General features: G+C 41.4%; 1 protein-coding gene across 1 annotated transcript; it reads right to left on the bottom strand.

Moving 5' to 3' along the window:
- Positions 1–1,471: 1,471 nt before the first annotated feature.
- On the bottom strand, positions 1,472–38,598 carry GCLC (glutamate-cysteine ligase catalytic subunit). The gene is made up of 16 exons (XM_082302917.1): positions 38,309–38,598; positions 24,238–24,350; positions 23,243–23,425; positions 20,559–20,672; positions 19,753–19,811; positions 19,525–19,661; positions 13,857–13,931; positions 12,883–12,999; positions 11,926–12,064; positions 11,281–11,393; positions 10,507–10,599; positions 9,655–9,759; positions 7,519–7,600; positions 7,319–7,422; positions 7,106–7,226; positions 1,472–3,175 (listed from the first exon to the last, which is right to left on the bottom strand). Exons 1-16 carry the CDS (start codon positions 38,456–38,458, stop codon positions 2,970–2,972), a joined length of 1,911 nt encoding a protein of 636 aa, XP_082159043.1. The 5' UTR covers positions 38,459–38,598; the 3' UTR covers positions 1,472–2,969.
- Positions 38,599–60,879: the final 22,281 nt, after the last annotated feature.

The raw sequence follows: 60,879 nt of genomic DNA, 5'->3' as shown, positions 1-60,879 counted from the left end.
AGTGAGAATATGTGTGAGAAACAACTCTGCAGACACCAAGGTCAGAGAACAAGGAGGGAGAGGAGGTGTTCCAGGTGCTGGAGCAGAGATTCCCCTGCAGCCCGTGGTGCAGAGCATGGTGAGGCAGCTGTGCCCCTGCAGCCCATGAAAGACCATGGGGATGCAGAGATCCACCTGCAGCTCCTAGAAGAACCCCCAGCAAAGCAGACAGATGTCCAAAGAAGGCTGTGATCCTGTGGGAATTCCACAATGGCACAGGCTCCTGGCAGGACCTGTGGCCCTGTGGAGAGAGGAACCCAGGCTGGAGCAGGTTTGCACCACTCCCAGAAAGGCAAGCTGCTTGCAGAGCTCTGTGCACACACAAAAGGAGACATTTGAAGGATGCATGCCATAATAAAAGCATAGCTATAATAATCCAGAAACAAAGACATTTGAACATAAGTAGTCTGACTCAGGAGAAAACTGGCATCAGAGTTCATAGCATCAAGACCTCTGGAGATCACAATGGAATCTTCTAGCTGAAAACTGAGTGAAAGGCATGAAGCATGTTACTGGGATGAACTGGGGCCAACATAATGATCACTGAAAGTGCCACAACTGCTGCACAGTTAAAGTCTTTGGGCAAGGAATCAATCACAGTTCACCTCACGTGTCTGATGCTTCTTCCCCTCCCTTTGCTCACATGATTGTTGGAAAGGTCATTATTTCCATGAAACCACTTCATGATTGCAGGACCAAAAGTCCTGAATTCATAGCCCAAAGGAGTTTCTCATGCTCTCTGCAAAAAAGTCAGCCAGCACTTGAGGCTTGGACTAGGGTTTGCTTCTCTACCTCAGAGTGGGCACAGAGAGAGGTGGCTCTGTTCTAAGCTGTATTCAAAACTAGTGGCAAAGCTTGCCCCCTCTCCCTGCAGCAACTCTGGTTTGCCCTGTGAGAGCCCTCACGACACTGTAAAAAAAGACTGGATCACATACTTCAACTCTTCATCTAGTGACTGTAAGATGATTAGACACTACAACCATGCATGTCTCAAAAAACAGCAGCAGCTCTGTTTGATCTCACTCATCCCTTTTGGAAACATGCACACAAGTCAGGAGGGAAACTTCCAGCCACAACTTTCAGGACATCATGACAAAATGTTCTCTCACAGGACACATAGTCTGCCAGAAGGGTGATTCAATGTCAACTGAAAGGGAATATGGACATGTATTGATGCAGTACCAGCAGAAAAGCATTCCAACTATTTTTAGGGGTCCTCAAAGCACAGCAGCTCATGCTGTGCAATCAGAGAGATGCTACCTTGACAATAGCAAGGACTTCTATACTGTAGAAGTGGCAGACCATTTGTCTGAGTCCTGAAAAGCTCCACTGTGAACAAAGTGAGTCTGGATGAGTTGTACTTGCCAGGTATGCAACTCCTCCTTTTTTGAATCTGAAAGTGCGGATTCAAGTCATGGAAGTGACCAACACATACTGCAAATTTTATTTTTATTTCCTTATTACAGAAACTAAATTGGCATATACCTACACCTTAATTAAAACAAATTCACCACTGCAGAAAAAGAGCATTCTTTTTATTCTCTAAAGCACACCTGTGAACACAGAACAAAGTGTAATTCAGTACATAAAAGCTTCTTCTTAGTGCACCTCTCACTGCAGTTTCTCCATTAGTTCTTTTAAAAGAATCATTACATCTTAGGTATTTATATATGCTTGTATTAAAGCTTTACATCTTCTACCCCTAATGCAATTCACTTCTAGAAATCAGTTATGAAGCTAAATCAAAAAGGCCCCTTAAGTTTGCTTTATTTACAGATGCAATGGCTGAATTTAAATACTTTACAGTCACTCCCAGCACCAGCTTCCAATTCAAAGGATTAGTGCATTCCAAAATTTCTCTTGAAACTGTTTTCTAGAGGGGATTAAGTTGTCCATAACTACAGCTACGTAGGTAACCCCAGCCAGCTACATAAATTAGCCTACAGGAAATAAAACATGCTGACAAAAATACTTATAATTAATAAAATGAGAAACTCCATCTTTAGGAAGAATGGACAGAAGTTTGGTTTTGTGCTGCAGTCACTTGTCGACTATGGGAACACCAGCAGTGTGGGAGAAGAGCAGTCAAGCAGGCTGAAGTCCAGAGCAGCTGTCTCTGGTTCCTTTGTGAAGAGAGCTGTATGTCCAGCTCTCATTTCCTCCTCTCTTTTGACACATCTCCCATTACTACTTTTTTGGTGAAATCATCTGGCAGATTTCTGAACTGAGACAGCATACAGCTTATTTCAGAGGGGAAGAAAATAACTGTGCATCTGCAGGCAGGCTGACTTGCATTATCTGAATAAAGACAGATCTGTTCCTCTGAGTTTTACAGTTTACAAGTGGATGCAGGTCTTGTGGCAACTGAGAAACTGCTGTAAGATTAACAACTGGGATGCACATATATTTGTCTGTTCTTACATACTTTCAAAACCCAAATGGAAGGAAGAAGTATCTGTGATTCAGGTAGATCCAGAAGGACTTTTTTTTTTCTTACACAATAAGGTAAATTACTTAGCACATTCCAGGTTAAAAAAATTACAGTAAACATTCAGTAACTGGAATGCATATAATATAGAAGTACCATTACATTTACAAAGCTGTTCAGGACAATTTTTCTTTCTATATTAAGCATAAAAAAGTTACAAGCTAATTCACAATAACTTTAGTTACAATGTTATTAAAATACATTGATGTTAATCATAAAAATATTTTACTATTTACATGTACATTGTATAAACCTTAACAATAAGAATATGCCTATTTTAGGATGCCTTAAATGAGAATTTAGGCAGATTGGCCCATTTTATAGTGCAGTATCCCTGTTTTGGTCTTCACACCATGAAACTGTACCAGATTCACAGTATCTTTGCTAGTGCTTTGCTAAAAGGCTTAAACTTTTTATTATTTAAGAAGCATTCATTCATTCCTTACAAAGAGTCAGTTTTGTTTCCACTTTGTTTCTTGTTGAATCCTACCCCCAACAGTTCAGGACACTCTGCCTGGCCTTGTGCGATTTGGTTGCATTTCCACATAAGGCTGTAATTAATTTCATCAGTTATCACACTGTCTTGCTTGTAGTCTGGATGCTGTGCGATAAATTCCCTCATCCATCGAGCAACTGTCATTAATTCTCCTGTGGGCAAGAGGAAGTTAAATTCCACAGTTTATACACTAATTTAGCAGTACAACATCTAGAGTTCCGTGCACTATACACACAATGAGTAGCTCATGCTTTCATGAGAAACACATTCCTATACTTTTTGGTTTTCAAATATGGCTGAACTGCAGGCACAATTATGCTGACATAACCCTGATGGTCTAAAAGCCACTTATTTGGTGCGATTTTCAAACTTTTACATGTTCCAGTGACATAATGCAGAGGGAAGTAGCAGGTGGAGCAGGTGCTACCAACAGATTGTACAGCAAAAAGTCTTAAACATTTCATTTAACAGAGAATCTGGCCGAGATGAATCAACAGACACCTCTGCACTACTTCATTTATATAAAATAATTTTGTAGTTGATCCATCCAACCAAGCTGCTAGTTTTGATCAGTCAGCCTTGGCTTACTATTCTTTCTCCCTCTGGCAGCTACTCTAGGAAAAAATAGGCTGGTTCCAAATCATACCAACTTCTGGTTTGTACACAGTGCCCCTGCTTCACTACACAGTTCTTGGGTTGGTCAGCAGGTACTGAAGGGTCCCCAGCACCTCTATACAAGGTCACCGAATGACACACACCCCTTGCAGGAGACTGGTATCCCTATGAAGTAGCAGCTGGGGACTGGCTGGACACCAGTGTCCAGGCTGCTGAATGTTGCTCCTGAATGCAGCATGTGCAATCAAACCTTAAATACTACAAATTTAAGGTAGCTCTGACAGCAAGACATTAAGATGGGCTGATGGGATGCTCAAAGAGCCTAGAAAAACTTTCATGGCTAGCTACTGGAACATCAGCTTCATTATGAGAGTGGAAAGAGTCAAGGGCTTCTACTACAGAAGTCTTTGGTTTAAGAATATTATAAAAGCCCAGAGGAATCAAGTTAGAGAAAGCATGAAGGAACACACAAATAAAAAGTAAAAAGAATCCAACACTATGTGAAAATATCCTAGCAGTGGTTTTGAACAGATGTACACAAAGACAAATCAGAAAAATTGCAAAATGTAGAGGAAAGAAAAGCAGAACAAAGAAAGGTTACTAGAAATCAAAATGTGCTCCAAAAACCAGAAGTAATGTTTTAAAGGAATGAGGTCATAGTTTACACTTCTACATAAGTGGGCAGAAAAAAAATTACTCAAGGGGCTTTATTTGTTGAAGACACTAAAATCTCAACATGAAAACTTTCTGACACCAACAAGAAGCAGGAGGCCTGCAAGAAAGTCAGTGGAGTCAGCAGATGAGCCGAGCAAAGCTTAAAAAGAGACTCATGTTTGAACTGCAAGCCGTGCAGGCGTCAGTGCTGGAGGAGCCGTCCAGCACACACCAACACAGACACCTAGTGGCCAGGCAGCCCAGGCACTCCTCATCCTTGTCCCGCTGTACCCTGCACACCTTCACTGGGAGCACAGCCTGCAGCTCTCCAAAGTACATCGTGGGATAGGCACCACAACTGACAAAAGGTGTGAGACACCTTCCAGGCAAGGAGAGACAAGACAAAGCCAATTGTAAGTTCAGGAGCAACAATATACTGGAGAAGTGTGCACAATTATGAATGCTGATGACAAGTGAGTAGACAAACATGATTCTGCAACACAGAACTAGAAGGTGTATCATGGAGTACCTGTGAAGAGCACTTAAACACGAAAAATTACAGAATTCATTTTTGCAAAAAGCATATAATAGAGCTGTGTCAATTTTATTGTATGACTTTAGGGGGACCAAAAGTGTAACTGCTTCAAGAAAGGTAAGGCAAAGATAATGGAAATCACATTTCTGAACGCTCATCAAGCTCTGATTACTGCACTGCAGGCAGCCAGGAGCCAGGAGAGCACACCAGGGCAAGGACCGCTTGCTGCTGCTACCTCAGTACTGCTTTCATTAATATTTGGTGGTGGTCAGCAGCTGCTGCCTGCCTAGCAAATCTGTAGTCTCACTGAGTGGTGGCAGTCACACACCATCTGAACAGAGACCAGGATAGTAATGCCTTACTGTGCTGCAGGAGACGATGTGACTGAAGCTCAAATGAATGATGTCGGGGCAAGGTTACAGCCACAGTAGCTAAGGTGTCAGTGGTCTTAACTCCTGAGTGCTGTGTTCACCATTTGAGAAATCTGAAAAATGGCCACTCTTTGTGGATATGACTCATGCTAAACAGGCTGCAGATCAGGAGCATTTGATTTAATATCGAGAGTAAACTGGAATAATCAAAAACTTCCAACTGAGAATCATCGCGGCACAGTAATACAATACCTAATGCTTTTTTATTCTGTGCGTTCTAGTTCTTAAGTGTGGATACAAATATGCTGCTAGCAAGAATTTTTCTTGCTTCTTTCCAGTCCTGTGAGATATTTTTCTCTCTCACAGAAGATATTAGTAGATAATATATAAACTATATACTATGAACACCTGTGACCTTGCAAACCTTTGTTTATAGTACAGTAGAAAAATATTTTGACAATGGATTTTAGCCAATCACCCCAAGGGGTGGCTGATCCTTTGACCAATTAGACTATGAAGAAAAAAGTCTATAAAAGAGTTGTAAAATAATTAAATAAATCAATCTTGCTGCACAATTCCTGCCTGCTGGATCTCTCTTCTCCTCCCTACGGCTGCGGGATACCGCGACACTTAAGAAGCCTCATTTAGAAGTCATTTCATAAGTTCATAAGAGCTGAACTATAAACCCTAGACTCTTATCTACCTACTCTCACAGCTCTTAGGTGTGTGTAAATACAGGAGCTGACTTTTGTAATGACTGCAACTTTACACGAGGTAGCGAAGTTTTTCTTTGGTGGGTAACACCTGCAGCTGGGGTTCGACCCAGGTCACTAGGCCTTAGGAAAAAGACTATGCTAGACTTATGCATTCCTTGTTTTTTCAACAGCTTTCTCTGAAGGGAAAAAAAACCCAACAGACAAGGGAACATTTAAAAACATGTTACCACTCTGAAGTACTGCTAAAGTAGTGAATTACCAGATAAGACACAATTCCGATTTCCACCTCAGCTTTAGAAAGGTCTTTACCTAAAAGATTCTACAGCAATTTTCAAGAATTAAAAAGGAATGCAACACTTTAGTTTAGAACTGGGGGAGGGGAAGAAAAAAAAAAGCCTTGACTTATGAGGCTAAAATTAACCATCTAACTAAATTTACATTAGTGCAGGTATACAGGGGGTTTACACAGAAAAAGTTAAGAAGTTGCTGCAGGCTGAGCTAAGCACACAGTTCTGAATTAAGTTTAGCTTGCATCTTTTATTCACTATATGGTTGCATTTTAAGAAGAAACATAAACAGTCATTATACACCTTTCCTGAAAAACATTGCAACGTGGGAAGCCAGTGAAAGGGTCTGCTCTGCCTTGAAGAAGTTCTGCTACATGTGGAAGGACCTTCTCATCAGTGAGCTAAAGCCTAGGTCCCATGGTCTAGCAGATCTGAGTTTAGACTTATGACTGCTTTGGAGCAGCCAGCTTTGGAGTCACACCAGTAATACCAGGCAAGCTATAAGACCCAACCTCAAATACTCTCACAAGACTCAAGTGACAGGGCAAAGTGGACTAGTGTATGTTTAAACTACTACGAAGTGGACAATACAGTGGCAAAAGCAGCAGTAAATGGTGAAAGCAGCAGTAAATCACGTTGAAAAGCACCATCAAGGACTGGGTATATACTACTCTCTAAACCATGATTGTTACGCTATCAGTTACTCCTAATTTAAGTTCTAAAATGGATCACTAAACATTAAAAATCAAAAATAGACAGGACAAGATTTAAGCCAGAGGACACACTCCAATCCTTTACTCTAATGATTGAACAGCTAACGAGACATCCACAGCTGCTGTCAGTTTTATCCAACTGAAAGTAGAAAAAGGCCAAGAAAGTCAATGTCCAAAAATGTCAAACATACCAGAGGCTCTCTTTTTTATTAGCTTCAGATAGTTTAGGATGGTGCATCTTGTGTCCACATCCACTTCCATGTTTTCAAGATAGGAATTCAAAATTGGGATCAAACCAGGAAAGACTCCTTCCTGTGTAAGAGAACAGAATCAGCATAAAACACACTCAGTCTGGTTTCTGGGAGGGTAGAATAGAATGTGTTCCGGGTAGAAGAGGCTATGACCTTCCCATTGATAATTGTATCAATGCTCATTAAGGTGTACTCTTCTGTGTCGGTGCCTGTCCCATTCTGTGCAGAGCCACATCCATCCACAACAGCATTTCCACCTTCATGTGTGACAAAGGGAAAGGAAAAAATGGTTAAAAGGCAAGACATGCTCTAAACATCCACAACAGTGTTAGTCAGATTACTTGATGTGATACCTTTGCATATATCTTTTCTGAAGTAAAACATTCCCTGTCGGACAGCATCTCTTTTCTGGGCCACCTTCATGTTTTCATCCACCTGGCAAAAAAAGTACTTTAGAGATCTATGACGTTTTTAAAAAGTAGGATTCTACCAAACTGTCACATTTGGGTTTCACAAGTTGAAACATCTGTATTTCTTACTATACTATACTTCTTACTATTTCATCACACAAGGTCAAGCTATGAAGGTAAGTTTTATTTCATCTTAAGTGTCCAGGACAAACCCATGAATAGATGACATTTAATGAAACTGGGTCTCCAGCAGAATAGGTAACAGTATCATATTAGAACATGCTATGCTAATTTAAGTTTGGATGAAAACACAGGAACACTTATGATTACTTCTTTGCATATTTAGATGCAATTTAAATAAGTACGGAAGAAGAAAATTTCAATTTCCCTAGCCATAGTTTGCTGCTTTTATTAACAAAATCATCACTGTCTTTAGAAGAATTATCACTGTATTAAACAAACTTTCAGAAACAGCATTCAAGTAACTTTGCATGGGAATTGTATCTATTCCATTCCCAAACATCTGTTAGATATTTCAACTTAGATTGCTATCAAAGAAGTTCTAAATTTCAGGCCTCTCCAAAGTCCTGCAAAGTACAAAGTACATATGCTCTGCAAATGACATAAGCATTGCTCTATCCTTCTGGATGGAAGATTTTGTCCAAGTTCTGTGGTTGGTCTTTTCTCAGGGAATTAACATCATACAGCTTTTGGGCATTAGCTTTACCATATTGTCTTCAGAAAAAGAGATATGATTTGCTGAATTCTTTGTCTGACCTTTAATTAAAGACTATGCAAAAGCTTCACTTCTTACCTTTCAAAGCTTTGTTTTCAATTCATTTTACATTATGAAACCTATTTACACAACAGGCTGTCTTGAAAGTTTGAAAGAACTCCAGTCCCAGCTGACAAGCGTTCAACCTCATTCAATCAGACAGCCAAGATTAGTGTGAGATTAGCCCCATAACCCCCTATTATTTTACTTGAAAGAGGCAGGCTTACCAATGGTTGTGCAATTCTGTGTTGCATTACCTGCCAAATTGCTTGGCAAGCTCAAGCAATTTTAAACCCCCCAGCCCTATGATTCTGTTCAGGTTCTTTCAGCACCTGATCTCTTATTCACTCTTAACTGGTAGTTAAAAATTTTGTGCTTTTGAGACACTCAAATAACAATGTAATTATGTAATCTAAGTGCTAAATTGCTGCATTATTTATGAAGTCTGAACTCCCTGACTTCAGGGAGTCGTACCAAATGCATGGTATGATTACTCTAAATTTATGACTTCAGTATTTTTCTCCATTTTAATTAAAAAACTCTATGAAAAGCCACGGGATACTATGGATTTTCCAGCATAGCGTCAAAAGCTTTCTGCCCTACGATATCTTTTTCAAAGTTACCTATAACATTGCAAGAGTTTCTATCTAAAAAGACATTTTTTGGTCAAGTGCCTCAGAAAGAGGACACACAAGGACAATTTCACACAAAACAGTTCAGCAATTGTGAGGGCAAGATTAAGGAGAAAGTACATTTTGCACGGCTCTTCTGTCTAAAGGCAAGTCACAGTTGTGTCCAGAACCAGCAGTATTTGTTTCCACTCAAATACTGTGTAACACTAAGCATGCTGAGCTCCTCCTTTCCCTCTCCACCAGATACAAACAAAACACAGAGTTAAAGCATGAGATGCAGGCAATATCCATGCTAAGGTAAGTCTGAAGCATTTATTTTGACCTCCACAGGTTATTTCCCCCCTGCACGTAAAATGGGGGAAACATGCCCTTTCCCAGCCTCCAAGCAGCCTGTGACAGTGGTATTTCACAACATTTCTGCAGACACTGCTAGGCATCACAGAAATTCCCACAGCATTTGTCTGTGTTTAATTTCATGAGACAGCAGTAAAATATTTGTTTAACACTGTAGAGTTGCAATTCAAACTACCAGTATAGATGAAAACTGACTGAAAGATAAAAATGACTGTTCTGTAAGTGCACAAATTATTTCCTAGCTTGCAGGGGATCAAAGTCAGACTTGATGCAAATCCTTTACATTTAGCTCTAATAGATCTGATCTTCCATACTTACCTTGGACAAAGGAATGAGAAAATCCAGTTTATATGACAGAATCACTCTGGTTAGCAATACCACAAACACAACATATGCAGAGTTTTCAAAGTCTGTTAACTGGACCTAGACATGAAAGGATTAGAGATTCAATTACTTTAGTGGGAACACACTCATGCAAGTAGTCAAACAGCAAGGACAGCCTTGAACAGTTTGACTCGGATGTTCATGTTGGTACTTGTGTCCACACACACTGCACTCGCCGAGGGCTGATGCACACACGCAATCACCAGCAGTGACTTCCAGCGCACAGTGCACGCACACGCTTCAACAAACTCAATCAACCCTGCAATTTGATGCCAAAGCACACTTGTGTTTCTAAAGACTATCTAATAACCTGCACCTTCAGGCTCTCTGTCTAATTACAGAAGTATAGTAGCTTTTAAATTTCCACTCTAAAAGGATTAAATTCAGAGCGCTTAGAAACAGACAGCTATAGAATAAAAGCACTTCTGAAAGAAACAAAACTCTGACAGTGGAATTGTTCAGTACCAGGAAATGTACTGGAAAAATACAGTCTCTAGAAGCTAAATGGGGCTTTGTTTACTGCTGCTTTAATACAAGCCTAATTCCTTTCCCCATCACCCCAAATCCATTAGCATGCGTTGCTGTGCTGCAGTGAATTCTCCTGTCAGTTACATTCCCACAGTCCATGTCTGATTAAATACTGCTGTCCACTTCACTTGCATCTAGCGAATCAAAGGGAAGAAAACACAGCACAAGTAATAGGAGTTTGATACTGGATGGCAGAATGCCTGGTACTTTTCCACTTAAAAGGAAATGTGCTCTTGTACATATTGATGTCTTCCTTACCTCCATAGGTCTGAATTCCACTCTCCATCCAATATCTGAATTTGGAGGTGGTGGCTTAAACCTCATTGTCTGCCAGTTTGTAGACTGAATATTCTGCAAAGCACATGAAATAATCTGTCACAATCAAGATACACATCATTCTATAATACAGTCAAAGAAAAATAAGCAGATAACTAGAGTCCTAGTATTTTCCTTGGAACAGTGCATCAGGCTAGAGAAGTGGTTCCAAAGTAAGTGCCATAACTTCCTAAAGCCTACAGTACAATTAACTACCCATCCTAGGAACAAATATGTTGTACTTACTCATGCTATTTTTGTTGAGTATTATGTACAAGACACTAAGGGACTAACATGCAGCTGACTTTATTTTTTCATGAGGGGCTGACACATCCCAAACTAAAAAGGCCTAATATGACCATAGCTATTATCTCATAAAGCTGTAAAAGGGAGCTTTCTACATAAATAAAATACAAACCAGTTTTTAGGAAGCCTTAAAAACTAACAGTTCCCCTTAACATTTATATACATAGCTATAATTTAGGCTCTTCATATTTTATTTGGTTTAAACTATAAGCCATCACCTTCTAAATAAAAGATAAAATGAATAAATGAATGTGCTTATAACTGCAGTCATATGCTAAAGAACTAGTTGAAGTGAAAAATCAATGAAAAAATTCTTAGCTAATACAACCATCTTCCAATTAAGTAGCATTATAAAAATAACCAATCATATATATATATATGTTTATTAAATTCCTCTAAATCAAACGTAACCTCAAAATGGTCGGATTCATTTGCATCATCTAGATGTATTTTCTCCTCAAACAAAGTCAATGGGTCTCGAATGAACAAGTGTGCAATATGCTGTGCCAAAAGATGGTCAATACCTATAAAATGAAAATTCAAACAAACAATTCACACATATCAAAATAGGTTCTAAGAAATGATTTTTTTTTACAAGACTGAAAATATCTAACACTGCAATGCTACCTCAACCCACCACATCCTGTTAAAGTTTAAATGATGACTTCAGGAAGGAAGGTAATGATTAAAAAGAGAAAAAAACCCAAAAATAAACAGGTTCTTGTTTGGAAATGGCAGCTGAATATTGGTGTGGCTGCCATTCTTCCTGTTTCCTGATGCATTCTGTGCCATGTTTCCTACAGCAGTTCTGCTCTCTCCATAAAAATAAAACCTTAATTCCAGCTTGAGAAACTCAGTTTGATGCATTAGGGACAGTTTCTGTTACAAACGAATCCTTTTTAAAAAACTCTTAAGACCACTCTACACAGATACTTCCTGGGTAGAAGTCACTCTGAGGGCTGCACAATGCTTGCAACAAACAAGAACATAAACATAAAATATCCCACACACTGCAAACATAATTCTTAACCTGCTCATAATGAAGCAAACACTTACCTTCCTTTATTAGGTGCTCGTAGATATCTTTGTCTATTGTCAAATCAATGTCATTGTATTTCTCACCACATTCAGATAGATAACTGTCTATGGAATCATATCTGGATTTACTGATTCTATAATGGTTGTTCTTCAGTGGCTATATAATTTAAGAATACAATATTTTAACAGCTTGTTAACAATGTTACCTAAGTTTTGCTCACTAATGACACTTTGAGAATTATAATCCTATTTAAAAAACCCTACAGCCTCAATTAAAATTATTAAAAGCACGAGTCTTAAATAGGCTCAATATAAAGTGATTCTGGAATTACGACTATTTTGTTTGCAGATGTATGTATCTGAGCAAAAAATCAGTCATCACACATTGACTAGAATTCTCTAGCAGTGGAAACGTTTTCCTGATGTAATATACCATTACCCCAAGCACCTGGAAAGCATTAAACACATACCAACAGTTTCACTATGTGCACACTGTTAGAGCTGCCCTTAAAATATGTAGTTCAAGAATTCTTTCAAGTAAATTAAAAAAATTATTTATTTTATGTAAGTTTTTAAGTGCCTTGAATGAAAATTCCTGCTTAGAGAAACTCTTCAAGTTCTGACACCTGGCTCTCTTCATATAGTTCTAGTTTATTCTACTCAGCAGCACCTGCTATTTAATTTAGTGCAATTTTTGCCTTTTAGGCTCAAGCACAAATTGGAAAGTTTCATCACAGGGGACCCTTTTCAGCCAGCTGTGGAAGACTGGGATTCCACACCTAATTAAAAATATGTATCTGTTAACACACCGTCCAACCAAGGTGAGTGTTTACACCATCTCTCCTGTATTTACCACAGAGACCATCACATTCCCTGGTTAGTGATTCTGATGAGCACAAGCAGAATTTCATACTAAAGGAGATTTAACTTTTTTGCCTGAAAAACCCCAGACACCTACTAGGTACCATGACTTACCTCTAGCCCTCTCTCCTCCCGCGTTCGATCATCCACGGAAGCAGAGATCACTCCCCAGCGACAGTCAATGTCAGACACGTAGCCTCTGTAGAATGGAGATGCAGCGCTCAACGCCATCTACAATGAAACAGCCCGATATCAAAACAAAGGACAGGCCAAGGAACCAAAAGCAAAATACAACCCCACTGGAAAGGGAACATGCTGGTCCAGAAGGGACTGAAGTATATATACTTCAGTTTAACATACAGCCAAAGCCAGAAATATCTCAACTGCTCCCTCCAAAAAATGCCTGGGTGAAGGGTTACCATTCCTGAAGTGGCATCTGACACTCCCCAAATGTTTTACCTCTACAGATCAGCATTTAAGGAACACAAAAATGATACTGGCAGTAGCATTTCTGACACAAATCAGCAAGTATTCTGCTCATACAGTTCACCTGGCAATCATTTTATTTGGTTTATTTTTGTTTGGCCAAACACCTTAGGAACACAGCTGGAATGTACCTCACTTAGGGCAGGATCTACTCATCATCCAGACCAGACAGATACCTTATTTTTGTAACTCCCGTTATAAGCAGCTGTTTACGACAACATGCTTATAAAAGGGACAGATTTACACAACTTAAGCTGAAACCCTCTATAACACCAGAGTTGAAAAATCAAAAATTGTTTTAAGGAGCAAGCTTGACTTGTTTTCATGAAAAACTGCCCAAATCTATTTCTGAAACTATTTAACAAGAGTCTCATGCATGTGGGAGTGAGAGCGGAGGAGAAGAAATAGACACAAGGGCCAAGAAGGAACAGATATCATCTGTTTTGTGGTGTCATCTGCACATTAAATAGTTAACACAACTCTTGAAAGCATCTTCTCCCAGAGTACCCAATTTGTGAGCTTGCAATTTGGATATTGTTGTTTTTACATACAGTGGTTTTGCCACTAAGGAAGAGTTCATCTGACAGACGTCCATTACTTACCACAATGGGACAAATTGTAGCTAGCTGATCATAGAGATACCTTGCTTCAGAAATGCTGCAAGCCTGAAATGTTACCTGTTGGAAGATGTACAATTGCTATCACAATTTCTATAATCATACAAGAAGCACAGTCTTCCTACATTTAAAATCAAGTATATAATATAATTATTTATATACTAAAAGCTTTAGGGTTTTTTAGCTGGTTGGTTGGTTTTGTGTGGGTTTTCACCCTAAGTCTTGGACACATTTCTGCCCCACCTACCAGTAGCATTTATATTACAAGCTTCTTTCCATGCCATTTCCATGTTCATTAAAAGATTTCGGACCATAATGCTTCCATGGTGAGGCTAAATATACAAACACTTGCCAGAATCAAAGAAAACCGAGTTAACATCTAGAATACACATGGGTGAGTAATGCACCTTCAGGAAATAAGCCAGGAACCTACTTACTTAGAACAACAGTCAGACACTATTGTAGATTTAACATTTGTTTTATGTGACGCTAATCCTGTTTTAAAGAATATTTCAAGATGCCTTTGGTCCTGAAAAACTGTGGAAAAAAAAAGAATATCTGTGTATCTACTGTAACTTTCATTAAAAAAAAAAAAAGTCCAGCTTTTTCTGCATTAGCGGCCAGAACTCAGCAAAAAAATAGAAAAGAAATATTTGCAGAAAAGTAGTATTTTTGTGAAATTCACTCAGAACAGCATCAAACAGAAGACATATTTCTAGTAGCAGATCTTATCCTCTGGGCCTTGCAAACCAACACTTTATGAATTTAAATAATGCAGAGAGGGATCAGTCTTAAAACTCCCTTTGTCTTAGCAGTTTACGTACTCACAGATCAGAGGAAAACTTAGATGGGAATGTACCTCTGTACCACTGTCATAATGTTATACAACAGGCTTCAGCTCTATATCAGCATTTCTGCTTGCTGTCCTGAATGCCAGTTGTACACAGGCTTTCCTCTTCCAAGGATAAGAATTAGAGAGTACCACAAAACACAAATGTTATTCTCAGCTTGCCACTAAACCAAACTGCACCTCAAGTAAGACAAAAAAAAAAAAAAAACAACCAACAAATCCCTCCAAAACTCCTGAGTTCACTGGTACCTCAGTGAGCAGATGGATTTTTTTGGGGGGTGTTGATGATGGTGGTATAGGGAAAATACGGGATTTGTTTGTGTTTGTTTCGTCTTTTTAATTCTTCAGCCAATATTCATTAAAACATCCCAGATTAGAAAACAGTTCTGCTGTGGAGAAAATATTCCTTCTGTGTCTATCCTTCAAGTGGCTTGTTTTTTTCAGAGAGAAAACCAAGCAAACAAACAAAAAACACAGTTGTTGAAAAGACAAGATTATTTAATTATCTTGCAGAGAAGCAGCTAAGTATGATTTCTCATCACTAATTTTGGACATTCAGCACTAGGGAGCCAGCCTTGAAGTGGGGGTGGGTTGACAGGAAACCTACACTCTTTCCCCAGACAGTGATATTTGCCTTCCCTTCCCTTTTATGTTTATTCCAAACCACATTAAATCTGAGATTCAACATGGTTTCTAGGCAAATGTCCCATTACAGACGAAAAGAGCCTGGCTGTCTTCTCCAGGAGGGCTACAGGCACTGCCAGTGCAGGCCATCCTAGCCCAAGCTCATCAGGACATTATTTTTAACCCTGGAAATGCATCAAACCAAGTTGTAGCTTGGTGTGCAGTAAGAAAAACAGGAACAAAAACCAAACCAACAAGACTACCCCCCAAACACAAAAGGAAGTATATATACTACAAACTACCTTACAAAAATAGGTGGGCAATACATGTTTTCTTCTAGTCAGTTATCAGGAATTATCAGTTGATACAGAAGCAGCTGCCTGCCCTGTTTTCATTCTCCCTTTGATGATAACAGGACTACTGAATTTGAATTTGGCCACTGATTACCAGAACGTAATAAAAAAATCTAACAGTATGTAATGGTAATGTAATAGTAAAATAGTACTCCGCTAAAAAGGAATTTAATAACGTTCTTAAAGTTCATACAATGACTGAATAAGGCTGGATTTCTTTTATTGGTCTTAAATGAGAGATGGCATAAAACAAACCATGCCAAACTAACACCTTGTAAAACCATAGAGTATTATGTACACCTTACTATCTCATCAGATTCTCCCTGATTTGCCCTAGTGACAGAAACTGTATGTAGCAGCTGTCAAGAACTTTTATTTATACAGCTTTTGTAGTTTCTCAAGCTCAAACGGAGTGCTTTTCATGAGGTTTTCTGCCCCTGCTATGAAACAAGAAGAGCTTGGAGAATTTCCTTTAATTCCATAGAGAGTTAACACTAGCCTCTTCCTAGCTCTGCTTCCAAGACTGCAGTGGCAACAGGCATATTTTATCAAGAGACAAATACACCATGATTACCTAAGGTGTTAGTCAGTGCCCAACATCAGAGAAACATTTAAAACAAACAGAAAATGAAAGGATTAAAGCACTCTTAATATTCAGCACCTGGATTTAAAAGGAAGATACTGTAAGACAGGAATACTCAGGCAAATAACTAAAACCAATAAAAAGTGGGCATGTTCAAATGGGAGAAAACAGAATCAAAAACATCTCCCAGCACACAGTTAGAGAAGACAACTACCCTCATGGATCTGGTAGGTTTGCGGTACAAGCAGTGAGAAGACAACTCTTTAGCAGATATATACAAATATTTAAGAATGAGAAAATTTATACAGGAGGTCATGATGTTTGTAAATGAAATTAAATTATACAAAAGCAGAAAGCTACTTATTTTTAAAAATAATCCCACAACCTCTTGCTTTCGCAGTTCTAAGGGTGCAGAAGGAGGAAAACACCCCAAATCAGTAACTACAAAACCTCTTCCATTCCTACAAGACTGCTCAATTTCCATCTCCAGTGTCCTTTGGTAATGCCTGAAAGATGACCAAACTGGAAGATGACCTTTCACGCTTGAAAAGTACTGGAGTTTCAGGAGCAGGTGCTTGATCAAATGTGGTTTGACCAGTTCAAGAAACCCTCTCAGCAAGTCATCCAATTACATTTGAATATTAGCAGAAAATAAACATAATGCAAGCAAATAAACCTGGTGTGTTGGACTGACCCTGGCTGGATGCCAGATATCCACTAAGCCACTTTATCGTTTCCCTCCTTTGCTGGACAGGGAAGAGAAAATGTAACAGAAGGCTCAGGATCAAGGTAAGGTCAGGGAGAGATCACAGAATCAATTAGGTTGGAAAAGACCTCTGAGATCACAGAGTCCAGCCTATGACTGAACCCCACCTTGTCAACTAGACCATGGCACTGAGTGCACATCCAGTATTTCCTTAAACACCTCCAGGTACAGTGATTCCAACACCTCCCTGGGCAGTCCATTCCATTATCTAATTCACCGCTTCTGTGAAGAATTTCTTCTTGATGTCCAACCTGAACCTCCCTTGGCACAGCTTGAGGCCATTTCCTCTTGTCCTGGCACTGGTTGCCTGAGAGAAGAGGCCAACCCCCACTGGGCTACACCCTCCTTTCAGGCAGTTGTAGAGAGGGATAAGGTCTCCCCTGAGCCTCCCTTTCTCCAGGCTAAACACTCGCAGCTCCCTCAGCTGCTCCTCACAGACCCTTGTGCTCCAGACCCTTCACCAGCCCCATTGCTCTTTCCTGGACTCACTCTAGCCCCTCAATGTCTTTCTTGTAGTGAGGGGCCCAGACCTGGACACAGGACTTGAGGTGTGGCCTCACCAATGCTGAGTACAGGGGGACAATCACTGCCCTGGTCCTGCTGGCCACACTACTGCAGATACCGGCCAGGATGACATTGGCCTTCTTGGCCACATGCTGGTTTATGATCAGCTGGATGTCAACCAGCATCCCTAGGTCCTTTTCCACTAGGCAGCCTTCCAGCGACTCTGCCCCTAGACTGTAGTACTGCATGGGCTTGCGGTGACCAAAGTGCAGGACCCAGCACTTGGTCTTATTGAACCTCATGTAATTGGCCTTGGCCCATTGTTCCAGCCTGTCCAGGTCCCTCTGCAGAGCATTCCTACCCTCCAGAAGATCAACACTGACCCGACTTTGTGGGGTGAAGATCACTCACCAGTTATTCTCACAGGCAAAACAGGCTTAACTTGGGGAAATTAACTGACTTTATCATGAGTCAAATCAGAACAGAATAATGAGAAATAAAAACGAAATCTTAAAATCCACTTCACTCCTGAATTCTCTACTTCCTCCCCTCCCAGCCATGCAAGAGAATGACAAATGGGGGCCGTGGTCAGTTCATCACACATTGTCTCTGCTGCTCCTCCCCCCCCCCAGACAGTCCTCCAATGAACATGTTCACTGCTCCAACATGAGTCTTTGTCCTGGCGTCAGCTGGGATTATTAATTTTGTTCCTAGTGACTGGGTACAGTGCTGTGTTTTGGATTCACTATGAGAATAATGTTGATAACACACTGATGTTTTAGTTCTTGCTGAGCAGGGCTTACTCTAAATTAAGGACTTCTCAGTTTCCCATGCTCTGCCAGTGAGCAGGTGCACAAGAAGCCAGGAGGGAGCACAGCTGGGACCTGAATTGGCCAAAGGGATATCCCACACTATATGGCATCATGCTCAGTACATAAACTGGGGGAGTTGGTTGGGAAAGGCTGATTGCTGCTTGGGGACAGGCTGAGCATTTGTCAGCAGACTGTGAGCAACTGTATGGCTGAGCACCACTTTCTTCTTGAGTTTTATTCTCCCCTCTCTTATTTTCATTATCATTATTATTGTATTTTATTTTATTTCAATTATTAAGCTGTTTTTATCTCAAGCCACAAGTTTCACCTATTTCCGATGTGCCTCCCCATCCCACCAGGGGCAAGGGGGTGCACGTGTGTGTGAGGGAGTGACGGCACGGTACTTATTTGCTGTCTGGGTTTAAACCACAACAGCCCTTCCCATGGGCTACACTTAATCAACTGCTCCAGCTGGGGTCCCTTCCACAGGGTTCAGTCTTTCAGGAACTGAGTGCTCCAGCATGGGTACTCCATGGGGTGACAGGTACTGCATCCTTCACACATCTACCTGCTTTGGTGTGGGGTCCTCCAGAGGCTGCAGGTGGATCTCTGCTCCAATGCCAGTCTCCTGCCTCACCATGATCTTAACTGCAGGCTCCAGGGGAATCTCAGCTCCATCACCTTGAACACCTCCTCCTCCTTCTTCTTCATTGACCTTGGTGCCTGCAGAGCTGTTCCTCTCACATATTCTCACTCCTATCTTTGCAGCGTCACTGTGCAGTTTTTTCCCCTCTTTCTTAATGTATTTATCTCAGAGGTGCTACCACTGTCACTGGTGGGCTCGGCCAGCAGTGGGTCTGTCTTGGAGCCAGCTGGCATTGGCTCTGTTGGACATGGGAGAAGCTTCCAGCACCTTCTCACAGCAACCACCCCTTCAGCTCCTCTGCTAGCAAAACCTGGCCACAAAACCCCAATATACTTGGATTTGAACACTAGAATACTAGACATACCATTTGTTCTTTTATCTCCCCTTTTGCCACACCGATGTAAAATGCATCAGTTGAACTATGAAGGTGAAAGTAGACATAAGACAAGTCTTAAAAAGGGAAGCATTTACAGAAGACAATGTGCAGTAACATCTTGAAAGCAGATGCACTTTACCTGGAGACAACAGTTTCCCATTCCAAAACCCATAGCATCCATATATATGTAGTCTGGCTTAGCTGCCTTTGCTGCTTCTCCATCATCATTAGGAAATGTTTCAATAAAAGGTGATGGCGTGTTCTTATCTTTAAATACTGTGTGGAAAATACAGGCACTCAGTAACTCAGAGCATGAGACTAAACAATTATTTTGAAAAAGAACAAAGATAAGACTGAATTTACTCACTTGGTACATTTATCACAACCTTCTCTCCTCTTCGGTGTCGAATGTTTCTGGTCAGCGTACTACAAAAGAAAAGTTTTTTGAATTATATCAAATTTTCTCTTTATGCAAATATTTTTGCAGCTACCTTCTCAACAATTTTTAGGGTTTCAGAATGTCAACTTTCTATTTATTTTGAGCATTTTCCTTCAGGAGGCTTCTTTTCCTAGTTTTAAGATAGACTGTAACATATACAACACTGAATTTTTCTCCAGTAAAGTCAGTCTTATTTTGATGGACTTCACAGTACTATGCTGATAAAACAGTCAGAATTAAAAGGCTACGGACCTGAAGAATACAAGAGCAAGTTAAAAGGTATGCTTAGTTTTTAAACAGAATGATTTTCATAGTCCAAAGTCTCACCTTACAGTGAGAAGTACATGGTCCATTTCAGAGTAACTAGGCCAAGCTACTGAATACAGAGATGTCACTGTGACACACCTAAGCAAGAGCTGGATTAACTGTGATGGAAGCATTTAGGCACAGGATTTCAAACTGGAAACCAGTTTGCAGTAGCAAAATCAACACTTTTTGCACCATAATAGCGTGAACTACTACATAAAGTTCCTTGAATTTAACAGTGTATTTTCTTAAGACACTTTGAAAAGAAAATACAGGTCATCACAACCATTTCTGTCCAAGTCAAGTCCTTGTGATATCTGCAGCAACTAGCTACTATTCCAGTAATGCACAGAATTTGCAGGTATGTCTATGATATTCAGGCACAGAAAAAATACTCAACTTCTCAAACTTCACAAAAATATTCTTACCTAAATCTAGGATGTTTATTGATGGCTTCATCTGGAAAAAAGAGGGATTTTGAAGCTCCTCCTTCTACTGGTGTTGGCTTATATTCCGGCAGTGTAAACCCAGGACACCCTAACCTATGTAACACAACAATGAGATCCAAGCTGTAATGAAAACAGACTGTGATTCTAGAATGGAAGGATGATCAGATTAGTATTCTAGTAGACAACCAGCCAATAACCAGCTTCTGCAGTGGTTAACACAGCCTTTTTTTTTTAAAGAAACCCCACTAGTCTATCATTAGACAGCAAACATGGACATTTTCAGTGTCTAAAGCAGGAAACGTCAGTACTGTGTGGGGTACACACACATTCTAGTGTGTTAGTGCTTGTTATTAATACTGACACGCAGCTGCATTCTGTGCTTTAAAGTTTATCTAGAGGATACAGGTTAACTGCCAAAGTAATTTATCCAGTTCTGCTCTTAACAATCTACCCCTTTTAAAATACATACTTAACCAACTCCGTAAGAATTAGTGGTAGTTTCAAGTGGTACACATATCCTAAGTCTTTTAACACTTCTATAGCTCTGGAAACCCCAGTGAGGGGAATGTCATAAGCAAAGAAAAATTGCAGCTATTAGGTGTAAAATGCTGAGAGATATGCAAGCTGATCAGGATACACCTCTCCCCCTCGGGAAACTCCATTTTAAGTTTCAGAGTCACCTGAAACAAGAATAAGCTTTCAGTACAGCTGAGACAAAGGAACATTTGACAAGGTTGAGGTAAAGTAGCAGATTAGTTTCTCCATGTTGCACAGTAAAAAGGGGAAAGATTGTGTTATCTTGAGAGGCTCTAGTATTTAGATGGTTACAAAAAGTTAGCTGATAAAATTACAAACTACTCAAAACATCAGGAAACACTCACATTTCCGAGAACATTATTTATGCTCAACACAATTTCAGTATTTCAATATTGTTTCTTCTTCCTGGTTTCAGTGTGTAAGTTGTCCTACAACTTGTAAACCCAACTTCATCACTTACCTAAATGCTACACTGTGAACTGCAGCCCTCCAGTCCTCAAGAAAGAAAACAATTTTCTGGTCCAGTAGTGAGGATTCACAAATTCAGGAACTAGGGACACTCATTTAGTATCTAAGCTAGATTTTTAAAATATTTAAGCATTTTCAAATAGTTCACTTTTAACTGAGTTGTTTTAATTTGAATAAGCTTACTTCTTTACTTTTCTTCTGTCTGCACTCTAACAAGTTTTTTTGTCTTTTCAAATGCACAGATTTTATTATTACACGTGTACATGCACAGATGCACACAGGTGTACGTACATGCTGTTGTAGAGACAATGTGGCAAAAAACTTCAATCCCATGAAACCTCAGAAATAACCTCAGACTCCAGTCACACCAGCAGGGACTTGAACGGCAAGGTAGCAAAAGGGAGAAATAATAAACTAAATTAGGCTACCCTAGGGACAGCAATCTCTGAGGGATTGACCCCTAAGTAATAAACAAACTACATTTCATGATTTACTGGCTTTCACTGAAGTCCCATGTACCGCTCCTACAGTGACGTAAAAAGTATTTATCTGTATCTACAAAGTGATGAAGAACTCTTCTCCCTTTAGTCCCTGCAAGACTGGATCCAAAATGTTTGTATGTAAAATTTATTAAATGACATAATGTAGTTGTAAGGTTGCAGGGGGAAAAAACCCAATTCTGTAATACACTGAGAACTACTTAACCACTTTAATAAGCTCTTATTACATCTAGTACCACTAATAAAGTGAAAGTAAATTTTGTCAACAGAGTGTTCTTAAAACAGCATTCATGGGGCATTATGCAGACATTTTGGCACCTTTACTGCTAAGTCGTATTTTGTATTGTTCCTCCTCTCAGCAAGAAATTTGGGCTATCGCACTCTGTATTACACAAGAAACTAGCCAGTAAGGCCAGCTGCTTCTCTTCTACTGAAGAGAAACTTTTTTACCATTATAAGCATAATTACCTTCATTTGCTTCACTGACCAGGCTAGTTAGAATGAATGTAATACACCTCTGCTTAGAATTATACTTGAAAGGAATGTCACAAAATACAGTTTCTCCTAGATAATGAAGTTCATCCTGAATTTAATTTCTTCAGTAACGTCTTTACAACAATAAAAAGGATGAAATCTATCCTTTCTAAGGGTATTCACCCAGGAGAGATGCTCTCCTTTCTAGATTCAGTAAGTAGAGTATTGTATAATAGAAGTACTAAGTCCAAGTGCTCCAACCTACCAGAAGCTTGCATTTAATTTAGTGAAAAAATAGTATTAAAAATTGATCAGGTTAGCCATGTTTTGCAAAACTGCTACTTATAAAGATCAAAGTTTGCAAAATAGGTAAAGAGAAACCTTTTCTATATAATTTTCTGCATCAACTCAAGAAGGCGGACTGCTCTCTACTTAGCACTTTATGTTACAAATATTCAGTAGTCTCTCCTAATACAAAATCGTCACAGGTTAGAAGCAACCTAAAAATATAGAATATGCTTATTTGCTTGTCTCATGGCAAGAAAAATTTTAGGAAACATGAGTGGAACATCAAGCCAAAGTTATTTTAATCAAATAATATTTTTCTCTATTTCATTAAACAGTTGAGCTATACGCAGTTAGGAGAAGAGGAAACACGGCATTACACTTCAACAACCATCTCACCTTGGAAATGACGTCACTGTGCAAACAGCCTCATTTTCTTTGAGTACAGAAGCAGCCTCTTGCCGTCTTTTCCTCATGTTGTCTTGCACAGTGTTGAATTCAGACATGGTTCCCCCATATGGCTGTCCAGGTGTCCCTTCAATCATGTAACTACCATATTCTGGTCTCCAGAGTGTTGGGTGACTATGATGAAAGAAGAGCCACATTTAGATATTTGTGCAACTTCAAAAAACATTAATTATTTGTGAGAATTTCAGAAATTAATACCACTTGCGAGAAAAATCTCCTATACTTGTATATTTGACAGAGGAACACAATGTACCTTGCAATGTAGCTCACCATCAGGAAGTGGTGAAAAGAAAGCAAGGCGTAGTTTGGCAGTAATAGCGCTGCTGTGTAGTACAATAAGCAGAATTTGCCTACACCAAAATTGCAGTCACCCTTAGCATCTGTATCAAGCTTTGTTTTTTGGGGTTTTAACTGGAACCAGAAAATACAGATCACTGCTGTTTTTCCACAGGAGAGGATAGGGAAAAACGTCCCTGCCATTCTTACATCTACATTTCTAGTTCTTCCAAAAATGGGAGAGTGCTCCTACAGACAAGAGGCTTCCCCTATACAGCCCTCACTTGCTCCTGTAGTCAAGAGATACGGGAGCAAGTGCACACACATGTATATTTTATGGGACATGGATTACTGTGTACACACAGACACAAAATCAGAGCAAGACAAAACAAGTACCCGCACTGCAACTTTTGTGGGCTCACCATTACATCCTCCTTTATTTCAAAGCATAATACAAAAAGTGCATGGACTGCCTGCAAGTCTGCTCAAAATCTTTCACTTCCTGAACCCCAGATTTATCTGAAAATATCAGTATCTGTGGTTTACAGTTTTACCAACAGCAAACTTGAATGTTAAGCCAGGTTAACAAAATTCTGCACAGTACCATAACAGGAGGATAAAAAAAAAAGAAACTGGAAACAGCTACTCACTTGGGGTTTACCTTCTCCCCCTTGTCTTGCAGTGTTTGAAGAACTTCTTCACCACAGAGTACCAAGCGCACTTTCTTATTTTCATGGTCAAATTTTACCAACATATATTCCACCTTGTAAATAATAAAAACAAAACAAACAATTAAACAGTAAGGTTTTGTTCAGACACAAACACATTGGCACACAATTTTAAGCATCAAGTGAAAAAAAAGAAATCACACTGAACTTCATGTAAGTTTAAAAAACATCACTAACTATGAATGCAGTAAGCAATCCTAGCAAAGATGGCTGCAGGCTTATTTCATCTTGAATAAAGAATGAAAATGTCTTGAAATTTCTTACCCTCCATTTCTAATTGGAGACACTTCACAAAAAAACCCCTAAATTTGTATTTGCCTTCACATTATTTTTAGACAAGAAAAAATTAATACATGCAAGCTATATGCAACCCACAAACATTTCACTGTCATCCCACCAGTCTCTGCTGCCGACAAAAAAAAAAAACACCCCAGACAAACAAAACCACCAAAAGTCATTCTACAAGACATCCATTTACACCCATCACTTGTGGCAGCTATTACGGACTAGCACTGTGTCTCATTTTCACCACAGAAAACCCACAGCTGTTGGTGACAGCATCAGTCCTCTCATTATGACACTCCAGCTCTTGGCATAGCACAGTGGTTTTCACTGCTGCTTGATCCAGCTTTGGTGCCACATTTTCTTCCCCTCCTGCCCAGCACCATACCTTGCCCCCACAGCTCTGCCTCCTCGCCCCTGTCCCTACTCCAGGCTGCAACCCACACTAGATCCAACAAGCTACTCGTGACAGCAGTGCTGCATCCCAGCACTAGAGAATATGTTCCTCCAACAGACATTATCTGAAAGCAGCCAAACCTGGAACACCCTCATCTCAAACTTCTTGATCTCCCTGCACACTTGCTGCTGTCAAAGCTCCCATAAAGACTTTCAGAGTGCTACCCAGCACAGCAACTTAACAGCTGCTTATAGCCCTTCAATACTTATGGATACACTCTATTTGCTAATACCTCTAGGTCAGAGGATGCTTAGCAATGCTCTGGGAAGTGTAAAAGACAAACCAGCTCCCAGGTGCGATGTGTTGCCTACCATGTGGAAACAGAAGTCACACATGGAAATGCATTGCCAGAGGATGGGCTTTCAAACCCTGGTTGGACCAGCAGTTACAGGCAGTGCCTTTTGTTGGAGGCTCTCAAACCACTGCCTCCAAGACTTCCAAAAATCATCTAGTCCAAACATCAATTTATAGTTAAAAATTCAGGTTGCAATTTCACAGCTAGGAGTATCAGAGGTGCACTGTGCTCCTCAGTTTCATTTTCCAACACTGTCTAGAGCCACATCCCTCTGTATTTAACAAATGTGACTGCTCCAGTCCCAGGAGTTCAGACTCACACAAGATGCTTATGTTAAAGTTGCAGCATACCAACTCATGGCAATTTCTATTTTGTACAGAAGTCTGATGAAAATAGGAAAGCAGCTTGCCAAAACACAGGGAACTTGTGCTGTATTTTACAGCACACTGTAAAGTAGATTTGTGATCTTCATGTTCTTTGGCTGCTTCAGTGTCCATGGAAGAGTTATTGCTTACTACTGTGACAAAAAATACAATCCTCTGTTGGGATTTGTGATTAAATCACAAGCAGTGTTATCCAAGAGTGTTTGTAATTCTACAGAATCTGATCAGAGACAAACTCTGGAAGGACTCATCCAGCAATTATACACATTTACTGTATGTTTTCTAAGATCAAATTTTAACGTCTTAGAGAACAAATAATGATTTCTAGTTTCTGTGCAGATTGCACTTTCTTGCACAGTATATTCTGTCAATTGTGTGTATTATGCCACAATAATCTACTTGAGATAACTAGAGACTATAGTAACCAGAACACAGTCGAGCACTGATTTCATTATTACCCAGCAGCAGTCTCTCCAGTGTCATTTGACCCTACTATTGGAAAGAAAAAGGGACTTCAAGTTTCCCTACCATGTTCAACATCATCTCCTGCTTTGTAAAAGTATCATTCTCATTAGGAGCTGGCCTAATCTAGAGGGGGTATGCAAGTCCACAGGTGTGAGTCATACAGATGGATACAGAAAGGACATCAAGCTGGACACATGCCTGGCCTCCCCCCCCACATTGCCTGTAGGAATGGGTAACAGAAAGGAGAGTACAGGAACTGCAGCTGCTATTGAGGGACCAAAAATTGAACACTTGTCCACCTTTACGTGAGTATGCTACTGTGATTAGCCTCCTTTCCTAGAAATCCCTCTCCAAATGTAGCTGTAATGAGCTGGTGGTGAGAAGACTGTACTTTTCTATAAACCAAACTAATTGTAAGTTAAAAAAAAAAAAAAAAAGAAAAAAAGAGCCTAAAATGTAAAGAAACACTAAGTCAAGAAGGCAAACCCAAAGAAATCAAAGTGCTTCATGTTTCACGTACAGTAGAGAATATATTGCATTTATCCATTCCAGCTTTAGAAACAACTATTATTTTTGCCTCCAGAAACATTGACTAAATCTTCAAAGCTTACCACACACATGATCTGCCATTAATTTTAATGAGAAAAGAAAAAACTTCAGATGACTGCCAACAGTTCTGTGTAACCCACAGAGCATCTTGACAACAGAGGGACTGACTGAATGGGCATCCTTAAAGAATGTAATTTCAGCTCATTAAAAGATTTAGCCTACAGCTACAAAGAAAGAAACAAATTGAGAGTTCACACACTTTTACACTCAGCTTCAGGTCATCATTCACAGACTTCTCACATGTTTTTTATCCACAACAAAGTTCAGAGAAACGCAGCCAAGCTGAGAGAATCAGCATGCCTGGCAGAGATTCTAGTCCAAAGGCCAAATATGAGGGGCTTCACCCAACATCCATAATTCATTATTTTGCTGAGCTCTTTAGAGTTCACTTTTCTCTAAAATTTTAATTAGGCTCCTTAGCAAGAAGCAAAATACACATCAGATCAAACTACTGATGCAGATGGCTGACCAGCAGCATTAGCTGCTCTAATTGCTTAGAGCCAGTGAGGACAATGTGCCCTGTCATGGTAATGAAGGTGGCCACTTTGGACCCATGCTTCCAGTCAGTGCTCTCATCGTGCAGCAAACCCTACACATCTCTGTCTTCTGGCTGGCACATGCTGCAAGGCTGCTGACGACAGGACATGGCCTCCCAGCTTCTCCCTGCAGACAGACATGCTCTGCCCAACCTCAGTGGACTAATCTCTCTGACCACCCCTGGGTCTGCCTGGCTCACAGAAGTTCTGTGGTACCTTACCAGGCAAAGGAACAACAGTTTGGCCAGCAAGGTTGCAAAGAGAAAGCCGAAAATCCAACACCCCACCCCCATCCCAGAGCAAGCCTAAACAAATTATTGTTCACAGTTAAATGCATTAAAAAAGCAAATACATTCTTAGTTAAAGCAAATACTCGGAGTATAACAGAAGTACCCATGAGCCAACACAAGGAAAAACTGTTCTTTAGTGGGCTCCTTCCTCTTAATTACTGGCTTGACATGTAACTTCATCTACAGAGCACTTCCACGCCAGCTCCGCTCCACTCCATTGCCGAATCTTCTCAAGAAGCAGTATGCTCCATTAGTTTGCTAGCAGAACAGCACCCAGAATGGTGTTACTTCACTTACTATCACCTTTTCTCACAGTTGGCTACCAAGAAAATTTCAGGCTTTTGAAAATTCTTTGATACCGCCTCTGTAAATACAAGTGAGACCTTGAAGCCTCTCACTGTGGAGAACCACAACCAGTCTCCACTCATTAAGGCAAACAGTTGTGCTTGACTTGTCTGGCGGCAAAATGAAAGATGACAGCTCTCTGGAAATGGGTAAGCATGTCTGAAATTGTGTTTGAATGCCTGAGTTATTTGACCATAATTACACATATTATTTCTGCATAAAGTATGCCTCTTAAAAATGAAGGGGTATCAGTGAAACAACCCATTACTAATAATTCTAAGGAACAAGGTGGACCGAAGCTGCCACCCACGCCACACTGTTGTCCCAAAGGCAGGCTTGCTGCCCTGGGTGCAGTGCCAACACCAAGATGAGGTATTTCTATTTAATCATAGAATCTTCAAGGTTGGGAGAGACCTTTAGGATCAGCAAGTCCAACTGTCAACCCACCACTGCCACCGTAATTCCTAAATCACTAAACCATGTCACTGAGCAAGACGCAGATTCCTCTTCAACACCTCCAGGGATGGCGACTACCACCTCCCTGGGTAACCTATCCCAATGCCTGACCACCCTAATGGTGAAATTTTTTTTCTAATGTCTAATCTGAAAGACCCATGTTTCAGCTTAAGGCTGAATATTTCTTTATTCTAATTGGTGCAAAGCAAGGAACTTGGTGATAACCCACAAAAGGCTGCTAGCTCCCCTGTCACCAAAGCTTTATACCATTTATACGTTTTAGCAATTGACTAGATTAACTACAAGTTACATAGTTCTCTTATTAATTCTAGCTTCTGTTGGTTAAATAATTCTCTTGCTTCTCATCCTAATTAGTGTGCATGCTCAGTACTTCTCCTGAGTGGGTGGGTTTCTTGAGTCAGTGGACCATGGTGGTGGGAATCTCTCCCTGCCTGAATTACCTTTTACACAGTTGGAACTGATCTCAGCACAGTTGCTGAGTTGGCTTTGTTACTTTCTTACTTACCTTGGGAGTTCTGCCAAATGTCCTTGTGGCCCGTAAATTCTGTGTCCTTTGCGCCCACTATCAGTAGTACATCCTTCTCCCCAAGCTTTGCTAACCTCTCTCCCTAGACCTAAGATCACTGAAGCGTGTCAAGCCCTAAACCTTAACATGGCAATTCTACCAACAAGTAATTTATCTTTCTAATGCATGGATATCAACATCATATCATCGTCCAAATACTTGCCCTGGTAGTGGTCTGCTTCCCAATGTGAAAACCTGTCCTTGCACACTCAGTTTAACACCATCATGCTAACTACACAGGGAACAAAACCTATTTAATAGTTAAGAGTAAAGCCTCTGCTGTAGCATTAAACATTAAAATCTTTTTAACATTCAAAGTGTTTGCCACGAGATACTTCTGCCTATGAAAACACTAGTAAGCACAAAGTCTGACTTCTGTAAGCTCAGAAGTAAGGTGCCAAGATTATATAATAGAAAAAAAACAGTTTAGAAGAATCATTTGAAGAGAAGCTTATTTTAAGAGAAAAGCAATGAAGAAAGCATTGCTGCATGCTTTCTACATGTGAAAAACAGTACCTGCATTAGCCTTGTACCACGCTCCTGACCATTGATCTCAGACGTGGATGCCCCATCCCTGGAAGTGTTCAAGGCCAGTTTGGATAGGGCTTTGAGCAACCTGGTATAATGGAAGATGTCCTTGCCCATGGCACGGAGGTTGACACGATAATCTTCAAAGGTCCCTTACAACACCAACTATTCTGTGATTCTAAATAAATCAGATCATAGGTGACTCATGGACCAGTGCTGTTTCTCAAGGACAATCTTAATGACAGCTTCTTTCTCCTTCCACTGGACAGCTATTGCCACATGTACCTGAAGAAATTTTTAGCAGTCTCCTCACATGAACCCTCCTTCAGGCCTGGAGCTTTAAGAGAAATTGAAAATTTTTCCTGAACATCCAATGAAGTCTCATGGCTATCATTTACTGTTAACAAAAGCCACTACCAACATTTAAGTATTTTCACGCAGTTTGCCTCATATGCTTATGTATACAGCAGAAAATACCCCTTTCACTAGTTATTAAGCTCACTTATGGAAAAAAACAATAGCTCTTCCACATATTTATTCATCAGTTAATGCATTACTAAACTACCATTATCATTAAATGACAGTCTAGAGGAGAATAAAGTTTTAATAATCTGACTGTTCAATGAAGAACCTCTTCCACAAGTTTTCAGTGTTAGATGGAAAAAGCAGATTCTATTCTGTAGGTAGAAATACTTCTGACGGATGTAAAGCATAATACCCAAAGTCAGTTTTTTTGATGCAGTTATCTTCTCACCACTGCTGTGATAAACATGGAGCCACAGAACTAAACAGCTGGTAATGTACCTTTAATTAAAGGTTTACTGTCTTACAGTAAGTCTAACCCCTGAGGGAGCAAATTTCAAAGGAAAGCAAGTCTGGAGGTGCCACAGAGGCTGGTTACCCTCTTTCTAGCCAGCAAGCCCCCAAACTGTGCACTGGCATGAGGCAAGGCATTTCCACACTCATGAGATTACCATGGCTGTTCTCTGCCACAGAAATAATTTCAAAAATCTGCAACAGGAGAACCAAGATTAAAATGTAATGCTCAAAATGCTTAATTTTGATTAAGCAGATTGGAAGTGGAAATCCAATGAAAAAAGCATCATCTTCAACTCTAAACAAAACCAACTCATAGAAGGCATGTCCCAGAAACAAAACACAACTCATGTTTTACATTACACTGACAAAAAAAAAAAAAAAATTAGGAACTTCTATGCCACATTAAATATTATCATAGACAAAGAAAACAAAGAAGATGCAGAGGCTCTCATCTCAGCCAACACAGCCAGCCCCAACTAAGCACTCTTGCCTGTTCTCCCTCCCATGTGACAACATCAGGGCTGCAGATTTTTTTGTGCACGACACAACGTGACTAGAGAACCTTCTGCACACAACCCAAACCAGGAAGCTGGCTTATTGAAAACTAAAATTGAGAAGTTATAACCATTTGCATGATTCTAAAGAAGTAAGATGTGGTGCATTACAGAAAGAAGTGTCATCTTTGACTTCTGTACAGTGTAACACCTGAGGTTAGTATTATTAAAAAGACTAGGATCATGTTAACTTTAGATTTCTGCAGCAAAGACAACTTTATTTATTAATTCACCTGTGAAACAAAATGCTCCAAGCTTGTAATTTGCCTTTTGCATCAGAAAGAAAAATAAAAAACCTGAACAACTGAATATACAACATCAACAACAAAATCTTTCCTGTACTCATCCTTCTGATTCACCCTTTCTCATACTGTTAACTAAAATAAGGCATCTGCACAGCAAGAAGAGGTCCTGAGGGAAAAAGAGGAATTACAATAGAAAATATCCCATGACAAAACCACAGCAATCCGCTTGATAGCCGCAGAAGGACATACACTGTGAACAGAATATTTTGTTATCAGAAATACACAAACAATAGGTAGTTTAAGCTTCTCTTACTAAATTCTGAGATTGGGAAGGAGGAAATCAATGTTCACCATGAGGGTGGGTCAATATTTATGACCAAGTGCAGCTTGCTTTAGGGAAAAAAAACTCCTAAAACCCCCCCTAAAAACCACCACACCAAAACAGCCCTAAAAAAACTCAAGCAACCAACCAACCACACACACAAAAAAACCCCTAAATAAAAATCCAAACAAAATTCCACACAACAGAAAACCCCCAAACTTCCAAAGCGGTTTTCATTAATTACAAAATTAAATTTTCAAAGAGCATCTCAGTATAAACTCATCTCAGTGAGTCTTGCACTGTCACATGCACAGTGCATCTGGCAGTAAAGCTCTCAGGTAGGTCACTGGTGCTGCACTACAACCTATACACATCTTATCACCCAGCCACTGGAAGAGCTGAGCAGAGGGAGATGAGCAAAATTATAAGCCATCATGGGGTTAACACACTGTGCATGTTTTGAAAGCAACACGGTTTACTTTAGGTTTTCCCTGATGCCAGGATTAAAACCAGGCAGAAAAAGTAGTTTAATGACAGTCAGTTGAAGTACCCAGAGAATGAATTAACATGAAGACTCTTCAAGGGCACTTATCTTGCTCAAGTCAATATTTAACGAGTTGTATTTCCATGCACTAGTGTATTCATTTTAGAGGTTGCATACATACACACTCATGGCTGTCAAGCAGCATAAGCTGATACACTAACATCATACCTTCAGATCCAGCCCCAGAAAAGCCACTATTTGAAACAGGAGGTATCCATACAAAAAGTATTAAGGAAGTTATAATCTATTTGTAAACAAGTAATTCCACTGTCCCTTTATTTAGCCCAATAAAGCTCAGAGAGAAAGGGTGAATAAGCAGACACGTGACAGATAACGAAATCATTCACGAGTGCTGCTTCCCCCCAAGCGGCCAGCAGGTGAGCACATCGATTAAGACAGCTCCATTGAGATGCATCCACACATGCCACATTTGGCAGAGGCCATCATCAGGAATTTCTGCATGAAAAAAATTCAAAAACGTATTCTGTTTGGGGAATTTTGCTGGGGGAGGGGGAGACTAAAAGCATTTGTCTTAAAATGACAAGAATGCAAAAAAATTTCTAAGACTGCAGGCTACCATTAGCTTTATTATAGGCACAAGATTACCAGGAACAGCTTTTAGAAAGGCAATTTCTGCACACTGGTATATTGCAGCAGTTTGTACAAAATGAGAATGTGAGATCATCATAGTACTGAGTACGAATCTGTATTAATGACTTGGATTAATTTTTTTTAAAGACCACATATTATTGACATTCTGGAAAATGCAACAACTATTTTTTGTGATTCTGTTTTATTTATAACATATAAAACAAAGAGCTAGTTAGAAAGTTTCAGATAACTATACAATTATCTGAGTGGTTTGGATAGATGGACAAACATCTTGCAGCACGTAAAGTTTAAAGAAACTGTAATAAACTGTCTATTCTTGTCCATGTAAGTTGATGTCTATCTTGGCTTCAAAGCTATCATGTGCCATCTTGTTCCACAGGGCATCTAAGCTTTGTAAAATATGTAATTATCTTAAAAGGACATCTGCTCTTCTAGTCCATTAAGTTAACCAACTTTCTTGTAAAATGAGAAATGAACATTACCTTTCTGTACACCATGATGCTCTCTGAACCTACTCCTTCATCAGTTCTGGTCCTTTCTTATCTCTTTTTGAACATTTTTATGAATGTGCATCTGTCTCTCACCAAACTTCACTGGTTGTCTTCTAGCAAAGAGATGATGAAAACTTCATCTGTGTACTTATTTTACGCAGCTGGTGAGCTAGATTCACCATTGCTACAAAATGCCCTAGATTTTGTTCCTGGTTTTAAATGGGTGACAGACAAACTGGAGCCTCAAACTGCGTGCATCTGAACCCAAATTCACTTCCTTAATATGCAGCAATAATTTTACCAGTCTGAAGTTCTACAAGCTGTAATGTAACATCTCTGATCATATAATTTACACCTTGCTACTGCCCTGGAAAAACCCAAAAATGTAACAGGCTAGAAACTGTAACAAGACATTAATGCAATAGGTAGCTCCCTGGGAAGAATCACTCAAGAGGAAATAGAGCTCTTTTCACAGCCTAACCTTTCATTACGAAAAAGGAGAAAGCTTTCAAGAGAGTCATGCATCTTCTATCAGAAGCAACACCTTTGGGACATTCTGGTAAGAAACCTCTGGCCTCTCGTAGCTCCTGAGAAGGGCTACTTTGCTTCTTGCATGAGGAAGTGCTCATTAGCACATGCTCATTTTAGTTCTCATTTAACTTATTTACAAGGTATAATTAAAAAACTAAAGGATAAGGAGGAGAATAAATTGAGTGTACAGGACAAAGATCAAAAGAAGCTTAAAAAGGACTGAGGTAAAAGGAAGGAAAGAAAACAAAATCAAACTAGAATTAACTCAGTAAGATTTCAACTTGCAAGCAGTGCAGCAGTACATTTTTCTTGCTGCCTCATACACAGCATTATCAAATCCATTTAAAGGCCTCCAAATTTCACTTCAAGTTTCCATTAAGAAAACAAATTTTAAAAAGTTGAAGATGCTTATTGTATGCTAGGTCCCCACTTTGATGGGAACAAGACTCATACACAACAAAAGAGTCATTACGTCCAATTTCACTAAACAAGGCTGAGCAAGTCAGATTCCCACTTCACTCACATGTACTTTAAAATAAACTGTCATGTTTTGCCCATGCTTGCTTTCTACATATCTTCCTTCTGAGATATCCCTCTGGCAAACCTTTCTTAAACTTTCTTATGCTGAAACAGCTCCTCCTCAGTATTTACAGACTGTGGAAGACAAGTATTACATGCACATGTGCATACATATGTAAACATAGTTCGGTGTGAAATGCTGTGACTCGTGGTTGTGTGTACGCTCAGCACAAAACAGCAGCAGTGAGCCTTGCCAAGGGCCAGCCATTCCACTTGTCTGATCCGAGTGTCCGCATAAAGCTCCAAAGGGAAATTTAAGCAACATCCGTCAGAGGAATGCAATCAGCAGACAAGAGGCACTGAACAGCACAGGAGACAAGTAATGCACTGGCACAGAAAGGAGCTTTTTGGGACAAAAGCTGGGAAGCTGCAGAATAGGCTACCATCTGCCAAGCTGCACAAATTAATAGTTTCACATAGTATCTGCTAACTCTACTGGAGTACTGAAAAGTTGCAGGTTTTTGATTCTGCTGCACAAAAATAAAAAAATAAACAATGATTACAACTCTGCAACCCCAAAGTCAAGCATACTTTATTGGATGGAAGAGCAAGATGAGAACACAAGGAAATCGTACTTGTTAGCATGACAGAGTCTCACCAGCAGATGTAATTGTTGCCCAAACTTTGTGATCATTAAGGCAATGAGAGTAAGGGTTTGATGACGGATAATAAGATAGTTCACTCTATTGTATTCTCCACAGTCAGGAGAAGTCAAGCATAAACAGGGAGGTCAACTGTCAGTTTTAAATGAGGTAGAAGGATGATTAAGAGGCAGAGGACCTTCACCTGCAAATACAGATTTAAGGAGACCTTTAGAAAGCTTTTTTTAAAGCAACTCTTACTCTGTTACACTCATATTTGATAGGCTTTTATTTTTTACCATTACAAAGGCTTCATGGTTGTGGAAAACACAGTAAAAAAGGACTTACCTCAAAACAGACAACAGCTCTTGGTTCTATTAACCCTGCAAGCAATAAAAGAGCTGACTTTTCAAAAGGCAGCAGAACTAGCGGTTTGACCTTTCCAGCTCTTTACTCAGGAGAGGATGGGAGCACTAGGGAATGCTACCCTGCAATGTAAGCTGTGATGCTGTCCCACTCCCTTCAAAACAGATGCCACCACCATGCTCTGTTAGCACTTAGCCTTAACACTTCTGTCTGGCACCCAAGAAACAGCACATGAGGATTCCCCACAGTTTCATTCCTTTGGAACTCCAGGGAATGGAGTCCCTAGGAGGTTACAAGCACCCCAAAGGACCCACACAGTTCTGTAATGAGTCTTACAACACGCACGGCAAAGCGGGAGTCCTGTTGAAAACAAAACCAAAGCAAAGGCTGGTATCTACAGTCATGAGCAAACACAGTATTTCCTTTCCACAATGGCATCACCTAGATGAGGAACAACCTTTAAAGTATTCACAGATATGCCCTGAAAGACAAACTCAGTATGTGCTACTGAAGTTGGGTTTTTTTTCATAAACATTCCTTAAAAAAATTTAAAAATACATTTTTCACTAAACATAATCACAGAAACGTGTCTTGAACACAAAAGTAATTTTGTTTATTCTGATTTTATCTCTACCATTACATGAGGGCTGTCATCTCCATTCTTGATTTCTATCTTCAACAAGTTTTTAAAACAATTAAACACCCTCAGGCTATGACTTTTTACATGAAGGTCAAAGTGCACAAAAGACTTTTTATGAAAACTGTCCAATTAGTCAGTTGATTCATCTAAGCTGCATATAAATGTGGCGCCACTTTCTAACAACTGAGAGGAAAAATGGAAAACAAACGTACTGCCCTCTACATTAGCCTATCTACAGCACAGCTCCAGGAAGTTATGGACCGAGGTATGGTTTTGTGTTTGCACAAGAGCAGACTGGCTGCAAGTACCTGGGCCTTTAACACACTCCTAAATGCTGTGTTACATAAAAATATATAACTGCATAACACAGCAGAACAAAGTTGCCACACCTAAGTTTATCAGCGTTTGCTAAAATGAAGAGGTAGACAACGACCCAGGTTACCTGACCTCCTCTGAATGTTCACAGACATTTCTAATACAGCTCTCAGCTCCTTATCAAAATCACATCTGTAAATGACACTGGTCTTAAAATCCTGCCTCTTGCCATGCTGCAGCATGGTAGAAGAAAACTGTGAATCTCCTTTAACACAACGCTCCACTATTTACCCAGTATAACCACTTTGTTCAGTATGGTCCCCAGGCCAAAGGAAGAATGAGGCTCCCAGAGTCCAGTCTCATCATACGGATAAGATTACCAAGTGATCAGCTGCGGGTGCTGCAGGCGCTGGTTGTACTTTCCTCCACACACTCCTGCTACTTTCCTTACATTAAGCAGAGCTTGTTGGGTCTACCTGTGAAAGAGCTGAAGCTCTGCTGAGAAAACCAACCACCCGAAAAAACTGAATGGAAGTAGTTTTCTGCTGGGTTAACTTTTTGAACTCAGATGGCCAGTAACAACACAAGGCAGGCAGCAGAAATGTGAGCCTGGAACACAGGGAGGGAAGCTGAACCAGCTTCCTAGTGGGTCAGCCTTAGCTATCTTGTGAAATCTCACTCTGAGAAAGCAAGGACAATTAAAATCTAACACCCATTGAAAAACGAGTACCATCTCTTAAAGATTAATGAGGAAACCCTCTAGCTAAGCCTCAGAGCAACAGGAAGACTCTGTCTATATTCCTGGACTCAAGATTGTGAGGCTGTTTTGTCAGCATAACTTCAGTCATACAAGACATGTGGAAACACCAACATCAGACAAGGATAGATTAAAAAAGTATACTTAAACTTCCTGAGTCCACACCACTCTAGCTGCAAAACCCTGTGGTGTAGACTCTACATGCTTTCATTAAACAGATTTCAGTAGCCAAGCCCCCACTCACTCATGGAAGCAGCTCCCATGTGCTGACGTTTGCCCTGCTGTTAAGTGAATTATGACAGGGTTAATTTAAAAAAAAACAGACTTTAAGAGACAAGTTCTATCAAGGTGCACACAGTGAACAGCATTTTCCTCTGTGAAAGAGCATGTGTGAATAGCTGCTACTACTGGAATAAAGTTTTCTCACAAATGCCTTTGCTGCTCAGAAAGCAATCTGTGCATGAGACAGAGATGCAATGTATCCGGGTCTGCTCTTCCAACTTCCCTGCAACCTCATCTAGGACAGTTCAAATGACCAGTGCGGGATCTCACCAACACCACAGACAAGGAGAGCTTCTAGTTCAGCTCATGTGAAGCTGCTCCCTGTCTCCTGGGGAACTGATCAATGGAGGAGGCAGCCTTTGCTCCTCGCAGAGTGCTGTCAGGCTGTGGCACAATTGAACGCAGGTTTACAAGGCAACACACCGAAGACTAAAGTTACATTCCTCGGGCACAAAGCACCTGTAACAGTGTTCAAGTCATGACCCGAGCGATCATCCTGATCCTTGTTCAGAAGGCAGGCTGACAGGTACCAAACGCCCAGGAAACTATGGGGTAAAGCAGGGCTCAGCACGTCCCTTTCACACAGGGATACAGGAGGAACACGGCGCGCGGCGAGAGAGCCGCCACTGCAGAGCCGCCCGCCCATCCCCGGTCCTGCTTTCCTCCCAAAAACTGAGTCTGAGTCCAAGGCACTCGAGGCATAAACACGCTTTACTCAGACTCATCAAGAGAGCATAAACAGACTCCGGAGAAGGAGCGAGTGCTGCCGAGCATCACCGCCCCGGGAATACACCTCCCGAGGGGCTGCCCGGGCAACCGACTGGTGCCAGGAGGAAACACTGAAAGTTGTCCTAGCGTTTCAGAACCGCGGGTGATAGCGGGGCAGCCGTGCTGCGCAACGAAATGCGGCGAGCGCGTGTGTGTGTGCGCGGGGTAAACAAAGCCCCGCCGGGCAGCCCGCAACGTCCCCTCCCGCCGAGCGACCGCGGCCGAGCGGCCGGGCCCGCTCCGGGGCACCACGGCCGGCACGGCCCGACCCGCGCCGCACCGGAACGGCACCTGCGCCCGCGCCAGGGGTCGGCGGAGGCCACGGCGGAGGCCGCGCCGGCAGGGGTTCACCCACCTCGTCGCCCCACTTGAGCACGTCCTTGTGGCGGTCGCGCAGGGCGCGGTAGATGTGGAGGAACTGGAGGATGCCGTGCCGCCGCACGTGCTCCGCGTACCGCCGCGTCTCCTCCCAGCTCAGCGGCGAGCCCTGCGACAGCAGCCCCATGCCGGCCGGGAGGGAGGGAGGGAGGCCAGGGAAGCGAGCGGAGCCCGAGCGGAGCCGGAGCGGAGCGAGTGCGCCCGTGCGCGGTGCTCTCGGGGCCGCGGGTGCGCTCGCTGCCGCGGCGGCGGGACCGAGCCCGGCGCCGCACGTGACGGCGGCCGCGCGTCAGGCCGTGACTCAGCACTTTCCGCCGGCAGGCGCCGCCCCCGCCGCGCCGAGCGCGGGGCTGAGCGCGGCCTGGCGGCCCCGGGGCGCCCCAGGCGCGGAGCCGCCGGGGAAGGAGGGGAGGGAGCGTCCCCGGGGAAGCGAAACTCGGGGAGCCACGGCGTCGGCAGTGCCCGTGAGCGCCGCTGCTCCGAACGCCCGGCGCACGCCCCGGGCACGCGGGAGGAGGCGCCGCTCGCCTGCGCGAGGCGACATGGCGGCGGGACGGTGTCCCCGGCCCGCCGGGGCAGGACGCGCCACGTCCGGCCGGGCCGGTGTTCCTGGGGGAAAGGGACCCTCGTGCGCCTGAAAGCGCCGAAATGAAGGTGCTGATTGAAAGGCCCCAAGGCGCGGATAGCGTGCGAACGCTGCTGTGTATTTTACAGATCAGAGCACAGTGCAAAAGCGTGATGCTCGGAAGGGGTAGAGGGAAATCCAGAGAGGTCACACCTCATCCCCCATAGATCCTCCTCTGCATCTCTCCGGCTGCGGAAACCAGGTGTTGTGGTATCAAGCGTAAGCCCAGCTCGTGAAGATGTTGAAAATGAGTTTGTTACCTGGGAATTGTTCTGGAGGGAATTGCGACAGCATTGTCTCAGGAAAGGAGATACGGGGGCGTGTCAAGGCGTGTATTTTACATTTGATAAAATGTAGAAGGCCTATCAGTGCTAGTCTTTACTAAATGAAGAGACAAAAGGCACTGAACGTTAACATGGAGGGAAAGTTTCTCACTGCTGAGAAGCAGAAATTCATTACTCCTCGAGCCTCGTTGTTACATCCACAGAGCTTGTCATAGGCTGCAGGAACAAGCAGGGCTGGTATGTAGTAGGATAAACTAAGGCTTTGAGAATTAGTAAGGTATTTTAATTGTCATATAGCCCACTAATGGATGAACTATGTTATTAGATATTTCATTAACTGAATGACTATACTTACAAGAACTGCTTAATTGTCTTTATTCCAGGATATGAGATGCCTAAAGGATAGAATAAGTTCCCAAGATAGTAGACTAATAAAACTAAAATGCATTAGTGGTAGATATCAAATATTGACGTAAAATGACTCAAAAGTATTTTTAATAACCAAGTTTGTACAAAAAGGGAAGCACTGACAGAATAAGAACAATCAGTAATCATTTAAATTACAAATATTTAATTTATAATGAGCTGGTTTTTAGGAGCTCTTGTTTTTTTAAAAAAACCCCTCATGTTTTTGGCTGAAATTGTACAGGCCAGCCTGATTGAAAGCAGTGCTGTTGCTGGAACTATTGTAGATCTGGAGATGGATGGTTGAGTTAGTTTGAGGGACAAGAAAACAATCTTCTAGCTAAAAAATCCCACAGCCTTTTTTATTTTTGAAACATCAAGAGGCCAAAAGTCACACACTTGGCAATGGCATTCTGATGAGGCATATCCCTGATGTGAAAGCCAAGTACTTTATTTCAGATCTATCTAAGGGGACAAAGGGATTTTATGCACTGCCCTGCACGTTTGAGGGCAATTGCACCAAAATATCAAGATTCCATGTAGGTGCCACCATGCTGCCATCCAGCCTCAGCTTTTCCACAGCTTTGAGTTAGAGCTGAAGCACCTGAGGCATCCTGGCAGTGACAAGTAGCACCTGAAAGCCAACAGCTGTGTTAGCCCTTTTCTGGCTCTTGGGGCAGTGAGCCTGGGTCTGGAGCAAACCTTTTTGTATCAGATCAAAGTTAACATTATCATCTTATGAATCTGGGCCAGCCTGTCTGTATGGTTTAGGGTCCGTGCTCTCGGTTCACTTGGCTGACAGCAAGAGCCCTGTGTTACTGAGAAACTTTTCTGGAAGAATTGGGTATTTGGTATGATCCCAGCTGCTTTGAGTGTGCTGGTGTATAATGGACTGTAAATATTTCCAGCAACATGCACAACATTTCAAAATTAAGATCAGTTTTATTATATCGCATGCTGCTATTATGCAGTCTGTACTCTTCAACTGACCACTAATGCTACTCTTTAACCTGCAATTCAAGAGCACATTTTCAGTGTCTTGTCTTTCTCAATATTTAAACTCAGCTAATTTTTATGTTATTTTAGTGCCAATATCTGCTGTATTTCTAGTTCTGTGTGCTTAGTCTTATCAACTGTAGAGCTAATACATTGTTTATAACAGAAAATCAAGGTATTTTCCTTCTGCACCAGTAAAACTGATGTAACCTCCTCTCACACTGTAATGTCTAGCACAACAGTGTGACAAGTCAGCTCTGTTTATGAAAAAGCTGGAGCTTTTTCCCCTCCAGCTCTAATGTATGAGTTCTGAAAATGCGGGCTGATCCACAGTGGAGGACTAAGCCACTCTAAAGTTGACAGCATCACATGCAGAAGTGTTCATTTGCACATTGCCTAAAATATGACTTCAGGACTAACCACCATTGTATAATATCTGCCTACATGCTTAATGTTGTATAATTACTTCCAGTACACTGAGTATCATGTATAATTACTTCCAATGCACTTAATATGAAAAAAAGCATCTCTGAACATACAGGCAGTACTTTGGATGATATTATTAGTTTACTCTGTACCCATATCCCCAGCCTCAAGACTTAACTAGTTTTTCTGAACAGTCCAAAGGAAATCGTTGAGGGAAAGGGCTGATGTACTTGTAATTTGGTAAGTTGATCAGAGAAGAGTATGTGACTTGCAACCTGTACAGCAAGGAGCTGTTTCACATGTTCCTGCCTTTCTCCACAGAGGATAACTCACTTTGTGTTTTGAATAGCTGCAAAGCTATTCAAACAAGCTGCCACTAAATTTAAATAGAGTAGCTTGGCTCCTTGAGAATATACCCACTGGGAGAAAGATATGTAGACTCATAGGTGAGACCACTCCTACAGAATCCTTTCTTTTACTGTCTGTCATTAAAAGTAATAAGTACCAAGCAGATGTCTTGTGATAAGGCTGTTATTAGAAGGAAGAAAGATTTGTCTTACTTCATGAATCATCTGCAAAAAATTTTTAAAGCAGCTTTGTTCAAGGTGATTGTTGAGTTGGCATTGCTGTATATTGTGTTATTCTCTGAGTAAAATGAAAATACTTCAAATGAAATAATCCACTTTCAAAGTTTTGGAATGGTATGTTTGGTAGAAAAAAAATCATTATGTTTTTTTTGATCAAAATTTTATGCTTCCAGGTCTATAATTTGTCATGTGCACTTGTATCCATCCACCAGAATTGACTCAGGCGAGCAGCAGATGCAATAACTGTTTCCTTTTGAGTGAGGAGGCCTCCAGGCATTTCCTGAGGCACTGGAGAGATCTGTGCTCAGGCAATTATTTTTTGATGCAGAAAGTCTTGCTGACTAGCAAGTTGGAATAAATGATCTGTCTGGGGGGAGAAGGAAGTCAGGACACTGAAAAGATTCAAGTGAAGGATCTTCTGATGTATCTTCCAGTTAAAGTATTCCTGCTCTGCATTGAGAAATATGATTAATGGGGACTTATTCTGGTCTAACTAATAATGCTTATTCCTCTCCAAACTAACTTCTTAATTACTGTATGAAACACATTGTTGTGGCTTGTCAGTATAGCTTTAAAATTTATTTTTCTTGCTGTTACTTGATGTAGAAATGACTGTTGTAGCATTAAGTTATGGCATGAGTCTCAGTGGTGCATTTCTAGGATTTTTTTGGTGACTTTTCATTGATAACAATTGGTTTTGAGGGTTGGAGTTTTTTACTTCAGAAAGGATGAATTGTGCATTTCAGTCTATAAAGTTTCGTGCATTTATGTAAAAAGTGAATATATTCACATTGTTTCACCATTTTGGTCTGTATTAACATGTTCCTTTTGCAAGGAACTTGAATTGCTCCTTTCTGAGTAGCCCACATATTCTTTTGCTGTGTCTGTGCACAGGACATGATTATGGTGCCTTGACTGAGTCGGGCATATCTAATCATGCCTGAATTCAGTGTGCATTTTAACAAAGTGACTGAGTTCCTTGGTTACTTGAATTCCCACCACAGGCAGGAGTAGGAATGTGCACTTTTTTTGCACACATGTATCCTCTTGAAGGATGATACACCAGAAAGTCCTAACTCCATCATCAACATCTCCTGAAAAGAATCCACAAACCCACAAATATTAGTTGAATGTGGGTTGGAACACTCAAAAGTTAGCTGAAAAGCAGAATAAATAAATCACATTTTTCCCTTTAGCAACTGTGTCATCTTTCTTGCCACACTCAAGCTGTAGCATATTTTTTACAGAAAGAAGTTTAGCAGCTTAGAATAAAGTACTGATCCTTAGTGAAAAAAATAGTAGAATTCCTAAGTAAGATGCATTAGTAGCAGCTTTTGTATCTATTTTAATACCAGTTTTCAGCCTTCAGTTTTTTACAGGCTGGGAAGTAAAAGCAGAGCCAGTGAGCTGCACTGCCAGGTATACCCCAGGCCACCAAAAGCCAGAGGGGCTGTAGCACTGTCTCATGCTCCTGCCTTGGTGTGGGCCAGGACGGGTGGCCTGGGCTCAGTTGTCCCTCCCTCTTGGAGGCATATTCCTCTACCAGGCAGCGACCTAGAGCCACAAGCTGTTCCCATCCTGGGAGCAGCATGATGTGCCTTAATGTAGTGAAGTCTCCCTGCCAGAGAAAACAGACATCTGAGAGCTGTGTAGATATTGTATATGAATTTGATTCTTCCATCCATACCCGCATTCCTTCAGGTCAGGTCCAGCTCAAGATACTGAACTGCCACAGTATTAAATCTGCAAATCTGGTAATACCACAAATTTCCCAAGACAGGATCTGTTTTTTTCCCCGCTTCATGTATTTGTTCACTGCCTGGCAGCTTGTGTGTTGCAGTTCTGTGCGCTTTCATCCTTCAATATTGTTACTGCAGTGTAAGTTATGGTTCCTGGTGGGAATAAGTCAATATTTACAAGATTGCTCATCATGTAGGCTTTGGTCAGGTAACAATGAACCAAATGGGAATAATCCTCTTGCGTTTTAAAGGACTGTATCTCCAAATACTTAATGGCAAAGTATTTTCATTTCTTCTACTTCATATTGTATATTTGATTTTATATTGAGTATAAAGTTCTATTGACAACTTGAAAATTATTGGAAATGCATTCCCTTTGTCTCTATGAATGAAATTGGTTGGTAGGTGATTTTTAAAAGAAGTCAGACAGAGATGAGTGCCAAATCAAAACAGTAAGAAGAAATTATGGCAAAAGAGAACATTTAGAGAGAAACTCAGTATTTGCCATGACATACCTTTTGAAGGTTACTGTTAACACCATTCATACCTCCTAGGTGTTTCCACCAGACCAGTACTTCTCAGGGTCCCTTCCAGAGGCAAGTTACAAATGTTTTGGAGACTCCATTTCTAAGAGAAATCAAATTTAAGATACTGAAAATACCTCTTGTGAAATTTCTCTAGGTGGACTAGTTGATACAATTTTAAACGTTGGCCTAGTACTTAGAGTTCCAGCACTTTGTAATATGTTGCTGTTATTTATAGCACTGATGAGGAACTGGTAAGTGGTCTTGTATACAGGTAGACAAGCAGAGGAAGAGAGATGTCAGGCTGCTTTGTGAGGGATACAGAAGGCTTAATTTAAATACCTGAAATAATTATTGTTTACCTTACTGTAGGCCCCCAGCTCTAGGGGCTGATGCAGTTCTCTTTGAGTAAGAGCCTCAGTTTCCCATAAAGTCTGCCATGGAATTACTGCATAAGAAGCAGTAGTGACAGCCTGCCAGGGATGCTGGCAGTGGAGAGTGACAAGCCTGCCTGCAAGGAGAGGCAGCCTGTGGGTTGCAGAGGGCTTTGCAGGCAGGTACACAACTTGTCCATGCTGTGCCCCACTGCCATGCCCCCCTTCCAGGAGGGACCCCCAGGCAGTGAACTGGGCAATGGTTTGTTAGATATGGTTTTTGTCCTGCACTCTGTCATCCAACTGCATTTATCTATGTAACAGGAGCCAGGAACTGGTTAGTGGTATCCCTGCCCTATGGCAGCCTTTAAGCACTCCTGAAACAGCATAATTGGTGGGCTGCAACCCCACAAGGCATTTAATACAGAAACACCAGTGGCTGAGAAGTAGATGGGAGAGCACTGGGTCAAAGAGGACTGTTGGAAAGGTCAGGGCTGCTGAGGGATGTGTTGGTCTGAGCTGTATATTCCCTGGCAAACCCCTGGTGTCAGACTCAGAGATGGATGGTGGCCTACTTATTTCCCTGCGTAGAAGGTCAGAGGAGCAGGTAGATGAAGTGTGTACTGTGTCCTCACCTCTTCTTAGACTTGTTGCCTTGGGAGGGCTGACAAACCATATTCTCCTGGCCATTCACCAGCTGATATTAAACCTATGATGATAAAGTAAGAAATATACATAAAAAGCTTTTAAAATAGTGATACACCTTCATATAATCGAGTATGTATTTTTAACCTTGCTTTGCACAAGGTTCATGCTTCAGTTGCTTATATTCCCTGTTTTGGCTCAAGCTCTCTAATATATATATGCATAATAATATATATATGCATTCAGGAAGATTTTTACTTCAAGGAAGAAACAGTTAAACCTGAGCAGGTGAGGTAAGGGTTGGAACCCAAACCATGCTTGCATTACCAAATTGCCCAAGGCTCCATTGTTCTAGTATTTGAGGTTTATAGAAAATAACTGCCTGGTTCCTCTCCTATGCCTGTAAATGATTATATGCCTCACATTTCTAACCTCTCCTGATACTGCCAGTAACAGCAATACAGCCTCCATGTGGTAACCCAGTTGTTCACATCCATAACTTCTTTAATCTTTGTCCAAATTCTGATTTCTGCCAAAGAATGCATCAGGCACCAAGATAAGACTCAGGGAAATGTAACCCTTGCCCCAAATAACCTGTCATGAACTGTAATGTTTTATCACAAGAACTGTACTTTGCACAGCTGTGTGAAAGAGCAACCATCTGCCTGCCAAACCTGCAGTGCTCCCACGCTCCATGGTACTGACACCAGGATTCCCAGGTTTTGCCTGTTGGATTAGCTGCTGCCGGCCGGTTCTTTCCAAAGCCATGGCTGTTGGATGGCAGCAGCAAGGCAGCATTGTTGGGTTTGTGCCCTGCACGGATCCATGCATGGTGCAGAGCGGCAGAGAAAGCTGCAAAGTTCCCTCAGTGCAAGCTGTTGGGGGCATACAGCAGCAGAGCAAGAAGGAAGAACAGCAGATACAGCCAAAAGATTCCATGCTTAAAATAATTCAGTCTAATGCTAGTTATAACCTTCCTTTTAGTGTGTGTATGGGTGCAGGCTTTGGTCATACGGATCACTCCCTGAGAAACCTTTGTTCTCAAATTTCTCATGACTCCAGTCTGCTGTAATCTTCTTTTCATAAGAGCTGTATAATTCTGTGGCCCTCCACCAAGGAAAAGCCTTTAACTATATCATGAAATAGTTGTTCAAATTCCCAAGTAGAAACCTGTGTATTACTACATGTAACAGAAAATTGAATTTATTAATAAGCCTAAACATGTTCCAGGCATCTTGAGTAAAACACACTGTTAGCTAGCTCAGCAAATACTAGTGAGGCTGAAATGCCAATTTGCAAATAGACCAGCTGTATCAAGAAAGATGACATTGGTCTTCCATTGAATAGTTCATGTATTTGAATAATTTTACATTCCATTTTTATCTTTCTTTGGCAGCTTGTATTTCTGCTTCAGTTACTGAGAAATGGGTGGAATATAAGCTGAATAGATCTGTTTTTTCCCAGTGAGAAACTGAGTTACGTGAGGGAACATCTCCCAGCTGCTGTCTCACTGCTGCTTCCACATGCTGCATAAATACCACTCTTGGAAGTAGCTATGGATAATGGGCTGCAGGGTCTTTGGTGGTGTTACCACACTTGTTTCTCAGCCTTTGTTGTAGAAAGATGTGGTCCTAAATGACTCAGGAGGTTGTTGAGAGTTAAGTAAGGGATAGGTTCTCAAAGACAAAGATGCTACAACTAAACAGACACATGCAGCTCTCAAGGGATGGCTAAGTGCTTTGGAAACACCTCAGTAGATACTACTCGACATTTTAGGCCCCTAAAAATATTGAAAAGGTAGCTTTCTTTTGGAGTTCTTGATGTTCACCTTATCACATTATTGCTCAATCCTTTGAGCCAGGCTATATAATTACGGTCAGGCTTGCAGATGGCCATTAAGAGAAGCCTGCAGGACACATAACAAAGAATTAAAGTGTCTGCAGAAAAGCTGCACAGGTAAAAAGTTACATGTTTAGGCTTGAGATTGTCTAACAGCTCATTTCCACATAAAGAGGTTCTGTGCCCTGCTCCCTGTCCTCCTTCTGCCTTGGCCTACCTCCCTTTACGTGCACTGGCTTGTGTTTTCTGACCCTGCACCAAGCCAACTCTAATTACTGGAATTGAGAAGAATATTAAACTGGAAAAAAGGTGAATCGGTTGTGATGGCATATGGCATTGACTCAAAGCATGAATGTACTGACGGGCACAAAGCTAATGCAAAGGATGTGACTGGAACTGGATCTGGAGAAAGGAAGAGGAGAAAAATAGACAAGAGCTTTATAACAATGGAAATCTGGTTAATGTTCTTTGTGGTAAAGTGCCACTACTCCTGAATTACAAATGGCCAAATTCTGTTCATGCACAGTCCAGCATCATCCTGCCTATACATGTTACCTTTGTTTGTCATTATGGATTTGTCTTTCACAGAGTGGGTACAAGTAGATAGAGCTGGGACTGCAATATGACAGATCAGTCAGTGAGACACCAGCAGCAAGGCTTTGCTCTGAGAAAAGGTGGTCAATAATATTGGCATATTTTGTAATCTTGCCCCTCAGCTCTCTCCAGGAGGTAACAATCTCTCTTGCCAGCTCCGTGGGACCAAGGTAGGCTTTCTTTCTCCTTTATTTTTTTTTCTCATTTTTTTAGCTGCTTTTTTCCCCTTATCATAAATTCTGAGAAAAGATCAGCTTTCCATCTTCCTCTCAAAAATCTGTAGAAAAGCAAGACAGCAAATAAATAAATGGCAATGAAATGTACTGCCCATGAAAGATTTAACATAATTCAGTTGGGGGAAAAGGAGGAAAGTTAATGGTTGGCAGCAACTAGTAATCACTCCAGCATTTCAAAGTGTTTTCCAGATTAACTGAAGACATTTTCTTTTTCTGTTGAAGTCAAAGACAGTATTTCCATTGGCTGCAGTTGGGGCAGTTTTAATCCCTTAAGTTTTGAACAGTCCTGTTTTTTAATCTAAAATAATAAAGTATGATATTCTTTCAAAACTGGGTCACTTATCTGATGTGTGGATTCATCGTTCCATTTGACACTTATCTGATTGTATCCTCATTCTTCTGCTGAGGTTAGTTTAAGAGAAAAGGCAACTCCCAAGCTACCCTCCCTTGAAATGTCATCTGAGGCTTTCTTTTTCACTTTTTAAGCTCTGTGGAAGTACAGCCCTATTATAAAAAAAGCACAGCAAGAACCCATCTTCCTCACACAACAGTGTCTTGGGGTGAACTTGGCAGTGACTCACCGTTGCCTCTGGCACCCTGCTTTGGCTGGGCAGGTGCAGTGGCAGGTACGAGGGAGCATCGGGTGCATGGCAGCACACAGGCAATTCATGCCAAAACACTGACGTGGGGAACAAGGCAGATGCCTGGACATGAACTGCAGAGGGTGTCCAAGACATCCACACAGGGCTGAAGATACAACATAGGAATTACTGGACCTCCTTGCCCTCTGTGTTGGTGGCTGGAGGCTGGGTGGGATATGCCAGAGAACTCAAGAGGGCATCTACATGTGAAAACCTGCATCTTTGTTGAAGTTCCCCTAGAGCTGGTATGTTAAGAAGTCATGGGTGAAAGTGCTAACCCACACAGAGAATGTACTTGCTGGTTTTCCTTAACAGATTCTCTTCTGAAACCTTTAAAAGGATTATGGCTTATGCTTCTTTTTAAACAAATGGGCTATTTGTGCTGGTTTTTATCTTTGGCATAGCATATTGGACCTCTTGGCAGCCTGAAGGTCAAGGTTCCCATGTGCAGTTGCCACTGCCTTAGAGGCTGCTCTCAGCCCAGTGCTTCTGGTTGCACAAATGCATCCCTCATGTTCTGTCTCCTGGAAAACTGGAGGAATGGTCCACCTTCAAGTGGACAGATTAGCCAAAACTCAAGGACAAATCTGTCTTTCAGGTAGACAGATCTCCTTTGAAGAAAGGAGTTCTGTCTTTGTGTGTGCGTGTAGGCATTGGATACAGTGGTCTGTCCTGGCATAGATCAGAAGGAATTTCAAGCTTTCAATTTCATATTTCCCTATGACACCTTCAGGTGTTCTTTGTAGTCTGTACTGTGAAAACATATTCTACAGTCAGTCAGTCAGCCTGAGGACATTGGTGTAACTGCCCAGTGAGAGTAAAAAATGTGTATTTTCTGGAGTTGAGCTGAAATATGCTGCTCTCTGAAAGGTCGGCTTTTAGGGTTGAGTGGAGAACTTTCAGTGAGGGTAGGAGTACTGCCACAGTAAATGCAGCTGGACGTGATTGTGTCACACAGGCTGGGGACACAAGACCTGAAAACTAGGTTTTCATAGTTTCCTTAGTCTGTATATTTTAGTTTACTGTCTTGGATTACTGAGTCAGAACTCAGCTGCAGTTGAGTTGAACTTTGAGAATAATTACATAAAATATTACATTTTAAATTTCCTATTCAGAGCTGTACTGGGAGTGAGTTCAGTAAACAAAAGAGGGTGCAGAAGATCAGTGCTAATAAAAATCCTGCCTAGAATCTCATTAAGAAATTTCATCTGTTCCTGTGTACTGAATGAAGTAGGGATCTCTTGAAAGAAGCATGATGCAGTTGTATCATTAAAAAAGTGTATCATAATATGTACAAAACAGGATGTCACATTAAAGGCAAGCTTAATTCTGGCATTTCATGGCATTAAAGGGATTGACTTTGCAATAGTAATTTTCTTTCAGTGCAGGGCCATTTTTGCTTGGGTGGTGTGTGTGATTAACCTCATAGGTTCACAAAATTGGGAAGGTGAAAATGCAGGCCTCCTATGTATACACATGTATACTCATGGTGGCATTTATGCATTCATCAGCAAGTTAGGATGTTTTTGATTCAGAACACATCCTCTGCCATTTGAACTGCACTCAGACAAGGCTTTCCCAGGGAGTCAGCGCCAAAAGGATGCTATGACACATGTGTTCCCATTGACTTTAACACATAATATGCTGATAAATGAAACTTGTTTATTCCCAGCTCCAGAACAAGTTGAAATGAGCTGAGATGAACTCTCTGGCTATTTGCTTTTCATAATTTATTTGTGATAAGTGTGTATCTTGTGCCATTGGCTCCGTGTGCTGATCTTGCCTTGGAGCCTTCAGAAGAGCATAAGGCTGGCCCAGGCAGAGCAGCTGCAGCATTGCTGCATGGGGATGGCACATCTCTCAGTCCCTGCTTGGTTCACAAACCTCCACAGACTGGAGGAGCAGGACCTCCTGAGCACTTAAAAGCCATATTTGTTGTGTCCTTGGAATGTGAGGAGTTTCTCATATCGTGCAACCTTCACCTTCCCAAATGGGACATTCTTCATCAAATTCATAGTTACCAAAGAGCTTCCCAAGGGACCAATTGTAGTCTTGTCAACCTAGGAAACAGCATGTTTCCCACCCAGTCAAGTTCTCAACAGTGACTGAACCCCTCCAAAAAGAAGGTGTATTTCATGTCTTTTCTTGTTCTCAGTAATGAAAACTATTTTTGTCAACATTTTCCAATGACAGGCACTCTTAGTGATACCAAGGATGAAAATTTTCAGCTGTGTGGAAGTCTTGCAAAGTCAAATGAAGAACTTCATGTGAGAACTGCTGGACACTTCTTCCTATAAACACTGAGGCCAGATTTGTGTATGGTACCAATCAGAAAGCACTGATAAATTATTGATTTGTGTCCTGATTTTATCATTCCTTAAAGAATAGAACTTACTTTTGCCTGCTATAAAGACAGTAGCTGCTATTCAGTAGCATATTGTACTTGTGAAGGAAGCAAGTTTCTGCATCTCAGATTTCTGCACTTTCTTAAAGACCTACAGAGCTGCTCAGCAGCAGAATCCAAAATAGAATTAAACCCAAGAGAGGAATCAGAAGATAGAAACTGTCCTACTTGATGGGGAAATGTTTGATCGACTGCACTAAGGATGTAGTTTATTTTAAATATTCTCATCCTTTTGAAATACTAAGAGATCTAGAAGTAGATTCTGCAACTTTGAAATGGAACATTGCTATTTGTAGGGATGGTACCAAAAGTAAACATAATTGCCAAAAATACACAGAAATATTTAGTTGCTTTTCAGCAAGCACTAACCAAATAGAGGAGCTCTCCTGGATCAAGCTGTATGTTAATTACTGACCCATCATTAGGGTCTTTGCTTCTGAAAGTTTAACACCACTATTTTATAACAAACCTATAAGATGCTGTATTTTAGCAAATACTCACCACATTCCCCATTCCCGCTGTCAACCTGGACAATTCCATCTGAACAAAATGGCTGTTCCCATGCTCCCCTAAAATCTCTGCTCTCTGCTTTGATCTTAGGCTGCTTGGAGTTGAAAACAATTAAAATTTGTGGATGTGTTTCTTTGTATTGTTGTTTGGCCATACTATGGTTATATATAATCAATATGGTGTGTTTTCCATGGTAAATTACATCAATATGTGGCAGCAGTGCTATGAAAATCAGGTTTCCAATTCCTTGGTAGTCAGCAATTTCTGACCCAATATGATGCTATTTGAAATCATCTAAAAGAATCAAATATTCTGTAAGAAAATAAATGAACAGATCCTTTTTATCAATTCATTTTGTTCTTCATCAATTCATCAATTCATTTTTTGGTTTTGGATGTATCACCAAATGAAGCCAGAAAGATAAGAATTTATTTTTTTTTCAGAGAAAATTCATCCATTTCTTATCTTTGGAAAAATTTGGCTGGTCTCTATCCTTGAGTGCTCTCGTGTTATTTCTCTGAGCTAATAAAAAAGACCAGTGACTCAGCATCTGTAGCTTATAATTCAATCTCAGGTGAAAAGTTTGAAGAGCACGCCAACATTTCATCCTAATGTTAATGTATTATCTTCAGGAGAGACCATGGGAGCCTCCTAGAATGCAAAAAATGAATACATTTAGCCATAATTATTTTTAAATTCTCTGCTTGTTTTTCAGGTGGCACCTGTTATTCCTAAATGACTTTAATTCTTCATTTCAATTGACAGATCAAATTTGCCACCAACTCTGCCACTTTCCTACCAAAACTGTAGGAAACATACTAAAACAGAAAAAGGGATAATTATGGGAAGAAGTATTTTCTCTTCTGGCTGGTGAGTTGGTTTATTTTAATCTTGTGCACTATCAATTATTTCCAAAAGCTTCAAGTGGAAAATGCAGATGTAAACAGAATTTTGGTACTCCACAGAGCACAGCTTGAAGAGGATTTTCAGGAAAAAAAGTAGTTTCAGGAATTAAACTCAGGGGACTTTCTTTTTAATTGCACTTAAAAGTTGTGGGGAGAAGGGGGGTGCGCAGACAGATGAGGCAGCTTCAAAGTATTTGTGGGGAGGTCACTGTGCAGCAGCATCATTTTCCATAAGTTCACCAGCACAAGGCCTGGCTGGTCCAGGAGTCCTCTTGGAGCAAGAGCACCTTGTCTGGGTCTCTCTTGCCCATGTCAATGAGGAGCATCACACGTGTCATGGTCTGATACAGCTCAAATCTATTAATTCATTTTGCGGAGGGGAGAACGAGAGTTTGTCATGATGCTTAGTCACTACTGACTTGAAACATAATTAAAATAATAACATAAAAACTTCTATATACTGTGCCCTGAGGGTTGCCATGAGGCTCCCATGCAATGCAGGCAGCTGACAGCTTTGTTTAGCTTTTCAAAAATCTGGTGACTTTCTGAATGCCTTCAGAGCCTCCTCTCCCAGCACTTTCAGTTTGCATTCCAGTTCCAACAACAGCTGCTCTTTTTCGGCTGTATGACTTGTGTGGCCCAGTTGCAGAAGCAGATGTGCCCTCCACACTCATGGAGAGAAGGCTGGACAGGATTGCTCTGCTAGGGTTGAGAAGTTGGTTCAGGGATAGGAATTGTATTTTTAAGCTGACATTTGCCAGAGTTGGTGCTAGAAGATATACTGTTGCCTCCCTCGCCTGCTCATTCCTACCCTCTCCCTTGAGTTTGCACAAGCCTGGTCTGAACAACAGAGGAATTAATCCCACTGAAGTCTCAGCCAATGGGAACAAAAACACAAACTGTAATCTGGCTCAGGTTTGTGATGTGGTTTTCCATCCAGCCACGTGGACATGTGTGCCCACAGGAGGCAGAGCTGGAGGAGAGGGAGAGAACTGTCTTTCAGGGGACACGGGAAGAGGATGCAGGGTAGTCTTTGGGAGCTTGTGCTTCCTTGCAAGGTGAGGTCACATGGGATGGCTGAGCCTGGGGGTAGCTGCTAACCTGGGGACAATGACACCTACCTCCATCAGAGCTCTGTGAGCCTTCGTGAAATTTTTGTGATCCTTACTTCCCTGTGCTGGGATGGTGCACACATGAGCACCAAGCCCCACACCACAGCATGCCACAAGCAGGATGGCAGTGCTGGAGCAACAAGCATGAGCAGGAGCCCTCAGACAGCATTCCCCAGGCAGCCACAAAAACTGTGGAGATGGGCATGCTGCAACCTAGGATGAGTATGTGAAATGGTGTGTAGGAGATGCTGGGAGGTGCCCCCAGCCCAGCTGTCCTAGAATTTCATTCACAAGGTGGGTCATGAGCATTTATTGTAGAACTTGTGTTCAGGGTGGCTTTTCACAATGAAGCTGCATAAAATTGACTTTTTGTGTGTTGAGAAACCAAGTCAGAGTTGTGGGGCACCTTTGCATCTACACACAAGCCCGTAGTAGGGATTTTGCAGGCTAGCTCCGGGGCTGGAGAAACAGAGGCATGTGGAAACTCGGGCTGTCCTCAAAAGAGGGCATTGCAAGGAAAGGTTTCAAGGTCCTTTACTAGTTAATGGTTGTTTTCTCTGTTTTGCAATACAGAACAACTAAATATTCTCATCTTGTTGGAACCAATATATCTTGTGTGACTTCTCTTTCATCTTCTTTCTTTCATCACCTTCTTTATCTCTGACTAGAAAAATATACATTAATTCCTAGAAAAGCTTACAAAAACCAAAAAGGTGAGTGAACTAATTTCACTGTGGTAGAACAGGGCAACTTGTTGGTACTTGCTGTTAGTGTGCATTGATTTTATCTGGTGGGAAGACGGTGGTGACACCAGCATCGAGGTGCCTTGCTCTAACAACTCACACATATACAGGGGCTGTTGAGAGCTCAAAAAAGTGGTAGAAAATGTAGCATCTTCCTCTGTGAAAATATGCACAAATATATTTTTGTTTTCTTACTCTTCCTATTGGGAAGATTTTTTTGATTTTTCAGCCTAGCATTCAGATGAAGGAAGACTCAGTGATCACAGTGTCCATCCATCTGTCCCACTCTAAAAACTTTTAAACAAACCACCACTCTTCAACATCATGAAGTGACACAGAGCTCAAAAGAATTAGAGTAGGATTCATTTCACCTAAGTTTACACTTCTGTAGTACCAATGTTTCCATCTGACATGATCTCTTTGGTTGTCCTTACAGTTAGTGGAGACCAGCTGGCATGTTTAACCATGATTCCAGTGACCTGATTTAGATGTCTATTGTGAGACGGGATGAATCATGGACTGAAAGTGCCTTCTCTCTTTTCTGCTTAGTTAGGATGACCATCTGAGATGAAGAATAGTGGGATTTTCAACATGACTCCTGAAGACCATCTCTACATAAGAAAGGAAGTTTAATGAGGCAAAGGTGAAGTGTGTGCTCAGCAGCAACAGTTGGGCCACTCACCATGGATATCGGGCTGCCGGACAGAACATGCCCCTTGTTAGGGAGCCCTTCACCTAGGTGGTATTTAGAGGTCATGAGAAGAAACATGCTGACGAAGTACAGCGGAAGTGAGGAGAAAGTCATAAAGAGCTTTAGGGTCAGGAGAGGTTATTGTGTTGGGCGAGTAAGAAAATAAAACACGAGTTCAAAATAAACAAGGCTTCACCAGGCTTACTGCTCATGGAATTAAATGACTGTTCCCAGAAACTCACTACAACTTTGTGTGCTGTGACTGCTCAGATAAAACAACTTCTAAAATAACCCTTTCAGTATTTAGAGGTCAAGCCCTACCTCTGATCAGCTTATGCTGCAACTTAGTAATTTTCCATTTCCCTTTCCATTTTCAAGCACGCGCTTTTGATGCTTTTTCCAAGAAGCACTCTCTCTTCTCTGAAAAAGTCATTATAAACACCTCATAGCCACCTAATTATTTTCTCTGAAAGTCCTCAGGCCTGCTAAACTCTTGATGATGGTTGAGTGGTTGGTGTACTAAAACTGCTGCCTCAGATGATTGTTTCTGTTTCCTGTTACTTTCTACCTCATGGCTCCCATTCCAAGAGCTTCTGTTCAGAGCATTTCTTTGTTGAGCACAATAGATGTCTTTAGTCAACACACCTGTGTCTATAAAATTTATGGTAATGCAAGTAAATAAATGAGAATACATTACTGTACTTGTTCTGTCCTGAATGTGAGAATGTTAGTGGTGTTCCTTCTAAACTGAAGGGTCTGGAAGTTGTTATGACAATGTCTCTAAAACACGCTCACCACTGCAAAGTTTCCTGGTTAAGCTTAGCACCCAGTTGTTTGTGGAAGGAGATTGAAAAACAGGATTGAGCTGCACCTGGAAGGTGGCAACAATTTGTGCTTTGTCACGGTGACTCTCAACCTTTTTTAAGTCAGGGTGTTATTCAAGACTGGCCTCAGTGAAAATGCAGTTGCTCCCACAAGCATATTCTTGTCTTAGGATCACTTCTTAATGCATATTTATTTAGTAATCTACCTCCTGGGAACAATTCCATTCATGTTCACTTTTTCATTATCAGCAAAGTGTAACTCATTACCCTGTTTTTCAGAAGGCACAAATGAGATAGTGAGCTAGTTGCTAGCTTAAAGCCATTGAGTGGGTCAGTGAGTCATCAGCAGAGTAGTTTGAATGGCAGGCAGGTTTTGTTTTGTGTTTCATTCCAGCAAAAACAAAAGAATGCAGGCTGGGAGAAAAACTTCAAAGCAAGTGAACTGGAACAATCACTCCCAAGCTGATCTTGACCAGAATTTGGTCCAGAGTCTGACGCTGAATGATGATGTGAATGCCAGATCCTCATTTCATCCTCAAAAGCTTCCTTCTCCATAAAATTCTGGCAAGGTTGCTGTCTGTTGTCCATGATACCTCTTTTGGGGTATCCTCATCTTCCTCATGGGACAGCAGAAGGAAGCATGGCCCATGTGGCATCCTTGTTGCCATCCTCTTGCAGAGGGAGCAGAGGCCTTCTGGTCATGGTGTAAATTAACAACTCATCCCTCAGCATTTTCCAGTCTGACTGCTTCCATTCATGTCCTTGGTTATTAATATTGACCATTCCTTTGCCCTCATTTTACTGTTTTTTTCTGATGTTCTTAAACACGTTCATTCCTGTGTCACCCGTAACTACCCATAACTACAATTTTTGTGCCTGTATGCTGAGGGAGGGCCATAGGACTGCCTTCCAGTGATTTTCTTGCAAAACACAAGTGAGCCACAGTTAGGAAAGTTTGAATGTAGTCTCTAAACACTGAGCTACCTGTGTGCACATGTATTTGTTCTGCAATAGCCTGTTACGGCTTAAGGATGTGAGCTGTTGGACATATTTCAGGTAAGTGAAACAAAGCATGAGAGCTTCTAAAATTGAAGACACAACAGCCTCAAAATGAAACTTCAAGCCAACAAAATTTTCAAGGGCAGAGAAAAACAGGTAATATCTGGAGTGGAATTAGTTCAAGATGGAGGATCTTAAATTAACATGCCTACATGTAGGTAAAGTTAAAAATATGCTTGCTGCCTATGTTTGGCTGTGGAGATCAATGGATCAGTGGAGACCAGTGGTTTGATTCAGTTGCCTAAATGTTAGTGCCTTTGGAAGAATTTCAGAAGTCTGAGATGTACCTGGCACTTAAAACATAAGGGAAACCTATGTCCTTTTGGGATGGCGGGATGCCAGACAGGACACACTCCCAGCACACAGGCAGTGCTGGACATTTATGTGTGAATCTTGTCTCTAGCCAATACAGTCAGTAAAGCCTGAGGAGCAACTCAGGTTACCCTACAGTAGGACTTGGGGGTGACCAAATAAATAATTTGTGTGCCTGCATTGGCTGATAGTGTACCTTTGACTGCACTGCCTGTAACTGAAGGTTTAATATCTAGTGCATATATAGATGCCTAAATTTATGCTTCCTGACCTTGGGTTGTCCTCAGTGTTTCAAAGGAGCAGTGGCAGATATGAAAGCATTTAGCTTACACAGCAGCTAATGCCTGCAACTCCTCCAGATGCATGACTGATCTGGCCTTTTTAAAGTGCTCTGCCCTTCCAAAGAGATATGATCATATGGGATTCTTTGAACACTTGCTTCTCATATGAACAGATCCCACTTCTGGTAGTGACCCAAACTGACATCCTCCTGCTCTGCTTCTACTGCATGAACAAGCCTCTTTGCTTGATTTCCTGCAACCATTTCAGTCCAGGAGACAGGTGTATCTATTGTTTCAAAGGATGCTGTGTGATAGAGAAAAATTCAAGCTGCTGCTAACAGCTGAGGGTGTTATGACTCACATAACACCTTAAGAGAGCTGTGCATTGAGTTTTAATACATGATTTATTATTACCACAGGCCTGGGCCCTAGGGTATATCACTGTGTCCCACAGCCGTAGGGAGGAGGAGGAGAGAAAATCCAGCAGGCAGGAATTGTGCAGCAAGATTGATCTATTTAATTATTTTACAAACTCTTTTATAGACTTTTTTCTTCATAGTCTAATTGGACAAAGGATCAGCCACCCCTTGGGGTGATTGGCTAAAATCCTAAAACATCCATTGTCAAAATATTTTTCTACTGTACTATAAACAAGACTTTTCAAGGCCGCAGGTGTTTGGTTATTTACAGAACTCTGCTACCTCTTCTGTGAGAGAGAAAAGTCTCTCACGGGCTTAGAAAATAGCAAGAAAATCCTTGCTAGCAGCATTTTTGTATCCACAATTTACGATCTTCTCTTTCTTTTTTTCAGCTTTGTTAAGATTCCTTTGCAGTCTAAGTGCTTTGCAGTTCACTGTGCTGGCCTGCCACATCTGTTCCTCCTTCAGAAGAGTTGATCTGTTACTTCTGACATTGTGGCCAAGGTGTCCTTTTGCCAGAATTTGTTTGACACCAGCAATGAAGCAAAGGGACTCTGAAATGTCACTGACAGCCATTTTGGCTGCTTCAGTGCATTTGCTGTTGTTCCACTGAGTGTGATCTAGTGGAAAGCAAAATATTCTTATTATAGCAAACCATAATTCACTGGCTGAACTCTCAAGTGTATGCAGTGACCAGCATAACAGCTTTAGAGCAGCAGCTGGGCCAGGAATCTGTTGGCTGCACTGTTCTCCCAGCAACATAGGAAATAACTGTTTTTCCCATCTGCTAAATGTCAGTAATTTAAAAAATGTGTTCATACTGCACTGAGAAGAGAGCAAAATATGTTCTTGCAAGAAGTGGTCCTGAGCTGAGCTACCAGTATTTAGCAGACTGGCTTGGGAAGCTGAAACGAAATGTATTCCCTACCCTGCAAGGGTGGTAAATATTAAGTTATATATTCAAACTGAAACAGCTCTGACAGAGGAGACTGAAAAACTTTCAGATAGGTTGGTGGTGAGATCACGTAGCTGCAACATAAAAACCAAGTCCCTGGCGTGAGCAAAAACATTACAGATGTATGTCCTCCCCAGTCAAGACTATGTCCTTTTCCCTGTGAAAGCAGGGATGGTACTCTCTTGTGGTGACCAGAAATTCATCCTGGATCCAAGAAACGTTTCCCTGATGCTAATGCTGTCAAACCTCATGCACCATTGTGCCCTTTGATTTTAGCAAATGGGAATTTTTTCAGTTCATCCTTGTTGAATTGCACTCTGCTGTTTTAGGATCATGGCACCAGCCTGTTGTGATCATCCAGAGGTACGAATCTTTTCTCCCAGGATGTTTATGGACAATAGATGGACATGAGGGAAGAGAAGGTGGGCAGACCACTGCTGAAATACACATTTGCACATGATGTAACTCTTGCCTTGTATGTTTTTCCCCTCTTTCTCCCTCTTCCCCGGAGCCGCCAGCACTGCTGCCGGAAACAAGCACTTGATGGCTTTCCCTCTGCCTTTCCCCCGGTACTGCCGTCAGCTTCCCACTGGGACACCCGTGTCCCCGCGGCCGCAGTACGGCCGCATGCCCAGAGGCAGGGACGCGTCAGCTCCGGCTCTGCCGCAGGGCCCGTCCCCGGCTGTCCCTGCTTGTCGCCCGCGGGGAGTCCGACGCCATCTCCGGCCTCTGGTGCCCTCCAGTGTCTTCTTCCCGGAACAATTCAGGAGAGCAAAACTCTTCAGAGATCCCGCGTAGAGTGATGCTCCTTCGGGATGCGTGAGCATCAGGTGCCGAATTGAAGATTGAAACTAAATTAACTGGGCAAGCCTTGTGTCCTTGACTAAAGGCAGGAAATAGAAGCGCCCAGATGACATTAAGTCAGGCTAAGAAAGACAAGCGTTGCTGCGTTCAGTAAAGCAACACAGCATTCCTGGTTATCTGAGTAACAATTCAGAGAGCAGCCTTATCAAAGATATTCCCTGCATAACCATTTGCACCGTAGTTAAAAGGCGGCATTACCCAACATAGAATGAGAAGCTGTGATTTGTTCTGCAGCTGCTTTCACTGAAAAGAACACAAGTTGCAGACTGAAAGACCTTTAATCTGAATTTATTCTCTTCCTTTAGGGAAATAACTTCAACAAATTTACTGTTTGGCTCAGGATAATCTCATACACAAATTTAACACAAAACAAAAGCAGTCTGTTTGATTTGGCTGTTTCTAATTAAATTCAGTAGAATTCTGACCCTACTCAGCTATTCTCACATCACTACAGAATCACACAGTCACAGGATGGGTCCGGTTGGAAGGGACCACAGAGGGTCACCTTGTCCAGCCTCCTGCCTAAGCAGGATCATCCTAGAGTACGTGGTACAGGATTGTGTCCAGATGATTCTTGAGTATCTTGAGTGAGGGATACTCTACAGCTTCTCTGGGTAACCTGTTCTAGTGCACGGTCACCTGCACAGTAAAGTTCTACCTCATATTCAGGTGGAATTTCCTGTGCTACACAGGCATTTTACTTATAGAATACATGGTGTCCTTCAAATGAAAAAAGAGTACATAATCTTGGGTAACATTTATCCTATAAGCATTCCATGAAAAGAAGCAGGGTACCAATTTATAGGCCTCTACATACTGGGTTTAAGTTGCTATACTGAACACCATAAATCTATGCAAGACCTAGAGTTAAACTATGGATGATTTACAGAAAACCAGCTGTCTCTAACTAAATATTTCACTCGTATTATTTAGCTGTTTTTGGAGGAAAATGATGACATAATAAGCTCTGAAATATAGCTGCAATACAGAAAAATAAGTTTTCCCAAACCCTTAATAAACAAGGCAAATATTATAAGAAATAAAGGATCCAGATAGTTTCTACTTTAATCCATGTTTACCTTAGTAGTGCTGGCAAATAATGCATTTTTCGAGACTTGCTTACAGTATTTTCACGTAGTTTAATTGTAATTTCTGTCTTTCTAGCAGTTTTTACCATACAGTCTGGCTTGGCTCCCCAAAACCATCCCTGAATTTTGAAGCAAAATCGTCCCTTTTGTTGTCACATAATCATCATCACTACCCAAGGCAGCCAGGACTAGTGGACATACCAGCACACACACAGGTCAGCCATTCACTTCTGGACTGCAGTGTGGAGACTAGAGGGGCAAATAGATCCCCTTCTCCAGGCTTGACTTAGTGGCCATAGCTGGACACCCAGTGCCATTTGAAATGCTCTTCAGCACCAGGGCCATCTGCACAAGGGACATTTAGACAACTGAATCCTGATCCCCAGACTTGATGTGCAGGTAAGCACACCCACAGGCATGCAGTGGCTTTTCAGGTGCCCTAAGGAGTCCAGCTGCTGCTCCAGAT

The sequence above is a fragment of the Coloeus monedula genome, assembly GCF_965178545.1.
Source record: "Coloeus monedula genome assembly, chromosome: 2".
NCBI lineage: Eukaryota > Metazoa > Chordata > Aves > Passeriformes > Corvidae > Coloeus > Coloeus monedula.
This window is presented reverse-complemented; position numbering and strand designations above follow the sequence as displayed.

What these genes read in the sequence shown, in the direction of transcription:
- GCLC (XM_082302917.1), bottom strand. Translation starts at nt 38,458, where the DNA reads ATGGGGCTGCTGTCGCAGGGCTCGCCGCTGAGCTGGGAGGAGACGCGG. An exon ending in AATAAACATCCTAGATTTAG is followed by an intron (nt 19,812 to 20,558) that starts GTAAGAATATTT and finishes TTTCTTTTGTAG; the next exon opens with TACGCTGACCAGAAACATTC. An exon ending in ATACAATTATCAATGGGAAG is followed by an intron (nt 7,227 to 7,318) that starts GTCATAGCCTCT and finishes TCTCTTACACAG; the next exon opens with GAAGGAGTCTTTCCTGGTTT.